At 43.2% G+C, this 72,089-nt stretch overlaps 1 protein-coding gene across 1 annotated transcript; it reads left to right on the forward strand.

The window, feature by feature from the left end:
• Nucleotides 1–22,991: 22,991 nt before the first annotated feature.
• TNFSF15 (TNF superfamily member 15) lies at nucleotides 22,992–50,631 on the forward strand. Its single transcript, XM_078641998.1, has 4 exons — nucleotides 22,992–23,286; nucleotides 27,426–27,471; nucleotides 28,074–28,115; nucleotides 45,500–50,631. Exons 1-4 carry the CDS (start codon nucleotides 23,089–23,091, stop codon nucleotides 45,907–45,909), a joined length of 696 nt encoding a protein of 231 aa, XP_078498124.1. The 5' UTR covers nucleotides 22,992–23,088; the 3' UTR covers nucleotides 45,910–50,631.
• Nucleotides 50,632–72,089: the final 21,458 nt, after the last annotated feature.

A 72,089-nucleotide genomic window follows, 5' to 3' on the forward strand; every position in this document is an offset into this window, starting at 1 on the left:
TGGGGTGGGGTGCTGCAACAGTGGGTGTAGGTCCCTGATGAGCTTCAAGATGGTGTCTGGAGCCAACCTGTACCTTTGAAGTATCTCTTCCTCTGTGAGCATGAACAGGGTCACCCTCTGCCTGTAGACCTGCTCCTGTCTCAGCCATTCCCTCTCTCCTTCCTCCCGTAGCCGTAGCCGTCTTGCAATTACATAAAATGCCGCCATTGTGCAAACTGAATTGCATTTTGGGTCCTTTTTTATAGGCTGGACCTGGTTACCACCTGATTTGAATCCATGGTAAATACCGACTCTTAAATACCGATTTTGAGGCAAAATCGGTATTTCAGAGCCTCCCTACATCTCAATGTTCAATTTTACCTATTCTTATTTACCGATTCGGTAAATTTATCGATCGGTAACTATACCGATCGGTAAGTTTACCGATCGGAAAGTTTACCGATCGGTAACTATACCGATCGGTAAATTTACCGATCGGTAACATTACCGATCGGTAAATTTTCATAATCGGTATTTTACCGATCGGTAATTTTACCGATTCGGTAAATTTACCGATTCGGCCTATTTTCTATCACCTACATACCGAACGCTCAATACCGGTCGGAAACGGACGAAAATCGGTATTTTCGGCCGTTACCGACCGGTATTTGGCTACCTACATCTGGCCCTTAATTATTTATCAATTCACATAAAAAATAATTAAAAATAATTACCAATTAATAAAAATGTATTAACAATTAAAAAAATTATTATCAATTAATAAAAATGAATTACCAATTAATAATTAATTGTCAATTAATTATCACTATATACAAATAAAAATAAATATTTACTTTATTACAATTAAATTACTTCCCACCATATTCCCCTCTAAACCCACAACCTGCTCCAAATAAATAATACAAATAACATAATTATCAATTATTCAATTAATACAAATTAATTGCCGATTAATAATTAATTATTAATCAATGAATTATCAATACATATAAATACAAATTAATATTTAATTTACTATAATTAAATTACTTCCCACTCTATTCCCCTATAAACCCACAACCCGCTACGGGATTAAATTCCGCAAAAATTAAATTACATAACATTCTTTACTTTAAAAAAATTAAACATACATTGCAAAATGTATACATAATTGTAACACATATACTACCATACCTAACACTAATATAAATTAGATAATATGGAAATCGATATTTTAAATTCGATATTATGGAAATCGATATTTTCTACCCCAACCTCCTTGCCGCATTTTTGTGTTGACCTCAGCAGGAGCAGCAGGATTAGGAGCAAGAGGATGCACTAGACGCTGCGGCTGACAAGACGCCGAAAATCTGCTTGCTCCCTCGGACCTCGGACCTCAGATCCCTCGGACCCGGACCCGGCCCCGGCCCTGGCTTGGCTTGTGCCCCCCCTACTTTGGGGGTCGAGTGGTGAGAGGCTGGGAGGCAGGTAGGCCAGGGAGACGGGCAGCTGGCAAGTTAGGGAGCAAGGCAGTGGGGCGAGGCTGCGGGGTGCTTAGGGAAGGTGCCTCAGCCTCGGCAGCCCAGTGGTGGACTGCTGTGTTTTCCTGTGCTTTTTTCTCCTGTTCTCTGCTTGCTGCCCCCTGCTCAAATATTGCGGTTGTAGCCAGGAAATAAACATTGCGCCAGCGGCTGGAGCCGCAAAAAAAGCATCACACACGCGGCAGGAGGATTTGTAAGCAACCACTGTTAAACTCACTCAGGTGGCAGGAGCCACGAACGGATTAGTAAGCAGCAACCGCTGCTAAACAGCACTCACACGCTGCAGGAGTTACTGTTAAAACTGCTCACACATGGCCGGAGCCACGAAAAACCCATTTCTTTGCAGCAACTGCTGCAGCAACTGCTGCTAACACTGAAGGGACAACGCGGTAACCGCTGCTTAATCTTGCTGGAGCCGCGGGGTTATACAACGCGGCAAATCACTCTGCGGCGAATTAAATGCGGAAATCGCCGCTAAACTTTGGGTGCGTGGCAGGAGCTACTAAGCCAATAGGAACTCCATGGTTTTTAGGAAGCTCTTAAAATAATAGCTTCACTAATGTTATAGGGACAGCAAGACTTTGCCTTCCTAGCAGTAAGTACCACCAACTTTGATTCATTTGAACTGCTCTCAGAGGCGCACGGCAGGAGCCGGTGGCACCGCCTCCAACACGAGATACCGCAAGACTTTGTTCTGTCTGTTGTTTATGCCCTATTGGATCCTCGTGTGGAATTACAGGTATTGGCTTTACAAGCCCCTGAGGGTCAGCATGGGGCAGTGAAGTGGAGTGATAGTAATCTAGTAAGTGCCAAGAGACTCAAAAGGGCACACAGGACTTTAACCAAGGTAGTGTGCAACTGGTGACCAGCTAGCGTGTAAAGGCTGGTCTAAGCGTGTGCCCCAGGCGGTGTCTGAAGGGTGGTGGCAGCACTCACGAGGGTCCGCTTGCGCATTTGGGGACAGATTGCGAGTTGTGAGCAGCGCGGAGCTCCTATGTCACCCGTTTTACCATTGCATCTCTTGATTGTTTTAAATTGAATTTCTCAGCGCTTTGCACCTTTTTAACAACTTATTAACTCCCCTTATCTTATTGTGCCTGACTTACTCCAGGTTACATCGCGGGTGATTAAATACCTGCTTCCTCTCCAGGGTGTGCCTCCCTGCCCCGGTCCACCGCGGCTGACGTGCCGTTTGCTGTGGAGGGCAGGCGCCATCTTGGGTGAGGACCTGGATCCCGGCGGTGCAGCTCGCTGCGGTCTAGCAGGGGGTGGGGTTAAGCCATAAATTGGCCAGAGATGTGGGGTGCCTTGCGGTGTCTGAAGGGTGGTGGCAGCACTCACGAGGGTCCGCTTGCACATTTGGGGACAGATTGCGAGTTGTGAGCAGCGCGGAGCTCCTCTGTCACCCGTTTTACCATTGCATCTCTTGATTGTTTTAAATTGAATTTCTCAGCGCTTTGCACCTTTTTAACAACTTATTAACTCCCCTTATCTTATTGTGCCTGACTTACAGGTTACATCGCAGGTGATTAAATACCTGCTTCCTCTCCAGGGTGTGCCTCCCTGCCCCGGTCCACCGCAGCTGACGTGCCGTGTGCTGTGGAGGGCAGGCGCCATCTTGGGTGAGGACCTGGATCCCGGCGGTGCCGCTCGCTGCGATCTAGCTGGGGGTGGGGTTAAGCCATAAATTGTAATGGCCTACCGGCGCGCAGCGGACGCGTCGATGGCGCGCCGAAGGCGCGCCTAAGGTAAGCCCGTCTGCGCCCGTCCGCGGCCGGCCGGGGCAAGGGACACGTTACTCTGCCCAACTTATTACCTATACCGCCTCTGATTTGACGGCCCCTCCGCCCGACCATACTTGCTAGATTAGACTCACTGGGACTGCTCTGCCCCCGAAGGGCTTTCCCGGAGTTTGATCCTCCTTTAGCCATGGCCCCTCCATCTGCTATGCAGATCCCCTTGGCCGCCCCTCCCGCTCCCGCCAAAAGAGCCGTCAGTTCCAAATTTACAGTGAGCTACTTGAACACCTGCTCGCAGGTCAAGCACCAGCGGGAGATTTTCCAGCTCCTGGACTCGGATGAACCTGACATGCTTTTTGTCACCGAGACTTGGCTTCCCCGGACATCCTCGCGGCGGTCCCGCCGGGTTATTACATTCTCCAAGTCAATAGATCCTCGGGTAAGCCGGGTGGTGGGGTGGCAGCTTTCATTAAACATCCAATTAGATTTTCTTCACTAACTACTGCCAGTATCCCTTTGGTCGACTGCCTTATTCTTAGATTGGAATCTCCAGTGCCCCCCTTATCTGTGTCCTGGTTTATCGGCCCCCTCAGCCTATGCCCAATTTCCAGTCAATGTTTGGTGACATGCTCTCCCAGCTGGTCATTAATAACTCAAAAATCCTGATTCTAGGGGACTTCAACTACTGGCCCTCTGATGACAGAGAGAGTGTCTGTTCATCCACCTTTTCCGATTTGTTATCCGGCATGAACTGCTCTCAACATATTCATTTAGCAACTCATGTCAAGGGCCACATCCTCGACCAGGCTTGGAACTCTAACCTGGATATCTATTCTCCCCTTGTTCTCCCCTGTTCTTGGTCGGACCATTTCCTTATTACCTTCTCCTTTGCCGTTACCACCCATGCTAGTTGTACCCTTGAGGGCAATCTCCCAGCTAGGAATTGGAATAGGGCTGACTTGGGCACTTTTGTCACTTTACTTAGAGCCTCTCCCCCACCTGAGTGCGATTCTTTAGACACCCAAGCGTTAGGTCTGCAGCGCTGGCTCAAATCTGCTAGCGATACCGTAGCCCCCTTTAGACATGTCAGGTTAAAGCGCCCTCATGATGCTCAAAGATGGTTCTCAGAGGAAGTTAAAGTAAAGAAACTTAAACTTAGACAGGTTGAGCGCTGTTGGCGACGTGACTACGCCCCTGACAAGAAGCTGGTATTCACGACCCTGCTCAAAGACTATAAGCTAGCTATCCTGCAAGCCAAAACTTTCTATTTTTCCAAGAAAATTGTAGACTCAGCCTCTAAGGCAAAAGATATTTTTTCCATTGTGGAAGAACTCTCGCACCAAGATAGGATTACTATTAAACCTCCCCCCTCCCAGACACTCTGTGATTCCCTTAATTCGTTTTTCATTGAAAAAGTCACTAATATTAAAAACAGTATTCCTTGTCTGCCTCTCCTGACACATCCACTCCAGTCACCACTCCTGCTGTTCACAATCTTCAGCAAATTACACAGATACCCCCTATCTCGGAGGACTAGTTTCTAACCCTGCTAAATAAGGTGACCTCTGGCTCCCCCATTGACTGCTGTCCCCCCATGTCCTGCGTGAGGCCTTTACTGCCTGCCCCATTCCCCTTTTGACTCTTCTCAACAACTCACTCAAAGCGGGCCTGGTCCCTAGCTCTTTTAAAACCGCTGTTGTGGTGCCCATTCTCAAGAAGCCCAATGCTGATCCATCCCTCATGAACAACTTTCGCCCCATTTCCTTACTCCCTTACCTCAGTAAAGTACTTGAGGCTCATGTCACCCACTTCCTGAGATCATTTATTGAGCACTCGCAGTTCCTCGACCCTCAACAGGCCGGTTTCCGACCTGCCCATTCAACTGAGTTGGTCATTCTCTCAGTGATGGAGGAGCTGCGGAGGGGCGCAGACTGTAACATCAGTCAGGCTTTGGTGCTTCTCGATTTGTCGGCTGCCTTCGACACGGTCGACCATGATATTCTGGTCGGCTGTGTTGAGTAGGCCGGCATCCGGGGAGTAGCCCTTCATTGGGTTCGCGCGTTCGTGAGTAATTGTCACCAGGCTGTCCGTCTTTCTCAGTTCTCTGCTGACAAGGTTGGGTTGACATGCGGTGTCCCGGAGTGTTCCTCTCTTTCCCACCTCCTTTTCAACTTGTATCTTACCCCCCTTTTCGGTCTTTGCGAGGAAGTAATATCACTGCATTCAATTATGCAGATGACATTCAACTGATCCTCGATATCGACCCCTCGGACTAATCCGTCCACAACTTCCAGTCTACTCTGTGTTATATCAGCGATTGGATGGGGGCAAATCATTTGAAACTCAACCCCGATAAGACCGAATTGGTTCTTATCGGGGTTGCCTCCAACCCGTGGAGTCCTAATTTTTGGCCTACTCGTCTAGGTCTCCCCCCCCCCGTCCTGCAGACTCTGCTAAAAGCCTTGGGGTGGTCATCTGTAAAGACCTTTCGATGAAACCCCAGATTAACACGGTGGTTTCCTCTACTTTTTTTCACTTACGTAAAATCCGCAAGATATCCCGATTCCTCACTACAGAGGCTCTCACCCTGGCTTTATTGGCCCTGGTAATTTCCAGGTTAGATTATGCCAACTCCCTTTATGTTGGCATACCTGCCTACCAGTTAAATCGATTGCAGCAGGTTCAGAACCAGGCAGCATGATTGATTTTTAAACAGCCCAGGCACCAGCATGTTTGTCCACTGTTAAAAACCCTTTATTGGCTCCCTGTAGCCGAACGCTGTAACTTCAAAATAGGCTGCACTATCTTTAAAGCGCTGGCCGGCCTCAGCCCAGCCTTCATCTCTTCTCTACCACTATGCCCCCTCCCATAACCTCCGATCCTCCCATCTTGCCTTACTTAAAACATCCACCTTCAAGCGCAAGAAACACGGAGGGCTCAGATTCTCGCTTCTTGCCCCTTCTTTTTGGAACGCACTCCCTTTAGAGTTTAGGCTCACCACCTCTTACCCTCACTTCAGGTCTCTCCTGAAAACCTACTTGTTCTGTAAAGCACATTACTAGTTCTTCCTTCTGCCCCCGTCCTCCCCGTTCTCGCCTCTCCCTATCTGTCTCCATTTTGCCCATAGCGCCAAGAAACCGTAGGGTGTAAATGCGCTCTATAAGAATTTTTACATAACCACGGTTGAGGAGCAGCTTGCGGCCTCATACGACGGTACATACTCACCTTGTGGCTGCCTTTTGAGTCATAAGATACTCAGAGCGCCAGTGGTGCCCCTGGGGTCTAGAGCCTCGAGCCGCATAACAACATATTTGGAATCTACTTAGTGAATCTTTTCCTCATTTACATACTTGTCTTTGGACTGCCTCTCCTCGTATCATCGCATACATCATGGCATATAAGAAAATCTGCACTTTCCAGTAGATCAAGTGAAGTAGCCACTACAAATTGCGCTCAGGTAAAGAAAGAACTTTGGGTACTCCAAGAAAACGTGTCCGAAAAAATCAAGCTCCTAAAGTGCTAAAAAAGCTAGAGCTAAATCTCAAACAAAGGGGGTGAATCAGACCTTAATTTCACCAATAGCTAAGATGTTTGAAAGTTCTACAAAAATCCACCAAAAATTTGAGAGATCCAACAACAGCACTCATGTCAATGTAACTAGAACCAGAACTAAAAACTCTACAAACCCCAATCAAGCCAACAAACAAGTTGAATGAGAATTTAGTTTTACTTGACGACGTAGATTGGGTTTCGGACCAAATTAAAGATCAGCATGGAAACGTTTGTGAAGGTCAAAGTACTGTGCATACAGAAGATACAGATTTTTTACAGCCAGTAAATCCTCTGAATCAAATAATTTCACAAGAAACTAAATATAGAGTGTCGGACAAGACATGGATGGATGTAATAACAAAGGAATGTAATCAAAGTGACAATATCAAGAATACATACAATGGAGGAGTTCCTCTCCTACTAGAAGTTATAGTTGATGTTCGGAAAAAAAAGGACGTAGTAATCAATGAACATCCATTGGATACTACAGCACCTCATCGAAAGGTCAAGGAGGAGGCTAAAACCGACCATATAAAAAGTCCTTATTGAACCAATTAACTTGGAAAATTGACTAATTGGGCAAATATAGGTTGGCGGAGAAAATGCAACAGTACAAAGATATGAAACCCGAGAACAATTAGAACAGGCTGCTGCTAACCAATTAAAAAAATCAGTTGGAATAAATAATCTTTTAGGAAGCAATGAGCAACTTGTATCTGCAAATGAACTTGCCACAAACAAATCCAGTGTTTTAACGCCAAAATATGTATCAGAAATTACTGATAAAGAAGGTGGTCAAGATGACAGATATATTCCCTCAAGTTTTAACGAAATATACATGGACACGTGGGACTTATTCTACCAAACATCAGTATTGACTCTTGAAGCGCTATCAGCACAATCAAATAAAATGGATATTCAAATAGACATACTGGGCGTTATGGCCAATGGGGTTGCCGGGATTGAAAATACATTGGCTGAGCTGAATAATCTCAAAATAAGGGCACAAAGGGAAGTTGCGCCAAGCTATATCGAGTGCACATGTGCTCCCATAATTAACAAACTAGTAACCATTCCTGAGGTTGTGACCACAATCTTGGAGGATGTGAAAGATATTGTCTGCATAAGGAAAAAGGATTATTGTAAGGAGGATGGTCAGCATCCTAATACACGGGAACTTACACTAGCAGACAAAGGGGAGCAACTGGAAAAAATGGATACCAAGGATGCTAATATATCAAGCACGGCAACACAAACAAATAGAAACTAAGACAGAGATAACATAAAAGGTAATAAAATATTGTTGCATTCCCCACAAGAATTGAATAAAGAAGGCGTAAATGATGACGACACAGTATCCTTTGAAATAACAAAAAGACTGAAAAAAAAGCTACGTAAAGCAAGAAATAAGGCAAAAAAGGAAAGTTTGTTGCAAATTGATATTAAATTGGAGACATCAAAAAAAGAAAGAGGAACAACAATAAATACCAAAACTGATTTATTGCCTAACCCAATTGAAGTAGGAGGAAGGCTAAGGGAAAAATCAATGGATAGTAATCCTACTGGGATGAAACCTTCAAATGCCAAAATAATTAGTGATGGAAAAGAAAAATATTATGATATTTTTGCTAAGGCAATGAACCCTTGATGCAATCAAAAATTGGCAAGATTAAATACAAGGACATTAGCTGAATGCTCCAACCTAACACCGTATATTCCCGAAGTCGAATTAGAATGCCTCGCAAAATTACATAGGTCCAACAACCTGGAACCTAACAGAGCAAGACCAAAAAATTTCACCCACCCAAGTTAGGATTACAAACCAAAAAGAAGATATTTTTGCGAGAAACAAACTGGGGGCTGACAGAGCAAAGACCACTTCATGAAAAATGAAAGAAATTACAGATGAATCGATGTATATAAAAACCAGAGATACTCTAGTAATTGAGAAAAGTGAACAGAACAGGCTGATTACCTATGAGGAATACGGATCATCTGAGGGGAAAAAATTGAAACAAGGTTCTTAAAAAATAAGCCTGCTCAAATTATTTTTAAGCCACTTTATGAAACAAGAGGAACACACAATATCCTAAATAGAGAAAATATTCTCAGACTAATGAAAACTATACCATTACTTGAAAAGATAACATCCAAGGATATTGAATGTGTAGGTTTCCAGCCTGATCCCGTAAGAAGACTTCCATTAACATTGGTAACAGTAGCCACCGGGCCCATAGCGGAATTTATTTTGAAAGAGTGCGGAATCTTCCATAGTTGGGGGATACTAATCAGACCACCGATTCCAAAGGTCTACCTAACACCGTTCTTAACTAAAGGAAGCCCCTCAAAACAATCACACCCTGAAAAAATTACCACTGTTTATTCCATATTAAAAAATCCCCTGGGCAAAACAAACCTTGAAGAAAAAAAAGGGTCCAAAATATTAAAAAGAGAAAACATAAATGGAGTGAATGTAAAATGGATCATGACAGCTTTACACGGTAATAAGACGCATTGACAAACTTCATCACAGGCAATACAACAGGAACAGAACACGGTCACCCCTATAATAAAGATTTGCTCATGGAATATAAATGGGATTTGTAAAAAGCTAATTGACGCTCAAATACATGGATTACCAAAATAATAGTCAAATAGTACTATTGCAGGAAACTTCTGTAACGGACCCATTCATGGTAAAATACTACAAGGGATACTTCAAACCTGCAATTAAATATCAGAAATTTGGTTGTCCTTGTGGTGGGCTAGCAATATTTGTACTGATTGATCTAGAACTAAATCACGACCAAATACAGATGAATAATTCAAATCTGCTTGTGGTAAAGCTTCAATATAAAGCTTGTAAAAACAGAACATACAAAACTCTAATTTTAGTCAACATATATATATACCTCCAAAACAGACCTCCAAGAAAGAGATCTGTGCTGCTCTTAATAATTTTCTTCTGGAGCAAATGTTGGAAGAGCCCTTAGCTGATTACAGCGTAACAGGGGATTTTAATAGAAACTTACTAATACCCTTTGCTCAGGATGATTTTGTTTAGTAACAAAATCAACAATGGGAAATCCCGGAACCAACAATGGAACCTAGAACAACTAATAAACAAAATTAGAATGGAGAGAAATGTTGTAATGGATATGGAAGCGCTGGGACTCAGAATATTGAACGGTAGATTCTCATTGGACAGTCCACCTGCTTGCTCATTCCATTCATGTATTAGTAATTCACGCATTGATTAAACATTTACATCACAGTGTACTTTCAACAAAGTGACAACATACCGTTTGAATAAAGTCCCGAACAGTGCTCATAGTCAACAAATTACTGCGAAAAAGCTTTCCTGTCCAAAATTCCAAAAGTATCAAACAATGCAAGGCCAGACCTGTACCATCAATTACAGGAAACTTATATGGAAACCCCATAATGCGGAGGAGATCATGGCAAACGCGAAACGTCTAGTTGAAGAATGTTTTAAAGAAACAATGATGAGAACAGTAACGGACCAAAGGGAAACATTTACAGAGAAGATAGTGAGTGATAAGGAAAAAACATCTAGGGCTAAAAAAAGAAAAACTGCCCAGAATGAATCAAGTGAACCTAACATCTACCTCCAGTACACTGTAAGAAAACTTAGACGTACGAGAAATAGACTTGGGAAACAGTTAATTAAGTCTCCATCTAATGAGGAAATATGGGTACTATTAAAAAATATAAATTACAATCTGAGGAAATTAATATGGAATGAAAAAATCAAAGCCAGGCAAGATCTGAGGGCAAAAATCTTCCACGCAAGTACTTTAACAAACTCACGGGAGTTCTGGAAATTAATTAACGGTCTAGCTAGACCAAACAAACAGGCTGTAGGTTCTGTTTATCTGAAGAAGAATGGGTTATGTTTCTTTTAAAACATTTAAACCCAGAAACCTCAACATATAATCAATGTACGAATCAGGATAAGACGATAAAAGTTGACCTGGAAGGCGACTGTGAAATTTATATAACTAACTCACAGGTGGCCAAGTTGATAAGGAAACAGAAGGACGGGGCCCCGGTCCCAACGGTATTCCGTTTGCATTATACAAGGAAGCACCAGATTTTTGGTCTACCTACCTGACCAATCTCTTTAATGAGGTGGTTCGGAGTGGAGTAATTCCAAAATCGTGTAAAGGATCACTAATAACATCAATTTTTAAGAAAGGAAATTGGCAAATGCCGGAAAACTACCAGCTAATTACCTTGCAAGATACGGATGCAAAATTGTTTGCTGGGAATCGGGATTCTATTGGTGATTCTAACTGATTGAGTAAAAGAGAACCAGATATTGCCCCCGAACCAAACAGGCTGTATTAAAAGCCTTGGAACATCTACAAATATACTAACATTATCGGTATTAATTGATAAGTCAATATTAGTAAAACAACCTTTATACCTGTGTTTCGTAGATTTTAAGTCTGCTTTTGACTGTGTTGACAGAGAGCTTTTGTGGGCTAAATGTAAAAAAAACAAGGAATTCAGTTTGCTTTGCTAAAAATGATCAGGCTACTGCATTCAGAAACCTGCTTTATGGTGAGGATCGGTGACGGAAGCATGCTAACCAATGAAATTCCCACAACAAGTGATCTTAAACAAGGGTGCGTTTTGGCCCCCTTACTTTTTAATGTATTTTTAGCTGATCTCCCTACTATGTTGAACGAAATCAATGCACACGCTCCAAGGTTAGCATACAAACAGATATCCAATTTGTTGTATGCTGATGACGTCATACTCTTAAGTCACACCAAAATTGGAATACAAAGATTAATTGATAGCATTTTTAAATATTCACGAACAAATGGTATGGTATGGTATGGTAATAAATGAAGCAAAGACCAAAGTAATGGTTATTACAAAACATGTGCGACTTAAATCTCAACATAAATGGTTTTTGGAACACAAAGAACTGGAACAAGTTGCTATTTACAAATACCTTGGTGTTATTTTTAACGATAATGGAAACTTCCTGCCACAAAAACAGGATATTACAAGGAAAGCAAACACCCATGTTGCGGCATTTAGAATCATTCAGAAACCCATAGGGGAACTGTCTTTTCACCCTTTCCTAAAAATAATCGCTGCAAAATTACTTCCTACTTGACATATGGTAGTGAGGCAATCAATGGATAAGATGCAGAGATCATTAACACTGCTGTCGCTAAAGCATATAGAAGTTTATTCTCCCTGCCAAAGAATGCCTCTCAAGCTCAGGTCCGCCTGGAATTTGGGCTAAATAATCAACTATATGCAAGGTAAGGTCAAATACTGAAGGTTTGAAACAGAATAAAAAATGATCAGGATAACCAAATGTCTCGTATACCGTGGCAAGAAGTAAAAAACAACAGAGATGTATATGTCTGCTCCTTCTTAAATAGGTCAATAGAAGAATTTGGTATAACATCGATTTGGAATAACGCTATTACACGGGACAGCTTCAAAAAAACAATAAATAAACTTACCAACCACCTTTCCTTGATAAAAGACAAAGATTTGTTAGTAGAAAGAAACCATGCATGACCAATCGTAAACGGATTCAAAGTGAAAAAGGTGCTAAAATATCTAGAAACATCGTGTTCCAAGAAAAATAAAGATATTTATCAAAGCTAGATTTGGTTGTTTGCCAGGACTATGTCACTTACCACCATGGAAGAGATCAGAAGAAGAAAATCTATGCAGGCTTTGTAAATTAGGACCAGAAAACATTATTCATTTACTGTGTCTCTGCCTGGATTTGGAAAGTGAAAGAAAAACTACACTTAAGAGACTGTTTAATATATGTGGTGTAAGGACATGTAGGCAAGCCCTGATTGCATGCTTAAACCCTGAGGGCTTAGAAATGAATTCAGCATTTGTGAAATTTGTACGTGCTGTAGAAAAGAAGTTGAAGGCTTTTATTTGAGTTACTTATCAATTGAGCTAACATGGACAAAATATAATCAAGTCTTTGCACCCAATGCTAAACAATCAATTGTTTTATAATCTAACGTGTAGGATATATAAGAAAATTACTGGTTATAAACTGGAATGAAGGATTGCTTTATAATATTAATAACTTGTTGATATTTTAGCTTTTTTTGTAAGATTGTAATTAATCAAACAAATAAACTTGAAACATGTGTTATTGTACCCCAAATTCGATATTCCGGGCTGTCTATATTTTGTTAATTCGATATTCGGGGTTGTCTCTATTTTTAATTCGATATTCTGGGCAGTCTATATTTTGGATTCGATATTTAGGGTGTTCACCATCAGTAACTGAGGATCAAATAGTTCCATATTTGGCAGATATCAATCTCCGTTGCCTCACAGATGAAGGTAGAGCCCTACTTGGTTTTGATATTAGCAAAGAAGAAATTGCTATAGCCATCACCAAACTGCCTTATCACAAATCTCCAGGAGAAGGTGGTTTCGATGCGGAATTTTATAAATGGACTGGGAGAGGCACCGTTGATACTTTATTTACTGCCTTTCAAGAGGTGGTTCCAACGTAGTCACTTGGTCCTATTTCTAACAGAGCGTTGATTGCAGTTATTCCCAAGCTCTGTAAAGACCCACTAGCCTGTAGTAGTTACCGACCTATCTCCCTCGTAAACAGTGATGTAAAGATTTTAGCTAGTATTTTAGCAGCATGTTTACGTAAAGTGATTCCTTTTCTCATACACCACTCACAGGTTGGTTCTGTCCCAGGCCGTTCTTCTAGGAACCATCTCCGTACCCTGGCTCATACTTTGTGGTCTGCAAATAAGATGACAGAAGATGCTTTGGCTCTCTCATTGGATGCAGAAAAAGCATTTGACTGCATTGACTGAAAATATCTTTTTGCAGCCATGAAACGTTTTGGCCTAGGTGACCAATTTATCTCTAAAGTTCGTCTTTTATATGATACTCCGACAGCCCAAGTCCATTGTGGTGGATTTTTATCCGATCCCTTTGCCATTAAGCGAGGTACCCAACAAGGTTGCCTTCTTTCCCACCTTTTATTCTTACTAGCAATTGAGCCTCTTGCTCCATTCGGAATTCATCTCATGTGCAAGGTATACATATAGCAGGAGGCAATTCTAAATTATACTTGTATTCTGATGATATTCTGTTCACGTTAAAAGATCTCCCTCACTCTCTGCCCACTTTAGTTAAGATCATTGATGGCTTTATGGCTCATTCTGGTTACAACATGAACTGGGATAAAAGTGTGGCTCTGCTGATTTCTCCTGACACCACTAAAGCATCAACTGATGGTTTCCGCTTTTGATGGAAATCATCCCAATTAAAATATTTGGGAGTCTTGGTTAATAAAGATTTATCAAATATGGTCACAGAAAACATCACACCCCTTATAACACAAATGGAAACTGACTTTGCAAAATGGTCTCTTTTGGGTTTCTCTATGTGGGGAAGGGTGCCAGCAGTGAGGATGGCTACCTTACCTCGCATTAGCTATATACTTGGTATGCTCTTTCTGCTTGTTCCCTTGTCTACACTTCGCAGAGTGGATGCCCGAATTCGATCTTTTGATAGGGATCAACAAAGCCTCGTCTAGCTGATTCTTAATTATTGGCTCATCGATCTTATGGTGGTTTGGGATTACCATCCTTAGAACATTATTCTTTAGCTTTAAAACTTTCACTACTAGTTTACTTACTTCTGGGTACAACAGATCCTCCACAGTGGTTCACAGCAGAACATTCTATACTTAATCGTAGTGATGGTGGAGAAGTGTGGCTCAATGGTTAGAGCGGCAGACCCTGATGCAGAGGTCTAGCCCGGGACCAGGGTTCAATTCCCCGCCTCGCGGGTCTTGGGCTCAAAATTCCATGGACCTGATCATTCTCGCCTCGGTGCCTATTCCAATCATGGAGTCCCACTCTGCAACTCTGGGCAATAGCTTGCTTAATTTCCACAACGGCCCCCACAACGCTAAGGATGCCTGGCCTCCACCTTGGGGGTGCCCAGGGGTGGACACCTCACAGGGAAAGCTAGGATGGGTTCCACAGCGGTATTCGTACAAGCGCCTTGAGACCCTTGCGGGTGAGTAGTGCGCTATACAAGTATCAATTTACATTTACATTTATGGTCTAGATTTCCTTTATGGACTCCGTCTTCCTCGTTCCTCCCCCCCGCATCCAATAATACAAGCTACTTATCAAACATGGCAACAATTACACCTTAAAGCCCCACTCTGGGGTACTGAAAGTATTCGTATAAGTGGTAGTGCACTCCAATGGTCTAGTTGGAAATCAAGAGGAATACACAAAATTGATCAACTTATCCTAAATGGAGAACTAAAATCCTTTGATTCACTTAGTGAAGAGTTTGGTCTCACGCCACATCAGCTCACACATTACTTACAACTGCAGCGCTGTCTCAAACGATGTCTTGATTCTTCTCCCTGGTCTCTGAATTCTTCACCCATCTTAGACTACCTTCTTACTTGGGGTCTACATAAAGGGGTATTTTTAGGCCTGTGTGGTGTCTTGATTCACCACCTATATTCACAACCACTTCTTGAAGCTGTTGAAGAGAAATGGCAAGACCGTCCACACATCATTCTTGAAGACGGTGAATGGTCAGATATGATAGAAACCCTAGATAAGGGTACCTGAGAGGCTCGTTTGAAGTTCTGCCTTTTTAAGACCCTACAAGATTGGCATTGGACACCTCTAAAATTACAAAGAGCAGGACTTCTACCTAACTCTAAATGTTTGAGGTGTACTGGAGTTAATTGTGAATTTCCCCAAATATTTTGTGACAGTCCTTCCATGGAAAATGTTTGGGCATATGTTGGGAACAAACTAAAGGATTTGATCCCCTCTCTCCACACTCCTCTTATCCCTTCTATTATTTTATTACATGATTTTAGAAGTCTTCTTACTATTACACACCTGCAACGTCGTCTTTTACATACTGCACTCTCCACAGCTAAAAACTCTATCAAGAAACATTGGAAATCCTCTAGCAGAAAGAATTGGATGGTAGCAATGATTCAAACTCCTTCTCATGAATGTATTATTTATAGATTACAGGATTAAGAGGAAATTATCAGTAAATTTGGGCTCCCTTTCTTCACACTACTTGAATTATTTTCTTTCCACTCCTATCATACGATATAACCTTACATTCTAATACTTCTTTAATTCATAGATATTCATTTACATATATTTATACTTTATTTTTTATCTAATTTTTGTGTATTCATTTATGTTCTCTCTATTACCTTTTCCTTTTTCTACGCTACAAAACTTCTATTACTTATTTTCTAATATATATTCCAAAATTATTTTCATACTTTTCTCTATAATTTTATGTAACTTATCTATTACTTATTGTTTATTATTATATATGATGTATTGTTACTTTGTATGAACACAAGTTATTTTAGAATATTGTATTCATATTCTTTTTCTCACTAAATAAATATGAAACAAAAATAAAACATAGACATGGGACACAAATGTATGTGATTCACACATGGATGGGATTCTTCATCCTTTACTGGCTTTTTTTGCGCATTGACAAAGATCTCGCATAGATGGCATAACTTGGGACGGTAATTCATCCCAAGGAAAATTGTTGTTTTTTTATATTTTGTTAAAACTTAATTCCCCCTATATCGGAAAATATACATAATAATAATAATAATAATAATAATAATAATAATTTTGTATTATATTATTTATTTTGTCTAGTGGACGAAACGTGTTGGCTGGTTATAAGAACAATTACAGGAAGCATAAATAAAAGAACATTACTGGATTGTGCAGGAGTTATTATTACTCGCTTGCTAACAGCAGTTGTGTTTATCGATTGTTTATGTGTGATGCAACCTTGGCCTTTAAGTTTTATGATCCAGCGCTTGTGTGAATAAACATATGGAAGAAAGTATCCCCTGCTGTGCATTATAAGGATATTGCAAGTCACCAAGGAGTTCTATGACCACATAGAGGAAGGAGGCTGGAGGCTGAGCTCCTTTATAAGGTTATGGAACTCCAAGGTGACTTACACTACTATCCTTATCATGTATAGCAGGAGGAAATGTATTCCTTATAATAATACATAACCACACCATCATCTTTCCCACAAACCATTTAAATTCTTGGTGTGTATCTCCTTTAAGTGATAGAGAGAGCATGTTTGCAAAGTTGAAGAATCAAAATAGAATCTCTAGTGCAAAATTAAACATCAAAAAGCTGTTAGATATTTGTTGCAAAAACATATTAGAAGTAATTTAACATGTTATTTTTAAAGCAAAAGTGTGGTGATGTGCTTTGTAAATAAACCGCTGACCCAGTGTGGCTAATTAACAGCTCTTTATTAAATTACATAAGTCCCTGAAGAGCGCCGAGCCAGCGCTCCGTTTCCCCGGCTGCCGCGCTTCCTAATGCGCTGCGCGCGCAGTCACTCAAAATGGCCGCCGCACGTCACGTAGCTACGTGACGTGCATAGACTAGAGCGCGCCACTACATATCTCCCTTTTTTCCAAACAGTACAAGAGTCACTTACAGTTCAAATGTCCATTTCAAAATCTTGAAACCTTGCTGGTCTCACCACAGGTCTTCCGCTCCTGGTCACCTGGGTCGAGCCCCCCGGGGACCTTTGACTCGGCACCTCATCGCTTCTTTCCTCTCTCTGTCCAGCCATGTTCTCCTCTATGCTCCTTCTTCCCTCTCTTGGTTCGTCTCTACCACTTCCTTCTCCACGTTGCTCGCCATTTCCTTGCTCCTCTTCTGCATTCGGCTCTTCTCCATCGTCCCACTCAGCTCCATGTTGATTCCATTGTAGAACTTTGTTACACCTGGCCATGCGATCTTGGGACCACACGTTGCCGTCACTCAGCAAGGCCGCACGATCGTACACCTCCTTTACTTGCATGGGCCTGCTGTATTTGCTGTCTCCCTTCTTCTGTAACGTTGCCAACTTTACTCTTACCCACTCATCCTTTTCCAACCTTGTCCCCTTTACATTCCTCCGTTTGTTGTAGTGGTTGGTGTATATGGATTGTGCTTTTTCTAGGTTAGCACGTACCACCGCCGGGGACCATTCGCTGGTGATAACTTTCTCCTTCCAAATCCGATTGTCATGGGTGAATGGTTCTCGCCCCCTCAGGATCTGAAATGGACTGTATCCTGTTCCAGTTGGCGTAATCCTGTAAGCCCATACCATGTTCTCTATGGCTTTCTCCCAATCTTTATTGCAGGAAATCGCTGCTTGTACGGCGCCCATCACCACTCGGTTAAACCGTTCCACCAAGCCGTTCCCTGCGGGATGGTAGATCGCTGTGTGTTTAATGGCTATGCCGTTCCTTTGCATGAAGTTGTTCCACTTTTCTGACGTGAATTGGGGGCCATTATCGCTCAAGATGGATTTGGGTATGCCCTCCCTCACGAAAGTGTCCGACAGAAATTTCAGGATGTTCTCCGTGTCCATGGCCTCATCCACTTTCAACTCAGGCCATTTGGAGTATCTATCCATGAGGACACATACATACTTCTGAGTGCCCTGGCTATCAAGGATGGGTCCCAATATGTCTATAGACAATTCTTCCCATGGGTTCTGCGGGGTCTCGAACTGTCCAAGCGCGGGGCGCAGGGGCTTGAGTGATTTGTCCGCTCCCTGGCATTGTGGGCATTCTCTGACATGCCTCTCCGCTCTTATGTCCATGCCTGGCCACCAGTAATTTTGTTTGGCCCTTAACTTCAGTTTCCCAATGCCTAGATGGCCCTCATGTAGCATGTCCAGTAACTGGGTTACGAGTTTCCTGGGAGGGATTACCTTGTCCCCTCTGTATGTGAACACTCCTCTGTCCCCCACTGACAATTCTTCTCTGACTTCATAGTAGGGTTTGACATCTTCACTCACGTGCCTCTTGTCCGGCCACCCCGTAACAATGTACTTCTTCACTTCCTCCAACACACTGTCCTCCTTATATTCTTCAACCCACTCTTGGTAGTCGATGACTTTGCCTTGATCCCCCACCAGAGCCACCAGTTCTCTTTGGTCCGTGGGGTCTTCTTCTCCAGGCTCCATTGCTGCTGCCCTGCTCAGATAGTCAGCCACTCGGTTGCGATTTCCTGGGAGGTACTCCACGTCATATCTGAATTCGAGTAGTTTTAGGGACATCTTCGAAATCCTGGGCGTAGCATTGGCATGCCCACTCGATGTTAGCACTTTTACTAATGGCTTATGATCTGTCCTGAGCAGAAATCTGGTGCCCCATAGGAACTGCCGAAATCTCGCTGTGGCCCACACTACCGCCAGCATCTCCTTTTCGATGACGCTGTACTTGCTTTCAGTGGCCGTCAGTGCCCTGGATGCAAAACTGATCGTCTCCATCTGACCTTGTCCACGTTCTTGCATGAGCACAGCTCCCAGGCCTTTGTCGCTGGCATCGGTTGTGAGGACAGTAACGCCCTGTGGGTCATATCCTTTCAGTGGCACTGCTCCCGTGACGTCTCTCTTAATGGTATCAAACTCCTGTTGTGCCTCTGGTGTCCATTCAAAACTGGTGTTTTCTCTAGTCAGCATCCTCATATTGTGCGTTTTGGAGGCAAAGTGAACCACAAACTTACTGTAATACTCCGCCATGCCCAAAAACGACCTGACTTCCTCCTTGTTGGTGGGGGGGCGGAGCTTCAGCAATTGCCTTTACGTTGTCTGCCTTAGGTGTAATGCCATGCACCCCTATCTCGTGACCTAGGTAAGTCACCGATTCTAGTCCCAAGCGGCATTTGGTCCATTCTGCCGTGAGGCCTTTGCTTTCCAGGGTCTTCAACACTCTCCCTAGTTTCTGATCGTGGTCCATTCTATCTCGCCCCATTATCAGAATGTCGTCCTGGAAATACTGGATGCCAGTTAAGTTCTTAAACAGTTGGTGCATTAATCTTTGGAATACCGCAGCCGCCGAGGCCAGTCCGAACGGCATGCGGCAGAACTGGTAGCATCCGAAAGGGGTGATGAAAGACGTGAGTTTCCTGCTGTCTGGGTGCAATACTACTTGGTGGTACGCAGAGGTCAAATCGATGGTGGAGTACCATTTGACTCCTCTGGTCTTTGCTAGCATTTCGTCGATCCTTGGGAGGGGAAATTTCTCGACGACAATGTTCTTATTTAGCTCTCTTAGGTCGACGCAGAGCCTGACCTTTCCATTCGGCTTCATGACTACCACCAAGGGTGCGAGCCACTCTGCGCAGGTGATGGGCTCAATTATCCCCTTACTCTCCAATTCTTGAAGTTCTTTTTGGACTGCCTCTCTTACCGCTATGGGTATATTCCTCACTTTGTGGGCAACCGGAACGGCGTCCTCCTTGAGCACGATCTTATGTTGGAATCTTTCAAGCTTTCCCACCGTGCCTCCGAACACTCTTGGGTACTCCTCTTTCCATTTTGCGAGCTTGGGCCATGTGTCTGGTTCTGTGAGCAAAATCTGTTCTTTGCCTCCCGGGTCTAATTTGATTCCCAGGTCGCCCTGGTCCAGCCACCCTAAGACGGACGGTCCTCTCTCTGAGATGTACAGCTTGCATAACGCTGATCTGCCTCTGAACTCAAACTTCAAGAGTCTATATCCCACCATTGGGATACGATCGCCATTATATGTGACTGGTCGGATGTCCAATCTCTCCAGCTCCGGTCCAATCTTTGGTCTGAAAGTTTCCTCCCACACTGCTCTTTGTATTATCGTGTAGGGAGAACCTGTATCTGCTACTACACTGATGGTTACTCCTCCCATCTTCATTTCCAACACGGGTTTAGTCGTCCTTTTCCCTTCTATACTCAGGACCTGGTCGTATATGCATAGCACGGTGATGACCTCTTCCTCTTCCGTCTCTTCCTGGTTCTCTTCTTCCTGGTCTACGTATTTCACCACGCCCTTGGACATTTTCTTCCGGCACACTTTCTCGTAATGGCCGATGATGCCACAGTGCAGACACTTGGCCCTGAACGCTGGGCATCTTCTGTCGTGTGCCTCATGGGACCAGCTTCCGCACCTGTAGCACGTTTTCCTGTTGCCACTTCCTTCCTGTTTCTTTTGCAATCCAGAGTTGCCCTGCCATTTGTTGGAACCCTTCGACGTAGCACCTCTGTACCTCTGATCCTTGCGGGGTCCCTCTTCCTGTATCCTGTTTACAATGGCTGCGGTTGGCGGTTCTTTCTTGGTTGCGTCAGCGCACCTCCGTGCGAGTTCAGCCCTCTTGACAATGACCATTACGTCCTTGAGTGTGGTATCCCCACTTGCCCATAGCTTGTCCTGGACATTCGTGCTGGAGGTGTGCATAACTATTTGGTCTTTGATAAACTCTTCCTCCCACAGGCCATACCTGCACGTGGCCGCCAGTTTCTTCAGGGCCGCTACATATTCCTCAATCGACTCTCCGGCGCGTTGTTTCCTCTGCTGGAAGTTGAATCTATCAACCGATACACATACCGTGGGCCGATAGTGTTCATTCAGATCGTCGATCGCATGGGCGTACACATCATCGTCCGAGCCATCTCTCGGTTTGGGTACCAGGCTTTTGTATATTCTAAGTCCTTCTGGCCCTAGATTGAGTAATAATATACGTTTTTTTCTGTTGGGTTTGAAAGTCTCTTCATTCTCGTCCTCTAGGACCTCTATGAAGTTGTTTATGTATTCGCGCCAGTCCTCCCACTTCATCAGTGGTTCTCCTGGCTTCGGGAGGAACTGGACTGGTGCAATAGCGTATCCCGCTGGAGCGCTCATTTTCTCCTCCTTGGCCGTCGTCGTTCTGTTTCCTTTCCCTGTGGGGCTCCCTGGGGTGTTATCCGTCTCTTCTTTCTTGGTCTGCACTAGGGGACCTTCAACGTCAGCCCCCTCACCCTCCTTTATGGTAGCCAGGTCTGATCTCTCCGTGGATAGCGTGGGCCGGCTGCGACGCGCTGTCTGGCTACTATGGGGTCTCTCTGCTACTTTCTTTTGGTGTGGCAGGTAATGGCTCTGCCGCGCTCTTCAGGGTACAGTACCTCCTGTGGTGGTCGCAGTCCTGGTGGTTCCCCAGTAGCGCTGCACCGGTTTGCTGTTCAGCTGTCTGGTCCCACTTCAGCCTGGGTGACACAGGTTGCCTGGGGTTCTGCTGGCCCCTCGTGCCTGTGTGGATGGGGTTCTGCTGTATCTCCCTTGCCACGTGGTGGGTGTGTTGCCCTTCGTTTTTTTTCTTCTTTTTTTTTTTGAAGATCTGGTCGAATCCCGACCTCGTCGCCACTGTGGTGATGTGCTTTGTAAATAAACCGCTGACCCAGTGTGGCTAATTAACAGCTCTTTATTAAATTACATAAGTCCCTGAAGAGCGCCGAGCCAGCGCTCCGTTTCCCCGGCTGCCGCGCTTCCTAATGCGCTGCGCGCGCAGTCACTCAAAATGGCCGCCGCACGTCACGTAGCTACGTGACGTGCATAGACTAGAGCGCGCCACTACAAAAAGGAACAGTAGAAACCTGATTGTCATTGTACAACTATAAAAACGGAGCAAAAGAAAGAAAAGCAACTTTCGTTTTTTTAAATGTTTTTTTAAAAAACCTTCTGTCATTATGCTGTGTAATCTGACCTGCCTTTCTCCTTGGCTGCTGGCCCTGGCGGCAGGCATAGTGACATCAGAACCGAACTGTAATAAGTTGTTACAATTGAGTTGTGGCGTAACTTTTTTGTTTATCGGATAAAAAAATAATTGGAGAAGGTTTTTACAGGGATTGCAGCATCTCACGTGTTAGAGTATATTAATACATTTAAGTGTGTGGAAGTTGCTTCTGGCGGATCTTTCACAATGCGTTAAATTCCGAGCAAGTGATATAAATATGCATTTGCGACTTTATACTTTTCCCCATACCAGTCAGATGTGTTTAATATGTGATCGTGTATTTTTTGCAAAGATGCGATGTCACCTGCCTCTGGTTGGAAGGCCCGGCCTCATGCTCGCACTCCCTCTTCTTCAACCTCGTGGGGCTTTCCAAAATTCTTAAGGAAAAAAAAAGCAGCAGCGTGTGTCAGGAGAACAGAGCCAGTCGGCAAGGCATCACTGCATCTTCCTTTGAAATCCAAGTTTCTGTTGTAGGCGGGCCGCTCCCTCTGTGACAGGGTGACCTTTGTTGTGGGGCGGGCAGTTCTACAAGGAACTCTTACCGCACAGGGGAAGTGGCATTTAAATAGGACCGTCTGCGCCGAACAAGGCACAGAGGCTGGGAGAGTCTAGGAGGCCAGGTCACTGACGCCGCAAGCCCCAGCAATGGAAGGAGGAGCGCATACCATGCTGCAGGAAGAGAGTGGACTTGTGCAGCAGACTGGAGGAGCCCCGAAGAGAGTCCGGAAAGCCCTACTGGCTGCGGCGTGCTGCCTTCTTGCCGTGTGCACCCTGGGAGCGCCCACGGCGTACGTGCTGAGGAGGAATTCGAACGCTGCGAAGCAGAGCGCGAGCGCTGTCCAGGTAATAGTTAACTTTCATTGGGCGGGAAATAGGTGCAAACATAAAGACAGTCAATGCCAAGAGTCGGCTACCGGAAGCTCCTTTTTTATTGTTATAATCTCTGCGTCTTGCTGCACTTTCGACGGTCGGCAAGAGCTGCATAACTCGTGCAGTAGATAAGCTTTTAATCAGTGGCACGTGTCTTTAGAGGTTTATTAAATGCGTGACCGTCAGCGGGTGCAATGTAACCGCACCTGTCACGTATTTAACAACCTAAGTCTCTCGTTATGAATAACCCAGCCAGGAAAGCGAAAATGATTGCATCATTAAAATCCGATGCCCAGGGGGTTGGAATCTAAAAGGTGCGATAACCATCGACCATAACAATTGTATGTCCTGGCGAACGGATTTTGAGAGGTGCGAAACTCATCGCCTGCAACAAACTGGCGAATACCGTGGGGCAGATTTGCCCCCTTGAGCCACTTTTGCGTCATTTCTTGAACATGGGAAAAGTGACGTATGGGTGGCGCAAGGGGCTTGTAAATAAGCCCCAGTGTTTTTTGTTCTTTGCGTACCAAATTCTGCTAATGCCCGTTCCAGTCCCCAGTAACTTTTCTAGCAGGTTTGACTTGCGAAAATTAAGTTTGGGAAGTCCTGGCATGTGGTATTTCCTGTGGAATTCAGGATTCCGACCCCTGGCCAATCATAAAGAGGGTCCTGATGGAATTATGCCATTGTGCGACTGCAGCGTTTTTTTGCATAAATATAGATTTGCCGCATTTGCCATATATAATCCATCATCTGCAGCATAATCTGCAGATTTTAACAAAACTAGCTTCTATCTCAAACGGTTTAAAATGTACTAAAATGTACTAAAAATGTAGCAGCATGTGTTGCTGTGCAGTGGAGACCCATTTGTAACTGGTCACATTTGAGTTGCTTATATAGATATTTGTGTATTAAACTAGCACTAATGATGTTCAACTAGTGCCCAGACAGTGTTAACAAGTGTAAAAATGATAAAATACTTAAGTAGTACTATCACAAAAGTGCCGCATTTTGTACTGTATGCCATTCTGAATTGGGGGTTAGGTTTTTAGCTGACCTGATCAGAATCCAGCCAATTCCACTGTGGCACAAGGAATGGACCTCTGAATTTATGGTTTTAAATCGATTACTTATTGATTCCCATCTTACACCGTGGTTTAAATTTGTTAAACAGTTTTTAATTAGGCACTGGCCATGCATAATAATAATAATAATAATAATAATAGTTAGCATTATACATTACACATGCTTGCAGTTTTAAGTGCAAGTGAGAAAGAATGGTTTTTGTAAAGTTTTATAATGTTTTTCAAGTCTGAAATGAAAATAAGAACCCAAACCCTAAGGTAAACATTTTAGCCTCCAGACAACATCCTTGAAATTTTAAGGGTCCAATTTCGAGTTTGGCGTTGCGGCACCGGGTCCGCACCACCGCCGCACCACCAAACCTATAGTGAGGCCGCCCACTGAGATTGCAAGTGATTCTCATGTCTGGCGGGCTTTGTTTTTGACGTTCTCACGGCAGTGCCCTTAAATTGGGCACCGCAATGGGAACGCCGAATACAGTTTTTGCACAGCATGGACTGAAACATCCATGCCGTGCAGAAACTGGAGCATGCAAACTTGGGGGCACAGGTTGTGCCTACCTGGGTGCATCCCCATGCGGAGGAGGCACAGGGGGCCCTGCAGGGCCCGCTTTGTATCCTCTCCACCACTGTGTACATGGAGTAAGATCCTCCATGACACCGCCAGCAGAGAGGAAACTCGTAATATGCTTGGCGGGAACACATTGGTTCCGTCAAGCATATTTAGGCTCTTTAACCTCCACAACACCACTAGGGAATGGCAGTTCCATGCCGACTGCAGCGAAGCAGTGGCGGTCGGACTGCCTGACTCGTAATTGGGTGGTCATGAGACCGCCACTGTCATGCCCCACGAGTCTGGCGGTCCGTGGACCACCAGACTTGTAATCAGGGCCTAAGTCTTTGGAATATGGAATATATAATAATTTACTCATACAGGTAACAGGTTCACTTAATCCCAAAATTCCTAAAATTACAAATATGTTGAGAAATCGTGGTGAAGCAAGAAAAGTCTACAAAGCTGCAGGTTAATTAAAAAAGGAATAAAAGCAGGAATGGCCATCTGTGAGGGTGCAGCTATACCTTGCTTTCAAGTTTATTGATAGGATGAGCTACTCTCCTGATGTAACTCTGCTCCTTCCTGAATTTCTTTCTTTACCACCTCTGGAATGCTGTATCACTTAGTGCTGAATCAGAAATTGTGCTAAAGTTTCTTTTTAAAAGTGAGCTGAGGGATGCAGATATGACACATCACAATTCTACTCCTACGTTTCATGCACATCTCCACCCTCAGTTACATGCATTTTAAGTGCTTTCGAGGAAGTGGACTGGTTTTGACCTTTAACTGTACGAGAAAACCTTCCATGTCCATTTCAGATTTCAAAGCATGCATTTTGTGATCATGGAGGCAGGCTATAGCCTGAAAACAAAGCCTTTTCAAGTATAGCATTTGTACTATCAGACCAATGATCTTGGGTTGCAATTGTATCACATCTATGTAATATATTTCAGCGAGTTTCCAAATGGGGTGGTACATGTATTGTAGAAATATGCAGTAAGCTGCTGTGGAGTGTTAGATGGGCAACATTGGCTATGAGTGTGAGGTCACCTAGAATTTACTTTTGGTGGTGACTACCTTCTTGCACTGCCTAGCACATTATCAGTGGTATTAATGGCTGAGTCCATCAAATGGGACCTTTGTAACATTAATGTGGCATTTCAAATTTAATAAGAAACACCATATTTGTAAGCAAATGGTTGATGTCAGTATCTCAGTGCTCGAGCATATTCTGTTTCAGCTGTTCATGAGTCTCCAAACGGACCAAGTCCCACTGAAACTAAAGTTGTATTTTGTTGAAGAATTAACTCCTCAGATCTCAGGGGGAAATGGCAAATAGCAACTACTCTTCTGAAAAGTTCATAGAGAGCATGAAATAATGCCATTTACGGTCAGATGTTTGCCCAACAAGCACTGCAACCGATTGTCCACTCAATCTTGCGCCAGGTACCAAATAGGTCTTAGACATTTATAATGTTTAGGAACAAAATATGAAGGCTGCCATTTTGTCCGCCACAGTGTCTGCTTTTACACAAAGAGAGCCCTTTGGCAGATGCTTATTAGTTAAGGGCTTTTTTCCAAATGTATTATAACTAGATGAGATGTGATCCAAAAGCAAAGAACATCCTGTAAAATGTGCACTCACTGACTTCGTTAGTCGTAGTTCTTACTGAATGAAAAAAAAACCATCACCTTCATTTCTCCTCCCTGTCTCTGATCACATGTTTTGGATGTTCTGCATCTCTCTTTCATTTTCCTGTTAAATTGTGTTATTGTTTATTTTTTCTGGTCCATTAAGCGGTTCTTTTCTCTTAGAGCCTGATAACGAGTTTTGGTGGTCCTGGAGCGGGTGGCCCGTCACTGCCCTTCTCCAGGACCGCCGAAACTCACCGCCGCCCACCCACCAGATTACAAGTAGTTTTGTGGTCTGGCGGGAAGGCGGCATGGCAACACCGCAGCGGTGTTGTTTAACGGTTCATTGTGAGCCTTACACAGCACCACCGCGGGACCTCTAATGCTCCTTTCTGCACGGGAAAGAAAGCACCGTAAGGAACCTGGGGTGTAAATCAGGGGGGCACAACATGCGCCCTCCTGCATGCACCCCCATGCATAGGAGCAAGAGCGGCCCTGTAGGCACCTTTTCTTTCCTCACTGCCTGCAGTTACATGGAGGAAGAACCTCCATGACAATGCTGGTGCTGAGGAAAGTTGTAATATGCTTGGCAAGGCCTATGGGCACCACCAAGCATATTGAACCCCTCAGACCACCGCAGGACCGTGAGGGAATGTGGTTCACTTGCAGGCGCAGTGGTGCTATGGTTGTCCACCCGCCAAGTCCTAATAGGGCGGTTGGACTGCTGCGCCCCGTGAGTATGGTGGTACTCGGACCGCAAAATTCGTAATCAGGGCCTCAGTGTTTGAAAGCTATTGTTTATATTCCAATTTACCATAGTGCTTTATTTTATCTTTCTATAGATTCAGACTCGAAGCCTGCACGCTTCTAAACATCAACCGACTGGAGGTAAGTTTTTTGTTTACACCCTCATTAAATTGACACTAGCTTATATGGTCGCTCCTGCCTCTTCCCCTACCGTTTCATTGAGTCCTTATGCCTCAGTAATCAAAAGAGGCACATCCCATATTTTCTTGCCCTGTGCCTCATTGATCATCTTCTCCACAATCCTCCGGCAGAGTCCATTATATCCTTAGCACAACTGCTACATGCCCGTATCTTCCACCTCCTCTTTGGGTTTTCATGCAGTCTGTAGATATTTGAAATGATCAACCAGATATCCACACACTATCTGGTTCATCAGTAGAAAAACTGGATCCCTTCCACCCGAGTCTTTGTCTAATATCAGACATTGCCTATAGGTTTGGGCTCCCATTCTGGTACCTCAGTGTCTCATGCTTAACTACAAACCTGAGTGGCAGGAAAGGGGACATCGACAAGTATCTTTTTGGGTGGTACAATCTATCAACATTTTAAATAAATTCTCGATGAGCGCTGTTCTACGTTTATGCACTGCCTTTTACCACATATGTATTAATACTTAAAATGCCACATAATTATCATTTTGACTGAATACTTATCCAATGTAATTTCCTTACTTCTTCTTGCAGTAAGTCATCCACAAGAGGATAAACCCAGAGCACATCTCACAGGTACAAATTTTAGGATTTATTATTTTCTCAAAAGGTCTATTTCAATGTAATAATAATGTTAAATCCTTCAAACCATTTCCATTCACCAATATAACTTCATAACAATGAATTTCAATTGTCCTTTTTAAACCTTTATTGTTCCTTTTTTTGGCCTGTAGTTCCCCCTGCCCATTCCTATGAGCCCACTCTGACACACCTGCCCTTGTTACTTAAAGACAACCTCTTGTTTGAAGCAAGTACAAATATATAAATTGGAGCAAACTTTGAGGACCGCCAGCTTCTGTTCTTGGGAATTCACAGCAGTGAATTTTTAAAACAATTATTGGCAATGTCAGTAGGTCTGGCCTACAATTTGAGTCCTGTTGAAAGCATTACAGAAAAGGTGGAGTCAGTGAAAAAACAGAACAAAAAGGATTTGCTTTCTGTATGTAGTGCATCTACGAGATAAGGAATTTAGGGGTATATTTACTAAGAAACTCTTGGAGCGAAGCGTTAAGCCTAGAAGGCCAATGCCGCACTCCATTCCAAATGCAGGGAGGCACCGTATTCACAAGCATACAGTGCACCCCTGCTTTTCCCTTAGCGCTGGCGCTAAATGTAGCTGCCTAGCGCCAACACAGGCCGACTTGCAACACTGTGCAATGGTGCCTGTGTTGTAGGGAAAGATTGTTTATGTGCAGGAAGGTGCCCCTTCCTGCACATAAACAATCAGTAATGGTGTTTTGTAACTTCTATGTGTGCTTCACAATGCAGCACACACAGAAGTTGCAACTCGTAATTTTTTTTAATGAGTGTTTGTGCTGGAAGGGACAACTTCCTGAACATAATCCATGTTTTTTGTTGGTTCTATGTGTGCTGCACAATGCAGCACACATAGAAACAGCAAAAAACAAGTGAAATAAAGCATTTCTCCTCATTTTGCCATGTTAAGATCAGGTTGCCTGGTCTTAATTTTTGCGCTGCTCCATATTTATGCCCCCCTTGTACATATGGGACAGTGTCAAAATCAATAGGTGTTGCAGCGGAACGCCCACTGCAACACCCATTGCCCACCCCTTTCACACTCAGTGTAGTGTGAAAGGGGGCCTTATTCACAAGGCGCCGCCTTGGGAATAAGGCGAAGAAGCCCCTATTGGCACAGGAATGTCGGAAAAAGTCATGTTCCTGTGGAAAGAGGGGCCTGTAAATATGCCCCTTAGTGTTTTGAAGATTCAGTGTACTTTTGAGATGACAAGTAGTCCCTCCTCCATTCTAATGTAAACACTTCATAGGTTGGAGATGGTAGAGGATTGATTCTCTTTTGGGATGTCCTTAATGCTTGCATCACATCTGGAAACGTATTGCTCAGCTAAGTGAAAAGGAAATGATCAACTTTTATTGCATCCAAGCAGCAGAGTCTAAATTTGCCATTAAAAGGCAGAAATGATGTAGTGGACCACTCCTTAATTGAGTGTACCTGCTTTGGCCTTGGTAGCCACAGTCAACCAGGCCAGTCACATACAGTTGTAACTGTGAATGTGTTACAGCCAGTTACATTAGGCTGGGAGGTTTGACATGCAGACTGTTCGTAATAAACCATGGTAAATAATGCTTTCCGAATTGACACTATTTGTGCTCACAGATTAATTATCTCTTCGGTGTCTCCATTTATTTTTTATAAATGGTACGTGTTGATCTGCATTACGTTTATGTTAATTTAATGGCCATTGCCCAAGTCCACGAAAAATCTCTCCAGGGAAAACCAAGTATGTTCCTAAATGATGAATTTTGCATCATTAAAAGGCACACATATTGAAAAATGAGTTTCTCTTATGTGACAATGGGCCCTCCTTTGTTAGCTATATGGTGTTATGGTGAAATTCAATAAAGTAAATAGCGTTCTACAGGTGTGGGTGTCCTAAGGTAGAGTAGTAGATCAAGACATATGCCAGGTTTTTTAGAATAATATCTTTCTATGCAAATAATTTCCATTTTGATTCATCATATGTAAAAAAAAGTTTTTGCGGATATCATGAAAATCTGACAAGGACCAGATCCTTCTGCAGATACATAGCAGGGTTTTTTTTTTAGCTCGTATGCCATACTCTCTTGGCTGTTGGCAAGGTATGATGTTGATGTTGGTGTCCTATGGCTCAATTTATTGCCATTAGGCTCCACATCGCTCTTCTGTCCATTTTTTTTAATGTTTTGAGAGATAAGAGGTGTGTTGAAAATTAGACAATAAGACTATTATGTAAATATCTTAGATACAAAGCAATCAGTAAAAGATAAAATATTATGTTAATTTATCATGTAATATATAAAAATCACGATTAATCAAAATGGTTTAACTATTTTTGTGCAGCAGATAAGATTTTTTTGTTACAAATTCCCAATGTTTTATCAACTCTTGTCTTTAAAATGACAAAAAACAAGAATTGATGACTGTATCGTGCTTTACTCAGCCTACCAGGGTAACAAGTACTCTGTCCTGCTTGGGCCTCCTAAAGTGCCTTGGCATGACTATCCTCGGAGTTCAGGAGGAAAGACCTTCTTTCTTCTCTAGGCAGATCTTTTCATTGGTTTCCTGAAAGGGAGCAGACATGTTTTAAGTTACCATGCTCAGACTTTAAGGGCCTGATTTTGAGTTTGGCGATGCAGCCCCGGGTTCGCCCCGCCACGGCACAGCCAAGCCCACGGTCAGTCCGCCTATCCGATTACAAATTAAACTCTTGTCTGGCGGGTTTTAATTGTCGTTCCCACGGCGGTGCCTTTAAAAACAAGCACCCCAATGGGAATTCCAAAAAAAGTTCCTGCACAGTAGTACCCCCGTGTGCATACACATGGTGTGAGGCACACGGGGGCCCTGTATGAACCAAGAAAACCCTGGCAGAGAGGAAACTTGTAATATGCTTGGCTTGATCACAGTTGTCCCACCAAGTATGTTGCAGCTTCTCGACCACCACACCACTTCCAGGGAATGGGGGTTCCTTGGCGGCGGTGGTCCTACGGCAGTCAGACCACCCGAGTTGAAGTTGGATGGTCGGGAGACCGCCTCCACCGCACCCCCACGAGCCTGGCAATCCGTGGACTGCCGAACTCGTAATTGCCCCTAAACATCTGTATTGAGGCAGAATAGTTCCTTAAAGTAAAAATCACAAGGCACTCAGGACAGACCTCTGTGGCCCTTTTGCTCAAAGTCTTTTCGATAGTCATTGTTTATGAGCCAAGGGCAACCATGTTTGTCTGCTGAGGTCTCTTTAATTGGAAGCATGCTTTAAGTGCAGATTTGTCAATACAAATTGCTTACCACGCTTCACCAATGCGGGCCAGTCTAAGTGCCGTTTTTTGTAACATGAGAGGATGATCAGCTGCTAAGATGACAGTTCTCGATTAAGAGTTGATATGAATATTTTCATTAGGTTAATTATGAAACATCGGACTGCCAAACTCAAAATAAGCCCTATGTCATGTCCTTCATACAAATTCTTTGGCCTTCAACCTTGGAATTGTGCACACTAGACCAAAAAGGTGCCTTACATAGTGAATAAATATACAAAAAGGAGCAGGAGAGGGAAACAATTCCCAAGGGCAACCTCCACTCAGTCAATTCAAAAACCCAAAAGCCCTAGGAATATTACACAAAGCTAATCATATTAATTCCTCCTCTGGGGACCTTCACTAGTAAGATAAGTGCAAACTCTAGTGCAAAGCTACAAGAACAACCCCATGTATGTGTCAATGTATAAAACAAGAAAGACAGGTCAGTGTCAAGGAAAAGACCAAGTATACCCTTAAAACAACTGTGCAAAAAAGCAAAAGAAGGGCCTCACATAAGCAACCATCAAAGAGCAATTCCCTTAATAATCTCGCCGATTTGCTCAAATATCGGTACCTCACCTCTGCAATGGAGGGAAAAACACCCACACAAGTTCAAGAGGAATGTTGTGTTTATGTGTGTATAGTTAATCTAATGGCATTTTGTATGTACAACACATCTCATTCAACCCACAGAGGACCCCTAATTGCCTTACATGCTGAGTCAGCAGACTTCCACAGGAATCCTATGGGTAACGTCATCGTCAGACAATAAGGTCTACAATAGGTGTAAATAGACATGGCTCATAAAGGCCTATCTCTTAGTGCCATTCATCTAGGATAGTACCCTTCCTTCCCGTTACACATGACAAAGTGTTCCTACCATAAAAGGGCATTCAAAGAAAAATAGGAAAATGTCTGAAAAATCTGTCTCTGTCATGCACTACAGGGTTAGGTATTTTATTCGAAATATTTTTGGGTTCTAAGTGTAAAATATGTCACCGAAATTAAACAGTGAAAAAAATTGAAAAACAGAACCCAGTGCCTTCTTTATTCAACTCTATGTTCTTAAAAGGATTTTCATTGTTCATGTTGTGATGCAGATACTTCTGGAGGAACTGCTTTGGAACGCTGTATTCCAGGTTTGACTCAGAGAGGGCAGGAAGGAGGAGAGCGGTCACAGAGGAACAGAGGGAAGAGGAAAGGGAGTCAGATATAGTGCGGTATCAATCCTGTTTAGGTGTTAGTCCTGGCCTTAACTGGCACAGTGGCGGCCTTTTGGCTCTGATCATGTGGCTTATGAATGCCACTGAGTTTGGGGTCTCAGCCAACTCAGTTTGTGTGTTGTGCCTGTTTGAGAGTCTATGCTCCAGACAGGTGCCAGTTCTGTACATCCAGAGGTGAACTGCCCTGTGTGTCATGTGGAGGATGAGAGGGATGAGATTGGTTGAAGAGGAATGAAGTGCATTCCTTGCTTAGGCTGCAGAACTGATTTAGGTTGGCTCTCCGTTCAAATATATTTTCCTGGCAGCTCTGCTTAGTGATGCCTCTCCCAGCATGGTGGTATCCTGCCAGGAGCACCTATAATAGAGGCACAAAAAGTAGTGAGGTTTCTGTGCTTGGATGTCAGCAGCCCAACTGAAGAAGTAATCAAGGAAGACAAAAGGTTAGGCCTCACCTAGGGATCACCTTCACCTTGAAAACAGAATATGCAGTCCCACACCTCCCCCCTTCCTTTTAGCAATGGGCAGTGCTTCAGAAAGTCTAATCAGCAACTCCTTATGAACAATTCTTTGATTTTCTAAAGGGAGTCCGGACACCATCCTTCTCACCTCCAAAGTCTGGATCTACCTCCTTCAGCCACAAACATACAGACAGTACATTTCCCTTGTGTGGGGGAGCTGTTCGTGCCCTCAATTTTGTTCCATTATAAACTGTGGAAGTCATAAACACGGATCCCACTTTGCTTTGTAATCATTACTGTGAGTCAAACTTGGGGATTAACATCAGAAGACATACCCTCTTGCACTTGCAGATATTCCTTTTCAATGTTAGCATTTTTCCCCATATTTCATCATATTTCTATCATCTTGACATTAATACTTCATTTGTGTATAGCTGAAAACTCATTATGTGTCCAACCATTACCTTATGCTTCCAAACCCTGAGCTGGTTAGCTGTGGTCTAGTAGTAGCCTAAGGGGGTCATTAGTGTGGCGCATACCCCCGGGAATCGGAACTGCCCGCAATGCTTGCGGCGGTCCCGTCCCCTCAATTAGAATGCGCCCACCACACTGGCGGGCCATGGTGCATTTGTAATATTTCGGTGGGCGGAGCTGAAAGCACCGCCCGCCGCAATGCCACAAAGGCAAGTTGTGCCTTTCAATGCACAACGTGACCGGCACTGCGCGGTGCCTGCCACGTTGTGCTTTGAAATGCAGGGGGTGCCATAGGTACCCCCCATGTGCACCCCCCACTTCACAGAGTCCCTGGGGGCCCGCAACAGGCCCCCGCAAGCAAACTCAGCATGCCTTTCCGTGGTGGGAAAGGCATGTTTCCACCCCCATTCTAATATGGCTGGCGGTGTCTAACTGACACTGCCACCATATTGAACCCTTTTCCGCCCGGACGAATTGTTGACCGGGCGGAAAAGTGCCGGACGGTCTTTCCATCCGCTGCGGACCCTACAGCCATCGTAATATGGCAGGGGGGTCTCTGCTGCATGGATGGTGGGCGGATTGCCCTCACCGTGCCGGAAATGACTACCGCCGACCCGGCGGGGGCGATCCGCCCACCTTCCTAATGGGGCCCTAGGAGTGGACAGACTGTTCTCTTCATTACACTGTCATCAAAAATATCTAATAGAGCACTATCTTCACATGCAGATAAAATTGTTTCTTTCTACATTGTTGCAAGCTTTCTCACAAGGTGTCCCCTATATTCTGAAAATCAGGAATGAAACACTATCATTTACTTACAAACCTTAAAATCAATTCTTCTTTTTCTTTTAAATGGCCCTCTTCTCCTTTCCATCCTCTATTTGCCCTGTCTCCAAGCACAATCTACCTTCTCAAAGGTGCATACATATCTGGCATAATCTCTGTTTCTGCAAACTGCCCATTTGAAGGATCAAAACCTCTCCTTTGAAAGCAACCTAGCAATACCTAATTCCCGCTAGCTCTTTTAATTTCACCAGCCTTCTGCATGCACTCACATAACCACTGCCCGACCACTGATGCTCATGCCTAACTGCTCTTCATTTAATTTACCACAAAAAACATAAGGAAATGTATAGAATGGTTTTGCCTGAGCACACAAAACTAATTCCAGTAGCCAACAATACCAATAACAGTGGACTAATCACTAAGCTTGGGTTCCGGAGCTGTGTGCTGCCCAGTGTACAGCACTTCAACAACTCATCAGGGGTAAAAGGCACTATATAAATGCAATTAAAATTGCAATTACACATCCAAACAGGCTTTTTAGCAGTGCAAAAACTTTTTTAAACTCACAAAAGTTTAGTGTGTACTTGTTTACTTCATTAAGTCAGTAGTGAGTGTGGGTTCAGTTGTTTAAAACTCACGTATTTGTGGGGAAGAATATTTTCCTCTGAAAGCAAAAAGCAAATCCACCTACACTCCCTGAAACATGAGACGGAGGAAGATTTGCAAGTGCTGGTTACTACAGCCAACAAGGAGTATTAGAAAGTCCAGCACCACACATGGCTAACCACTGATAGCGTATCACCCATAACATAGAACATTTTATTTTTATGTTATTGAGACTTATACAGCTCACAGCTACTCCAAAGAGGGTCCCGCCACTAAACTGATATAACACCACCTGCACTAATGACCTATGCAGATTGTCAGAAGAAAAAGGTTTTTAGTGTACTTAAAAGTGAGGAGATCACGCGCAGTGCACAGATCCAAAGGGAGTTTATTCCATTTGACCAGCCCCAGTATCTGCCGCCTGTTCTAAGCAGCATATTTTGGGAAATCTAGCAAAGTGTTCAGAAGAAGAACATAAAGTTCTGGAAGAAACTTAGGGGCATATTTACAAGCCCCTTGCGCCACGTTAACACCGCTGTTGCGTCACGTAAACGTGGCTCATCCCTGCGAGGCATTTACAACGTGACGCATCTATGGAGATGTGTCACGGTGTAAGGCCCTGCGCCTCATGAAACCTGCGTCAGGTTTCATGTGGGCCTGTCCACATGGGGGGGGGGGGGGGGGGGCGTTCCGTCGCAGGAACGCCCCTGAAAAGTGACTGAGTTACTTTCCCAACGCTGATGCGTGAAAACCCTGCGCCTGCTTGAAGCAGGCGTAAGGCTTGATGCACCACGTTAGAAATAGGGCAAGTTGGAACAGTGCTGGAGTTACGTGCCGCTCGCAACACAACTTCAGCACTGCGCCAACTTTACGGCTAAGATGCGACACGCATCTGTTTATTCCTGCGTCATGGTGCGCCGCATTGTAAATGCGGCGCATCATGGGTGGCACAAGGATAAACTTGCATGTCGTATCTTTCCTGGCGCATCTCTGCTGATTTGCAGAGATGCGCCAGGCAACGTAAATATGCCCCTTAGTCATGGATCCTCTCTCTCAGATTGCCAGCCCCAGAGCCATGTTGAGCTTTATGTACCAGGGAAATAGATTTAAATAAGATCCTTTTTTATGGGAAGCAAGTGGAGGGCCTCCAGATGGGAGGAGATATATGTTCTGTGGAGGAAATTAAGAAGCAACTGGGCTGCCGAGTTTTGTACCACCTGGAGTATGCCTAGCAGGTACTCCAGTAGTCCTAGGTAAAGAGCATTCATGTAATCTAATTTAGACGTTATTAGCGCTTGGATTACCATTCTCTTGGAACACTTGGACAAAAGGGGCAGACATTTTTTCAACATCCGAAGCATCCCAAAGCAAGAATCTATCGTGGTTTAGATCTGTGGTTGGAAGGAAAGGGCACTATCAAATTTGACACCTAAGTTCTTTATTGAGCCCTGTTGAGGGCCCAGAGGAGGAGCATCCTTCGGCCAGAAGGATCTCCAAAAGTCTGGTGCAGATGAAACAAAGATCATAATCTTGGTCTTATCCTGGTTGCCTTTTAACTGATTAATTGCCAACCGCTAGAACACCTTAGAGAGGCAGTTTTTAATAGCCTTCCCAGCAAACTCTTCTCCATTCCCCCAGGAAAAGAGAAGCTGGGTGTCATCTGCATATGAAATTACTTGAGCTCCCTAAGGCTCCGCCTATACAGCTAATGGTGTAAGATAAACATTGAACAGAGTAGGGCTTAGAGGCATGGACATAAAATACAGCCCCATGGGAAAAAATGTTACATTGAAATTATTTATTTATAACTTTTAAACATATCAGAAATATTTTAAAAAGTGATATATATATATATAAGGCTGTGTGCTGTAATGGCACATAAATAAACCTGCTACAAAGCGACATCCTGGTGGAGTGCGAGTATAATTCTTTTTGGTGGTGAATTAATCACAGGAAAAGCCCGTCCCTGAAACTCGCACCAGCTGTGCAAAGTGTGCCCTCGGTAACGGATTACTTTGGTGACTAAAAAATATATATATTATATGTGAAAAATAAATCTTCAACAATAAAATATTTAATTACCTTTTTTAACTAGAAAATTAATCGATTTTTTTTAAGAAAGAAAATTGAATGATTTTCAATTAAATCTACACATACCTTTTTAAATTATTTAATACATAATAAAATATAAAACTACTTTAGGTGAGATTGATGTCAATAAATACATTTAATAACTATGTAAAAAATAAGGTAATAGTTTAAAGCTACTACTAGTACCGTTTCACATGTAGGCAAAGGTCTTTGACACTAGGACAGAGATCCCAAGTAAAAAATATGTTTTTGTTTTTTTAAATATTTTTATTCAAAGATTTTTTACAACATTTATTCCCCTTAACCCCTCCTCCCCTCCTCCCCGCCCCCCTCTGCACAGGACATAAGACGGTAAGAAGGAGAATGAAAAAAACCAAAAACATAAAATACAATCCAGTTTCCAACCTTCTAATACATTTCTATGTATCCGGTTGGGTTTCAGTATCGTGACCTAATATAATGACGAAAAATCATAAAAAAATAAATTTACATTAAAGACCCTCCTAGCATCTCTAGAGTGGTTCTGTATTTCCCGCAACCCTGTTCTTCCAATCTGCTATTGGTTTCCATATTTGAAGACCAAGTGCTCTACCCTTCTTCCCTTTCCTAGCATATAATGCTTTTTCAATATTATATATGTGTAACAGCCTCGCCAACCATTGATGTATAGTGGGGGAGAGCTTATCTCGCCATGCCGAGGCTATGCATAATCGGAATACTGCCATGGCTACAAACACAAATTTCACCATCTGTAATTCTTCACCAGTCCCATCCAATCCCAGCAATATTACTTCATGTGTCATTTTTAACTTATAGTTCAATGATTTATCTAAAAACTCTTCAATTCCCTTTTTCAGGGGAAACAAGTTGGGACATTCAGCAAACATATGAACTATATTTCCCTCCTGACTATCGCATCTTGGGCATGTTATCCCTTGTGTACATCCCCACTGCGCAACCCTAGCAGGGGTATAATGTAGCTTGTATAGAGTCTTATAAGGTTGGGCTTGCAAAGATGAAGAGCGAAGTACTTCCTGTGGCATCTGTAGTGATTTCTCAAAGACCCCCTCATTAATCCCTAACATATCTATCCATTTTGTTTCGAATTTGCTTATATCATCTCCCTTGTGTGCTATAAGTTCAGCATAAAACTTCCTAATCGAGCAACCATGTCCCCCTTCTATTATGTGTAATATTGCATTATTACCAAATCCCGCCGGTCTCCCTCTTTTTCCAGCCAATAAACTTCTTGTTTGAAGATACTTGAAAAATGTCTTTGTACTGACCCCAAATAATCTTTGTATTTCTGAGAATTGGCGCATTCCTAGCGGGCCTATCAGATCCCCTATTTTTTTCACTCCTAGCCGGGCCCATTCCTTAAAGACAGTGTCGGCAAAAATCTCCCGGGGTAGTGTGGGATCGTTCCCTAACCTGATGTAGGCATGATATCTTCCCAGTCCAAAACTCCTTTTAAATGCTTTCCAAACCTTGTGGGCTGCCTCCAGTGTCTTGAATCTGGTCCTCTTAAAATAGCTTGGTTCGGTGTATCTTAGAAATACATTTTGTGCCTCTTTGCCTAAAATGCACCCAAAAATCTCTAATGATCCAGAGTGTAGTTCTTTTTCCATCTCAGCTCCCCCTATCCGGCCCGTTATTTGTTGTAGCATTGATGCCCAATAATAGAGCCTTAGATCAGGTAGTGCCCACCCCCCCTTTCTCTTGGTAATGCCATATATTTTAATGCTCTTCTTGTTTTGCCTTGTGACCAAATAAACCGATTTAGTATGAACTCTACTCTATTAAACAGGAGTGGATTAAAAAGTAGGGGGATAGTTCTAAATAAATATAGGAATTTCGGGAGGATGATCATTTTAATGAAATTCACCCTGCCAACTATGGACATATATAGATTGTGTACCCTATCCAGATCTTTCTTCACTTTCGATATAATCGGAGAGATATTTAAATCAACTAAATTGTCCAAGTCAGCAGTAATAGTTATCCCTAAGTAGACCCCCTTAACCACTACCCGCGAATCTGTGCATGTTGCGTGTGCATTTTTTATAATTTGTGTTTTAGCCTGATTTAATGCGTAACCCACAACCATCCCAAATTGCTCTGCCTCCTGCTCTATTATAATAATAGCTTCTGCCGGAGAGGGCGTAATAATCGCGATATCATCTGCGTAGGCTAAAACCTTTATCGGTCCTGTTTTAGTAACTAGCGGCCTAATTTGTTCATTTAGTTCCAATTTTTTGATAAACGGGTCTATATATAGCGCAAATAGCAGAGGTGAACACGGGCACCCTTGTCGTGTGCCCCTCGTTATCCCAAACGGCACAGTGCGGCCAGTATTCACCCTTACACATGCGGTTAGTCCTATATAGAGAGATTGCAGTGATTTTATGAATCCTACTCCTATATTTCCTTTCCTTAGAACTGCCCACAAAAATTCCCACGTTACGCGGTCGAAGGCCTTTTCGGCATCTAATAACATGGCTGCCATTGGTTTCGCCTCCACCCCTTGTACATCAAATAGCGTAATCATCTTTCTAACATGAATTGTAGTGCCTCTTTGTGGAATAAATCCGTGCTGATTACTATTTACTAATTGCGTTATTACCCTAGCGAGTCTATTTGCTAATGTTTTTGAGAAAATTTTAACATCAGCGATGATCAGTGTTATAGGGCGGTATGACCCAGGTTCTGTTGCAGGTTTCCCTTTTTTAAGAATAATAACAATCTCTGCCCCTGCCCAGCTAGGTGGAATAGAGTCCCCTGTTTGTGCCTCCCTAAGTGTTCTGACTAAATCTGCGATAATTGAGGCATAAAATACTTTATAGAATTCCCCAGGTATCAGATCCGGCCCTGCAGCTTTACCAGAGGGCAGGCTAAGCATAGCTCCTTTTATCTCATCTACGTCTAATTGCGTTTCTAGAGAATCCCTATCTATATCCTGTAGAACCTTACTTGGTAATACGTGTAAATATCTCTGAATGTCAGCCAACTCCCTGTCCTGCTCCTCCTCATACAATTTACTATAAAACTCCCTAAAAACCTATATAATACCTTCCTTATCTGTAACCATGTAACCCCCACTATTTTTTATCTCCTTAATCTCACCTTTTGCCATTGTCTGTCTTGTGCGTACTGCCAATGTCCGCCCTACCATTTCACTATATTCATAGGTTTTTTCTCTCTTGCTATTATATATTTTGGCTGATTTTATTGCTATGTTCTCCTCTGCATCCGCTTTAGCCACCATAACCTCCATTAGGTATTGTTCTAGGTCCAACCCATCTGCAATAGCCTGTTCAAGTCTTTGCTCGGCATACATCAAATTACTGTTTGCCTGATCCACCTTGACTTTCTCTTTTTTTTGCTTGGCTAGACTATAACTCAATGTTTCACCGCGCACCCCGGCTTTAAATGTATCCCATTCATTTCCTGGATTAGTGCTCCCTCTATTAATGTCCCAGAAACCCTTTATCCAAACATGCATGTGTGCAATATAATCTGCATCCAACAAAAGTTCTCTTTCAAAGGTCCATGATTTAGTCTGTCTTTTAAACCCACTGCCTGTTATTGTCAATAATAGAGGGTTATGGTCGGACAAAATGCGGGGTAATCTTGCTATCATAAGGGTATTTATAGGTAATCCAGAGGTAAAAAAATAATCCAGGCGAACACACATCCTATGAGGGGCCGAGTAATAGGTAAATCCATCCTCACCCACTTTAAGCTTTTCCCAGACATCTATCAGGGCATTATTTCGGTCCATACTTAAAATTGCTCTGCACACCCTCTTTTTCCTCCCTTGGTAAGTACCCCTATTATTTAATCCCAGACCTGTTGCCCCATTGATGTTAAAATCCCCTGTGAGGATCACTTTTGGTGCCCAGGTAGCCAGCTCTGTATCCAGGAATTCAAAAATTTCAGGATCATCCTCTGTTGACCCATAAATTGATCCAATTGTAACCCATTCCTCATCAACTAGGCATTCAATCAGGGCCCACCTACCCCAAAGATCTTCTAATTTTTTCCTGGTACCAATATTACATATTTTAGTTAAAATGGCCACCCCCCTAACTTTTGCCCCTTGTTTGGAATATGCCAGCACCCGCAGCCCCAACTGTCTAGTAAGAAGGATTTGTTTCCTTCTATATGAGTCTCTTGTAGACATATAAATTCTGCTTGAGTGTTTTGTAATAGCAAAGCTACTTTTTGTCTTTTCAACATATCATTCAGCCCACATACGTTCATTGTTAACACCTTCACCTTTGAACTCATCCTAAATCTTTATTATTTCTAAACCTCTCATACCGTCCCCCCCTTTTCCTTTCCTCTTCCCTTCCCCTTTGCTCTATGTATCGTCATTGCTGCACGTTCATTTGTTTTTACTTTTAAATTTTCAACTGATTTTCTTACCCCATTTACCTCTGTAAACATATGTGTAACCCTTGTGTTCCTTACATGTATTCTATATTCCCTTTCGTTTTGGTGTGTCCTATTTCCCTTCCCTGTCCTCTGTCCTGTGTGCCCTCCCCCCCACCCACCCCCGCTGTACAGGCATTTAGGTCAATCCTGGTATGGTTTTATTATTGAACATTATTAAAAGGAATTCATAAAATGAATGAAAAAAAAATATATTTTAATAAAAACGACCTTAATTAAAAAAAAAAATAAAGCGTGTTAAACTATGTAAAATGTAAATAAAATATGTCTTATGTTTAGATCATTTTGGGCCAGATGTAGGTAATTCCGATTTACCTACTCTTAAATACCGAATCATACCGATTCGGTATTTAAGAGTAGGTAAATTGGAAGTAGGCATATGTAGGTAATTTGTATTTCATAATTACCGATTCTGTAAGATTCAGTATTTACCGAATCGGTAAATACCGAATCGGTATTTCCCATTGATTCCTATGGGCCTTGAAGCCCATAGGAATCAATGGGAAATACCGAATCGGTATTTACCGAATCGATAAATACCGAATCCTGGCAGGGGGAACGGGGTGTCACTTTGACACCCTGTAGCACCCCAATTGCAGGCTTGTGTGCCATGTGGCACACATACATGCCCTAAGGGCATGTCTGTGTGTCACATGGCATAGGTGTACATGCACAGATGTGCATGTACACTGGAATTCGGTATTTTACCACCCAATAGGATTGGGTGGTAAATACCGACTCCTAAAGGGCCTGTGGCACTCTTTGAAGTGCCACCTACATATGGATTTACAGAATCGGTAAATTTACCGATTTTGTATTTTACCGATTCGGTAAATTTACAGAATCGGTAAATTTACCGATTCGGTAAATCTCAAGCCCCCTACATGTCAAACACCAAATACCGGTCGGTAACGGCCGAAATCGGCCGTTACCGACCGGTATTTGCGCTCATACATCTGGCCCTTTATTTTTAGTTCATTTTTTTAACATTAGATTAATCATTAGATTTAACATTAGATTAAATTCATGTCTTTTTTAATAATAAAGTTTAATTTAGTTCAAATAATTTTTTTAGTTTAACATTATTTGCTATGGTGTTTGGAAAGTGTGGTGCTGGACAAACTCCAGCTCTGAGTTGTTGTACATTTTTGACTGTTTATGGATCCTTTTTGGCAGTGGAAATGTTAAAAGGGCAGGTTGTGAATAGGAATGGGGCTACTCTTTTGTGGATGGGCGCACATCCATCCGTATACCCCTCCTTACATGTCAGTTAACTCCACCCCTTTATTTGTAAGTATTCTCCATTAATCAGCCACTCTCTTCTATCAATATTATATTTAGGAATAAAACCTATACTTACATGGTTGGAGACTTCACAGTTGGGCACAGATCTCCACACAGAAAAATTTAGAAGAGGCAAAGGCAAAATCTCCTCAAGTAGGTTTGTGAATAGCATTTTGTAGTACATTAGTAGCACTGCTATAGTACCATTAGACATATGACAAAATGCAGTTCGTGAATCGGCCCCATAGTTTTCAAGAAAACTGCACGTGCTACTTGAGAAAAAACTACATGATACAATAGACCTCTTGTGTGAGTGTTGATTTTGGCTTACCTAGCAGTAGCTTTACACGTTCAGGCTGCTTCTCATTGCTTTTGGTACAAAAAGCACTTTGAAAAATAGATGTGTTGTTTTAAACATTAAGGGTCTTATTACGATGTCAGTCGGAGTTGCCTCCGACCGACACCGTCTTGGTCTCGAGACCGACCAACCTCTGGTTGGTGGTTCTGACCGCCTCATTATGATGTGACCGAACACTGTTCGGTCACATACTCACTTTTCTCTATGGGAGCTTGTGTTACAGCCGTATACCGGCCGTAATTCAGGATCCTATAGAGAAATCGGTGTGTGTATAAAACCCTGCACCCTGTGGCAGGCACCCCATGGTGCCTGCCACACAGTGCAGCGTATGACAGGTGGTACCCTAGTTACCCCCTAGGCCACCAACCCTAGGCCAAGGGGGCCCTGCTCGGAGCCCCCAAAGTCACTGTACGGCAGCTTTTCGATGTCCGAAAGGCCAGCACGGAAAGGCTGTCAGAAAACGATATCGTAATCCTGACGGCGGAAACGCCATCCATAGTGGATTATGGTGTGGTTCCGACCAATTGGAAGACTCCGAGAGCCGGTCGGAACCGCGTCAGAATGACCGGCATGTTTACATTCCTACCGCCGACATCATAATCGCCCTCTAAGTGTACCATATACAATGAAGCTTATTATATAGATCCGCAGAATCAGCAACTAAAAATGTTTCTGCTTTAGACTAGTTCATTGTCACTCAGTGAAGTTCGGAATAGTTGATAGAGTGCACTATAGGGTTCTCATGGGAACTCAACGTGAAACCAGTGTACATAGGCATTTACAACTTAGTATTTCACTTGAAGATAATATTAGCTGCTTTCATATGTCACAGTAGGAATGAAGAATGATGCAACAGACCATCAGATGATCCTTTCACCATTGTCTGATAATGACCTGACAGGACGGATACATACATTTTTGTGTTTAATATAAATATTCCTTAATTAGAATTCAGTCAGTCTAGCAGACGCTTTGCAGCACCCATTCCTTTGAAATACTCTGAGAGCTTTATGCTGCTCCTCTAGGCTAATTGCTTTGTGACTATCTTCTACCTTTACAGTGTAAGCTACTGCTGATGGTGTTTTCAGAACCTTCTTTAGGTATACGGCAACTTCTGTGACTAATTCCTGATTGGGAGAAGACTCTTACAAGTTCCCAGAACTATTCTTCATGAGTACACTAAACTTTAATAACCAATTCTAAATGCTCCTACATATTCTCGCTCTTTTCCAAAAGGACTCGTTATGTGTTCTGATAGATTAGAATCTATTAGAGTAGAGTAGGGATTTAGATAAAGTTCTTTATGGAACAAGCAGTGATATTTATCTGTTTGCTACTAACCATTATTTTTCTCGACATTTCTGTAACCTGGGTTAACTAACTTAAATTTGAAATAAAGAGAATAAGACTCAAACCACAAATTTAAAAAGACAAATACGACTTTTAAAACGTACTTAAACTCTCATTATTGAATGAACATGAGAAGCAGTGTTGAAATTTGATATTGATTTATGCCCCATTCTAAAACGGTGGTAAAGATTCAGGCGACCTAGACAAGATCAAGGCGCAGAGTTGGAGACCATTGTTGTAAGTTAAAAGGAGTGAAATGATTACAAACTACTCACACACGAGCACTTTATATGTTCAGGCTGCTTCTGATTGCTCTTGACACAAAAGCTCTTTGGAAAAAAGATCTTTAGTTGACCCTGACACTGGTGTGATTTTAAGTGGTTGACATTTCATCTCATAAATAATTGCCTGTCCATGTAAAATCCATCTGTTTTCATGTGTTATTCACTGAGGACATAGCAAATTTCCAGGGGGTTGCCACACATATTTCTGTTGTATACTTCATACATCACCATATGTTACAATAAATATGAAAATGAGCAAGAAGCTATTAATATCTTTTCAAAGTGAGTTTTATGCATTCTTTATGGCTAACCCTTAGGAAAATCCTCCGTATATTGCTCTGTGTCAGTTTAAGTTTCCAAATAGTCCTACTAAGGAAGCCTAAATCGAAGAACTTGCAATAATAAAAGTAAGAACATGAGGAGAGTAGAACAGACACAACTGTGTCTCTGAAAAAATGTTATCAATTAATTCAGTTCCACACAATGTGAGAAATTCTAAGATTGTATAAATGCTGAAGCTGAAATTGTGTTTTGGAACAGTCATATCGATGGGTTTGGAAAGCTACACACAACCGCAAACTGATGTTGTTGCCTTTGCGTGTAATACTATAAACAATCCCAGGCACTTCTGTCCTATGGTAGAATTTGAGTTACAGTGACTGATGTAAATGCTTTTTGCCCAATCTGAACTGTGCCTTTCTCTCTTTTGTCTTAGTCCGGCGAGGGATGGAGTGGCAGAAAATTGCAGAAATGAATGCAGTTCAGTGGGAGGACACAATAGGCCTTGCTTTCAACAGAAAGGGAATGACCTACGTGAAGCCACACTTGAAAGTCCCACTGTCTGGAGATTACTTTATCTATACTCAGGTTACTTTCAGACACAACGCTGGAAAAACCAATCCTCTTCATCTGCGCATTCAAAAAATCAGCTTGAGCTACGGCAAGCCAGAAGACCTCTTGGTCAGCACAGAGCGTTCGTGTGCAAATTGCAACTTTGCCCAGTCCATTTATCTGGGGGGAGTGGTAACCTTGAAGGAAGGAGATTCCCTCTTAGTGATTGCAAGTGAGATACACATGGTGGACAAAACAGAGCACAAGACTTTCTTCGGTGCATTCTTACTATGAACAGGAGAAAAATTCATCCACAGCCGGAGTCTTCTTGTCCATGACTCTCTCGAAGCATGCTACGCTAATCCATTTCCCTATTCTTTTCCCTCTTCTCGGGTACTCTACTATCTCAGACACAAGAGGGTTTCACACAGATCGATTGTGATTTTGCCTTGGTTGTATCTAATGTGATTACTCTTTTGTGGCTGTAGGTTACTTACATTTCAGACCTTTTACTGTTTGGACACACATTGCTTTAGAGGACACCGAATGTGATCCAATAACGTCAGGGAGAAAAGAGGTGAATGGAGAGCTCCAATTGCTTCCAGCTTCCATGCTGTGTGCCACTAGCACCAGGGTAGATACACACACATAGTTACAATGTTGTGAAAGTCCCTGCATGATCAATACAGCTTCCAGTTAGGGACTTCTTACATAGACAGTGTAAGTGTGTGTTGAATCAGCATTACAATTACATTGCACCCCTGTAACTCCTAGGGATTGAGTGGTAGATTATAACTCTTGTTAGAAATGGCTGATAGATTGATATGTTGAGCAAAGAGTTCAGTTTGGCTATCTGTTCCGGTACTGGGCTCTCATTAGAACAATAGGGCGAGTCCTGCATCCAGATGCGAAATGCCACAGTATTACAAGTTATCTTCGAGGGATGGAGGATAACAACAGAATCTGGCTTACTTCTCAGATTCCTGCTGGTCTTTTATCCACTCTGGTCCATTTCCCACATGCATAATTTGTGACGTTTGTCTCGGTGAAACGTTACGTTATGTTAATAAATTTATTAAGCGCGTGAATACCCAGAGGTATCTTGGCGCTGGTGGTCCGGAGTAAGCAATGGCCTCTCATGTGGTCCATTTCCCACATGCATAATTTGTGACGTTTTTCTCGGTGAAATGTTATGTTATGTTAATAATTTTATTAAGCGCGCGAATACCCAGAGGTATCTTGGCGCTGGTGGTCCGGAGTAAGCAAAGGCCTCTATTTACTAAACAGCCAGGTTTTCAAGACCTTCCTAAAAGCAAACAAAGTCGGAAGTGTTCTAATGGGAATCGTTCCAGCGTTTAGTGGCCACCACCCTAAAGCTTCTGCCACCCCAGCTGGTTTAACAAAATCTCAGAGTTGCTATCAATTTAGCTCCATCAGAGCGAAGATATCTATTAGGGGCATGCCAATGTAGAAGGCGTCTCAGGAACTGATGACCAGTATCATGAAGTGCCCTTTAGGTAATACAAAGGGCCTTAAAGATGAACTGCTCTTAACTAGGAGAAAATGCAACTTCTGCAGGTGTTTTCCAACTGATTGAAATTTGGGGATGCCTAACAAGAGCCTTTCAGCCGCATTTTTAATCATTTGCAACTTATATAGTTGTTTCTCTGGCATACCAAGATAGAGCCCATTGCAATAGTCTAGTTTAGCAAGAACCAGTGAAATAATTTCGGTTTTCTTGCTGTCTGCAGGGATAAATTGTAAGATTTGTTTGATTACGTTAAGAAGAAAAAAGCTCAATGAAGAGACGGCTTAACCTGTGCCTCAAAGTTCAGTTTATTATCAATAATCACGCCACGGTTCTTTGCCTTGGCAACTAGTATGGGTGCCGTTCCCAGTTCATCTGGCCACCAACTCTGTTACCAGCCCAAATGGGCCCTGGGAAGATACTTTAGGGTGGGGAATTCTTGCACAACTCGTAATTCTGATGGAGGCTTCCCAAGAGTCTGTTTTTCAATATCACTCATAATGAGTGCCTACAACCTGTGATATCAGTTTCTTTTAACTAAAATCGCTGATCCTGTTGAAAAACACGAGTGTGGCTTACAGGGAAGTTGGAAGCAATATGGAACTCCAATTCCCAAAAAAACATTTAAAAAAAAGACACAATGGATTGTATTTCTTTTTTTAGCACATAGCTTACACACTACTTTTCTTTCGAGTGGCCCCCATACTCCATGTCCTTATGCGCAATTTTCCAATCCCGGGCTTTACTGTTACTGCCTGATTTATTCTGTGTTATACTCTTCCTTTACTTCTATTAAGGCTATGACACTTACACACCTGAAAGTAATGATGTTTAGTATACAAGTTCAGGACTGGAAACTGTGTCTGCGCCATCATGGAGTGAGGTGGTCACCCGACTTGTCTTCCATAAAGCAGTTCATCAGTGTCCCTTCTATGAAGGGTGTTTCTAAAAAAACATGCACAGAGGATAACGGGAGATAAAGCCGGAAATCAATGTACCATTTGCTGAAAGACCTTTTGATTATGAAAAGGTGCTCAGCATGTATTTCATTCCTGCTGTGCAGGTCGATCAAGCAACCACTCCAGGAGTGTAATGCTGAACCCTTTTAGGAACTGATGCTCAGGGGGCTCCCACTGTTTTGTCCAACACGGTACCAGTATATCGTGTATTAAATATTGTCTGACAAAAATTGTGTGTTATAAATATCATGTATATTTGCCCCACTGGATGTAACAATATGAAATATACACCCAATAGGCCAATATATTGTCAATGATATTTAGGACACACTATTCTAACAACCAATCAGTCCAGGCTGCCACCTGTGGGGCAGCAAATCTCAGCGAATTTTTAAGGGACTGCCAAAAGATTTTTCCTTATGTTATAGGATTGCAAGAGACATCCCTTCTAGGGTCAAGCACTTACACACATGCAGACTTAGTAACCCGCTAATAACCTGACGTTCCCCACCCTGTCATCTTCTCCAAACTATTTTAGTTATTTTTAAGTAATGTAGGTTTTTTTTCTGCGAGCCTCGTATTGAACACTGCTTGCTGTGATAACCCAGAAACGTGTGTCAGAGCATCTGCTCTTCTTTGTACTGTGATGTCAATAATGTTGAACCATTTGTTATTGAGTGGGGTTACCATACAGCACTTGCTCCCACTTAGAGACATGTTCGTGGAGGTAGAGTCCAAATGAGGGTGACCAATGTGTGGGAAACAAATTCAACAAAAACATGATTCTGGCAAAAGTTGGTGCTTGCAGCTTTTGGCCATTGGGTATTTGATAACAGTTTGCATCACTATTTCTGCTTATCCCTGCCTATGCCATACACACGGGCTGTGAATGCCTAGTTGATTATCTGCTGCTTTCAGCATTGACACAGTGATGACTACTGATTTGGGATCTTGGTGCAATGTTCCGAAAAAGGACAAGTTAATTTCCAAAAATATGACTGTTATTGCACTTTTGTAACTTTCAGAAAACAGTAATGTCTTTCATTGTTTTGATTTCTAAAACACTGACAATTAAATTAAATCCATTTATGAAATGTGATTAAAGACCTAAACCTCACATTGATCTGTATATAAGCCTACTTTCTAACCTTGAATTAACTTTATTCTAAGAAATCCTTTTTTCAAGGGAGTACCATCCTATGAACACTTTGCAGCAGCACACTGAGCAAGTTGTGTATGGTTTAATGTCTTTATAACCAAGTCTCTTGTTCTCATAATGATGTGCAAAGATGGGCAATATAGAATAAATAAACATGATCTAGAATGGCAGGTCGAACTATCTGAAAAGGCTGATGCTCGTCTTGGGAAAGTGAGAGCAGATTGGATCCCTGGCATGTGTCAAGGTGCCTGACATGCAGCTAGCCACATCATGCTATTTACTTAGCTGATATGACCCAATGCATTTCGGGGAGGTTCAGCCATGGCACTGACATATACATGGCCGGCCACTAAATGTGAGTGAAAGAGCTGCATTTATGCTCTAACCATTTTCCCAGTAACTCCGTTCAACTATATATAGAACCTGTTGAGCAAGAAAATAAGCCAGACAGAGCAGTACTTTCACTTAGTAAGGGCCTGATTAATATTTGGGTGGTAATTGAAAATGCTTCAGTTAAATGGAAAATCCAAGAATGGAACTCCACTCACCATAGGCATATGGATGAGGCACCACTACCTTTTTGATTCAATTCCAGATTTAGCACTTGCTCCAGAAATCAGAGGGTTTTGAATTGCTAACCAACTTCAGATCAGGCCATAGATCCCTTGCATCATTCTTGCCACCTTGGGCTAAACAGTATATTTAAGTATTTCAGTTGGTTTTGCCTTGGTCTGATTCTATTTTCTTTTTAAGCCATAAGAAACCTAAAGTATGACAAGACCAATGACCAAGAACTGAATTTATTTCTTCAAAAATTTGAAAATAACTTCCTTAAGACCTTCTGTACAGTTCAACCTGCATCGCAAATTCATTGGATTTCTGGAAATAATACTAAATACAGAGGTACATCAAAATGACTCTTTCCACCTCCTTAGTGATATCCAACACCAAATTGTATCAGTGGTTTTTCCTTCAAATTTAGCATATACTTCATCAATTGGAGAAGTTTCCTCTGACCCCCATCTCTTTCCACCTCCTTAGTGATAACCAACACCAAATTGTATCAGTGTTTTTTCCTTCAAATTTAGCATATACTTCATCAATTGGAGAAGTTTCCTCTGGCCCCCATCTCTAAATCTGGCCAGCACTTTAAGAAATGTTCATTGCTTTTCTGCACAAAGCAATGGAACAACATAGAATGTAGTTTCCTCTGAACTAGATGCATCATATGTTAATTTATATTAATGATCCATTCCGATTCTGTACATGAACATCAATTTTAGTTATGCATACTGTGTATTTGCTATCACCTTGTTAATATTTAATTTATTTTCATTTTTTGAATTAAACTTGTCTTGCTATACTTTCAATGATCTAGTCTCGTGTGGTTCTTAATGCATTCTCGTGTCTGCGTATATGGCTAGTGTTGACTAGTAGTTGCTTGAGATGCAGTGATATGAGTAAGGCTGCTTCCTCATTTTTGAGTTAAAAGAGGTGCTTATTGCAAATTGTGTGTTACCAATATGAATATTTATGATGAATAATTTAAGATTGTTGTTTTGTTGAATTCATTGACATTCACCAAGGCACACTAAATACACCCAAATACGAATGGATATATAAAAATGAAAAAATACCTGAAAACATTATGATGCGCTAAAATGGAGCATAGAAAGAAAATTTTATAAAAGATATACATTTCTTAATACACGACTGCTGAAAGTCAAAGTAATAATATTTCCTTCTTTCTCTCAAGTCAAGTGAACATTTTCAAGCATTCCTCATGTAGTATGGTAACATTTTCAAAATGCAACACTTTGCACATTAGGGTATTCTGTTCCTCAATATTTAGGGACAACGACATTTAGGCAACTGTTAATGCTCAGGCTATGAGAGAGGAAATGATAATTGTAATATTTTGTTTCAGATTAGCCATAATTCCTCTAGAAGCGTGTCCAAACACAGATGTTTGCATTTCAGAGACAATCACTTTGCCTAGTTATTCCCAATTTTTATGACGATCTTCTTTGAAGTATTTTCTAGTTCAGGGCAGTTCGATGTAACTCACTCCAAATTTACATCAGTTTCAGAATTCTTTCTTCCAAAGGGTATCTACTATAAACCTTTAGCCATGTCAGAAAATCCAAACACATAGAAAAATGTATTCTGCTTCGACTTGCCCCCAGGAGACAGAAATGTTTTTATTTGCAAAGAGACTCCATGAACTTAGAGGCAATATTAAAACTTCCCTTTGAAGCCCACTAGGGGCAAAACCCAAATCCCATTTAACAGGATTCATTTGTAGGATTCAAATTTACAATTCCTATATTGATTTATTTCTTAACCCCTTGGCCGCGGCGGTAATTCCGCTGGGTGGGAGGGGGGCCGTGCGGCGCCACCGTGCTCGTGACGAAAGCACTCCATCACGAGCCACAGGTGCGCTGTGCTTGTGACTGAGTGGTTTCATCACGGCCCCACCCGCTCAATAGAACGCGAAATTGATGCCGCGCAGGTGCGCCGGCCGGGCCGTGACGGAACCACTCCGTCACCAGCACAGCGCGTCCGTGGCTGGTGACGGAGTGGTTCCGTCACCAGCACACAAGCAGTTAAAACATGAAAGGCCAGATGTAGGAAGGCAAATACCGGTCGGTAACAGCCGATTTCGGCCGTTACCAACCGGTATTTGAAGTTTGGGATGTAGGGGCATGTTAAAATACAGATTCAGTAATTTTACCGAATCGGTAAAATACCGAATTGGTATAATTACCGAATCTGTATTTTGACATGTCGGTAGCACTGTAATCAGGGTTTAAGAATTCTTAATTTACCACCAACTAGAAGTTGGTGGTAAATTATGAAAACCCTTTAAAAAACATTTTTTTTGCTTTTTAAACAGTGCCATGTTGCAGACACATATGTCTGCAACATGAGCACCCATATATGTCTGCAACATGTGCACCCATGCACAATTGAGGGGTGCAACAGGGTGTCAAAGTGACACCCTGCCACCCTTCAATGTTTCCCCCAATAATTCGGTAATTGACATTCATTCCTATGGGCCTTCAGGCCCATAGGAATGAATGGCAATTACCAAATCGGTAAATACCGATTCGGTAATTACCGAATCATACCGATTCGGTAATTAAATCAGTAAAATTACCTACATCCCGATTGCCAGTTCTTAAATACCGAATCGGTATGATTCGGTATTTAAGAATCGGTAATCTGGGATTACCTACATCTGGCCCGAAATGTCTTATAATCAACTCATCATAAGGAACAATGGGCCATATGTATGAACACATTTTCCCATAGGCACAGAATGGGTGAACCCATTTTCCCATAGGCACAGAATGGGTAAAAACCTTTGATACATCTGGCCCATAGAGGCACATGGTGAGCAGGACTCTTTAATACCTGTTGAAATAAATGTTTATTGAATGATAAAATAATAGAATCAGTATTAGCTCTGTGTTATTGACGGTTCTTTAGATATGGGTCCTATGTAATATGGAATAGTCTTAAAAGAGAGAAAAAACATTTCCCCAAACTAAACATCAGTCAAGGAAAAGGAAAACGTAAAACGACTATAAATCTTCTGCAACCATAATGGTAGGCGCCTAGACATCTTTGGGTAGTAGTGTGCGGAATATATTTTCATTTAATTTCATTACAAGGCCTTTATTCCCGCAATGATGTCAGATGAGCGTCAGAGCAACCTCAAATGATAATTAATGTGTTCCTTAATGCGACCAGAATTTCACTTTCACAAAAATTACAAATGTGAAGGTGTTTGAAGAAGTATGCTTTTGAAGCCCCCCTTCAAGTTGTGCTTGTGTGTCTGTTGACCACCAAAATTCAGAGAGACTCCCACCTTAAAACCCAGGTACAATTCATTCATGATATCCACCAAGGTTACTACCATATGAAAAGTTTGTCTCTTAAATACATGGTTTTATTTATTTTAGAAGCTTAAATAGCGCAGGAATCACCCTGAGGAGGTATCTCCATGCTGCAATCAGGCATGTTAGGGCTACAGACAGTTAAGCCACAGAGAGTTCAGTTTTCAGGAGTTTCCTAAAGCGCAAGTGATCATCACAGCTGCGCAGAGTATGGGGTAATGAGTTCCACAGCCATGGGCCCCTATAGGAGAAGGCTTTGCCTCCTGAATGCGATTTCTTCACAAGTAAGATGATTTTTCATACCCCAGCGTAATACTCTGCTGGGCTGGAAGGGAATTCTTTTCTGAGCTAAATAGCTAGGTACTTTGCCATTTAAGGCTTTGTGGACAGTACAGCACACTTTGAAAATAATTCTCTGGTGGATGGGCAGCCAGTGGAGTTGCTGTAGGAAGGGTAGAGAGGCCGTTCTAGGATGCATATCAGTAACCAAGTGCACTGCCGTGTTCTGTAAAACCCGTAGTCTATTTAGCAGAGATTCGTTGGCTGCATCCAGAAGTGCATTGCAATAGTCCAGGTGACCCATAATTAGTGCCTGAACTAAGGTTTTGTGTACCACTAGCAGAAGGAGTGAAAAGACTCTGGCATGATTGATTGATTGATTGACTCTATGCAGTAAGCGTAACATATAGAAGCAAGTCCCAAAGGTGGCCCCCACTTGGTCCTGCAAAGACAGTGTCTGGTCTAAGTAAACACACAAGCTTTTTAGCACTGTCTTAGGTATGGGGGCAGTCCCCAAGTCCGCTGGCCACCAATCCATAGATCAAAGTGTCTTGGCATTACCGAACAACGCCTTACCAGCATTTAGCTGGAGGTAATTGTCCGTCATCAATCTGAGATCTGAGAAACGAGATATTGTGGTAGAATAATTATTGTTGAAAGATAAGAACAGTTGGGTATCATCAGCATAGGAAATGGGGATGAAACCAGATTCCCTTACAATCTTAGCAAGGGGAGCCATGTATATATTAAACAACATGTGGCTTAAGCAATAGCCTTGGGGTACGCCCTTAGAAATGTCCATCACATGGGACCAGAAGGAACCTACATTGATGACCTGCATATGGTCCTTCAGAAAGCTTGAAAACCCTTGAAGAGCACAGCCACAAATTCCAATGTCTTCCAGTCTTCGCAATAAGATGTGGTGAGACACGGTGTCAAAAGCTGCGGATAAATCAAACAGCACTAATAACACAGCTTGCTTGTTGTCCAGAGAGCATCTGCTGTAATCAGATACTGCAATCAGGGCCAATTCAGTGCTATGCAGAGGTCTACAACCTGATTGTGAAGGATCTAGACAATCAATAGACTCTGTGTGTTTGGTGAGCTTTTTATTAATGTCTCCTTCCAATAATTTTGCTCATTAGAGGAAGAAGGGAGATGGGGCATTAGTTTGATAGAACTGATGCAGATATATTCCCCTTTTTGCGGATCGGGATCAGCTGTGCTTCCTTCCACTCCCGGGGAAGTAGGCCTTCACTTATCAAAAGATTAAATAATGTACACACGGATGGGGCAAGCTGCGCAGATAGTAGGGCAGCAACCTCTGCTGGTATGATGTCTGTAGGAGACCCAGACTTGGCCGATTTTAACATTTTCTCCACTGTGCGGACTTGTAAAGGAGTAAAGCTGTCTAATAGGAGCATTGTGTTAGTTATTATGGGGGGTGAGAGAGTGATTCAATTGGGCTATCAGTGCTAGTGGAAAATGAGGCATAGATAGGATTTGTTTTAAGTGATTAGCGATATAATCGGATAATCCTTGCGAGGGAGCGGTAGTGTCCTTAGCTACCATGGGATTTGTAAAGGATTTAATAATTTTGTACAACTCTTTAGAGGAGTTTCCTGCTTGACTAAGTTGGAAAGCGATATGTGTTTTGCATGCTTTTTAAAGTATTTTTGTGATAGAGTGAGAGTGCTTCTTTATAGATTTCTCTGAGCGCCAGTGTATTTCCAATCATTTACAGGCTGATTTCTCTTTACCCAACTCCAAGGACTCATCTGTTTCTGAGTGGGATTAGGCTTTTTAAAAGAGGCAATATGATAAATAGCAGTTTTCAGAGCCCCGTGGTAGTGCTCCAAACTTGAATTATGTCTCCTTGCTACACCCTCAAAGGTGCCTGAAACCTTTCCTTGAAGGCTTCTGGAGTCATTTTATTCCAATGTCTCCTTAAACTATGAAGGGTAATGTTTTTAGGAGCATCCATCAGGGTTCAAGCTATCTGGAAATCAATTATGGCGTGATCAGACCACACTACCTGGTGAGGAGCCATGGACTGTAGTTTAGCAGAATGTTTTAGAAATATATCTAGCGTGTGACCAGCAGAGTGCGTAGGGCCTACATTGGTTTTTTCTAGATCTAGGGAGGCCAGATCAGACAAAAACTGTGCCACTTCCCCCTTCACACTGTTTTCGCTGTGTATGTTTAAGTCCCCTAGTAGAATAAAATGTTTCGAGAAAATCACATGGATAGCAATTAAGTCCAACAGTTGAAGGGTGAAATCTTGAATAGGTCCTGGACGACGGTACACTAACGCACCTTTCAAGCAGTCTTGTGGTGAGGATTCAATTTTGAAGATGCAGATTTCTATTTTGTTGTCGGTGTGGGCGTTAGAACTGGGAGTCTGTAAATGGCCGAGGTAGGTACCACTGTCTAAATAGGGACCCTTGCTTCTAGTCAGGATATGAAGGATGCACTTTTAGATAACCCCTGCTCACCCCCTTGGTAACTTGGAACGAGCAGTCAGGCTTATCAAAGGCAATGGGCTAAGTATTTGTACCAACACTCACAGTAACACAGTGAAAACACCACAAATTGACTCCACAACAGTTTAGAAAAATAAAGGTATTTAATCTAAACTACACAAGACCAAAACGAAAAAAATCCAACATACACAAATCAAGAATATGGTTTCAAATGAGTTCTTAAGGTTGTGTTAAAATAATCCGCAATTGCATCACGTTTTAGCCAACAGTACCTTTAGATGTGACAAAAGTTCCAAGGGAAAGCTGTAGCGTTGAAAAGCAAGCAATGCATCACTCCTGAGACCCTGGGGAGGTGATGCAACAACCCCGCGGGGAACGTAGAGTTTGTGTTGCGGTGACTCCGGTCTGTATGGGGAGGGATGCGATACCATGCGTGGATTCCAGTGCACAGGTTTCAGTGGAAGCGGCTCGCAAAAGGTACGATGCGATGATCTGCGGAGCGGCGACAATCTCCGGTGCGGCGATGGTGCGCAGCTCAGCGTCGATCTTCTCCTCTCGCGGCCCCTCGATGCGATGGCTCTGCGATGACTCTCGCAGCGACGTGATGCGGTGCGCAAGCAAGCGGTGTGATGATCTCACCCAGTGACGAAAGGCTCTGCGACGATGCTCGCAGTGATGGTAATCTTCCCACAACGGACTGATGCGTCCTGCAAACGACGGATGCGGCGACTCTGGCAGCGGCAACAGGCGCTGCGACAATCTCGGCCTTCGTAGCGGCGGGAATTCCCTCGCACTGACGGGGATGTGCTCCGCAAGCGAGCGATGCGTTAACATTTGCAGAAAGTCTTTACAATCTTGGTTTCCAGCTTCCCAACACAGGTACAACTTCCAGAGGCACCACAACTGGCCCAAGCACACTAGGAAGGACAAAACTCTCTCAGCAGAGTTCAGGGAAGCTGGGGGTGAAGTCCTTTTGTTCCTGGGACTTCTTTACAGGGAGCCAGCTCTTCTTCAGGCCCTTGGGGATTCATTCAAGCAAGGGGACACAGCACAAAGAAAAGTCCTTCCCCTCTCCTTGGCAGCAAAGCAACTGCAGGTCAATCCAGCAAAGCAACAGTAGCACAGTCTTCCTTCTTCAGTCTTCCATATTTCTCCTTGGCTGAGGTTCTTTCTTGATTCCAGGATGATCTTATTTTCTGTAGTCCTATACTTATACCCCTAAAAGTCTTTGTTCCCTTTCTGCAGGAGGGCTCTGAGCCCGGTCCAAACCAGTTCTGGAGCACTCTGTTTACATGACTCCTTATTTCCTTTCACAGTGCAGAGCAGAAACATCAGACGCCACACTGGAGGTGGGTCCAGCATTGTGGAGGGAAAGCACAGTCCTGGAGCACTTGGTTGACACGATTCCTTCTCTCCTTTCACAGTGCAGGGCAGAGACATCAGACGCACCACAGGGGGTGGAGCCAGCACTGTGGGGGCAGGCACAGTCCTAACCAGGTCCCAGGTGCAACGCCTCCCTCCCATCTAGATGCAGATCTCTCTATTCACCACTGGGCGGCCTCATTCTGTCTTGTGGAATCCCCCAGCCTTGTCACTCACAAACCAGACAGTCAATTCACAAACAGCCAAAGGCACACAGGAAGGTCAGACAAGAATGCAGCCACTTTCTAAAAGTGCCGCTTTCAAACACAGGATTTCAAAAACACCTTTCCTAAAAGATGTGTTATTAAATTCTGAGTTCAGGGATACCAGACTGTTATACCCCATCTTGCTCCTATGGGAAGATATGCAGGTAACCACTGTACACAACATTCCCCATTATAACCTATGGGCAACATAGCCTTACAATAGTGAAAAACGAAAATGGCTGTAATTCACTACCAGAGCATGTCACCCACACTAGTACATGCTCTACCTCACATACACTGCACCCTGCCCAAGGGGGTACTTTGGGCCTTCCATAGGGGTGTCCAATGTGTACAAAAAGGGAAGGGTTAGGCCTGGTCAGTGGGGACACCGGCCAGATTTACATGGCAGTCCACAGACTGCACACAGGCACTGCGGTGGCAGGCCTGAGACGCCATTTTAGGGCTACTCATGTGGGTGGCACAATTAGTGCTGCAGGCCCACTAGTAGCACTTGAATCACCAGCCCTGGCACACTCAGTGCACTTTACTAGGGACTTCCTGGTAACACAAATATGCCAATCATGGATAACCAATTACAATAACAATTTACACAGAGAGCATATGCACTTTAGCACTGGTCAGCAGTGGTAAAGTGCTCAGAGTCCTATTGCAAACAACCACAGGTCAGGAAAAACAAGGGAGGAAGAAGCAAAAAGTTTGGGGATAACCCTGTAAAAAGGGCCATTTCCAACAGCGGGCTTCAATCATAGTTATTTTTAATGACTCTTTATGAATTATAGCAATACCTCCACCCATCCTACACTCTCTATCAACCCTTAGAATTCGAAATTGCTCTGGGAGGGCCAGAGTGATGGCGGATGTGGAGTTGGGTTTTAGCCAAGTCTCCTGAAGAAAGCCCAAATCAGGAGTGTCTAAAGATAATAGATCCCATATTGCCATAGCAGGTTTCGGCAGCAAATTTATTTTACATTTTGAAGAATTTGGATTTGTTGATTTAAAGCAAAACGCTAGCTACTGAGAAAGTTGTGTTCATGAGCATGAGACCAAATTGATCATAGCCAACCAAATCTTCAGTTTTCTGTAGCAATTTGAGATACAATTCTCAAGGTCTGAAAGGGCCCAGCCACCTTTGACCAAACTGCAGTACATTTAATTTTGTTCTAACCACTCCACTTTGCCAACCGAGACAGAAAAGCTACAGGCTTTGGCAATGCCAATAGGTCTGGCTTTAAAGATAAGTATAGTAATGTGAAACATTACAAGTGAATAGCATGCTAATAGGTAAGTATATATGTGGAAGCAAAGAATTGTATAATGCAAATTGGACTAGGATAAAAAGTTAGGCGACAGTTGCATTGTCAAGCCAGACCTAAAAATCTGTTTAGGTTAATAACTAAGCCTGGGCAAAGCACTACGCTACGCTCGCGTAGTTTGCGAAGTTTGCGCTACTTCGCACTATGCGAATTGCACGTAGCACAGTGCAAACACACGTAGCGTAGTGCAGAGGTAATTTTTTGCTTGCTCACGGTCCTCAACGTCAAGTTGGTAACCGCCAGCAAGCAAAATGACATCCCCGAGAGACTTTTTCCTCATTCGCGATCAGCAACATCAAGTTGCCGATCGCGAGCATGGAAAATCAATCAATCAATCAATCATAGCATTTATATAGCGCACTACTCACCCGGAGGGTCTCAAGGCGCTTGGGGGGGGGGGGGCAGCTACTGCTCGAATAGCCAGGTCTTGAACTGCTTCCTGAAGGCGAGGTGGTCTTGGGTCAGGCGGAGGTGGGTCGGGAGGGAGTTCCAAGTCTTGGCGGCCAGGTAGGAGAAGGACCTTCCTCCTGTGGTGGCTCTTCGGATGCGGGGGACGGTGGCGAGGGCGTGGCTGGTCGATCAAAGCTGGCGTGTGGGAGTGTAGAAGTTGAGGCGGCTGTTGAGGTATCTTGGGCCTTGGTTGTGTAAGGCTTTGTGTGCGTGGGTGAGGAGGCGGAAGGTGATTCTCTTGTTGACCGAGAGCCAGTGCAGGTCTCTAAGGTGTCCGGAGATGTGGCTGTGTCGGGGGATGTCGAGGATGAGTCTTGCTGAGGCTTTCTGGATCCGCTGGAGTCTCTTCTGGAGCTTGGCGGTGGTTCCGGCGTAGAGGGCATTGCCGTAGTCCAGTCGGCTGGTGACGAGGGCCTGGGTGACCGTCTTCCTGGTCTCGGTGGGGATCCACCGGAAGATCTTACGTAGCATGCGTAGGATGTTGAAGCACGACGAGGAGACGGCGTTGACTTGTCTGGTCATGGAGAGGGAGGAGTCCAGGACGAAGCCCAGGTTGCGTGCGTGGTCTGTTGGTTTGGGTGCACTGCCCAGGGCGGGGGGCCACCAGGAGTCATCCCAGGCGGAGGGTGATGATCCCAGGAGGAGGACTTCCGTCTTATCTGAGTTCAGTTTCAGGCGGCTGGTCATCATCCACTCGGCTACATCTTTCATCCCTTCGTGTAGGTTGGTTCTGGCGGTGGCGGGGTCGTTGGTGAGGGAGAGGATCAGTTGGGTGTCGTCGGCGTAGGAGATGATGTTCAGGTTGTGTTGGCGTGCGATGGCCGCAAGGGGGCTCATGTAGACATTGAAGAGGGTGGGGCTGAGCGAGGAGCCTTGAGGAACGGCGCAGATGACTTCGTGGCTTCTGATCTGAACGGGGGGAGGCGGACTCTCTGTGTCCTTCCGGCGAGGAAGGAGATGATCAATTCTAGTGCCTTATCCTCGATTCCGACGTTGCTGAGGCGCTGCACTAGGGTGCGGTGGCAGACAGTCTCGAATGCTGCAGAGAGGTCCAGGAGGATGAGGGCCGCTGTTTCTCCGTTGTCGAGCAGGGCTCGGATGTCATCGGTGGCTGCGATGAGGGCTGTCTCGGTGCTGTGGTTGGCCCGGAAGCCAGACTGCGAGAGGTCGAGGGATCCGTTCCTCTTGAGGAAGGCAGCCAGCTGCTTGTTGACGGTCTTCTCGATGACTTTGGCCGGAAACAGGAGGAGCGAGATGGGGCGGTAGTTTTTGAGTTCGGTGGGGTCCGCTGATGGTTTCTTCAGCAGAGCGCTGAGTTCGGCGTGCTTCCAGCTCTCCGGGAAGGTAGCGGTGTCGAAGGAGGTGTTGATGATGTCCCGTAGATGGGGTGCGATGACAGCGTCGGCCTTGTTGAAGACGTGGTGGGGGCAGGGGTCGGTTGGAGATCCGGAGTGGATGGAGTTCATCGTGCGTATGGTCTCCTCGGTGTTGATCGGGGTCCAGGCGCGGAGGGTGGTGGTGGGGGGCGTTGGTGTGTCCGTGGGGTGCGTCGGTTGTGTCTTGAAGCTGTTGTGTATGTCTGCAATCTTGTTGTGGAAGTAGGCGGCGATGGAGTTGCAGAGGTCTTGTGATGGGGTGATGTCGTTGATTCCGGCGTTGGGGTTGGAGAGCTCTTTAACGATGTTGTAGAGTTCCTTGCTGTTGTGTGCATTGTTGTCCAGTCATTCCTTGAATGCTGTTTTCTTGGTGGTATGGATCAGTTTGTGGTGTTTTCGGGTGGCGAGCTTGAGGGTGGTCATGTTGTCTGGTGTTGGGTTTCTGCGCCAGGCTTTCTCGAGGGCTCGGCAGTTCTTCTTGGAGGTCTTGAGTTCGTCGGTGAACCATGGGGCTTTCTTGCTGCCGGGTCTGCTGGGCGGGGTCCTCAGAGGGGCGAGGTTGTCTGCGCAGTTGCTGATCCACTTCGTGAGGTTGTTTGCGGCCTGGCTGGGTTTCGCTGAGCTGGCGGGGGGGTCCTGGCTCAGGGATGCGGTGAGCTGGTCAGCTGTGATCTTGTTCCAGCTTTTGCGTGCAACCTGTTGCTGGTGGTGGTGGGTCGGGTTCTTTCTGAAGCTGAAGTGGATGCAGCTGTGGTCCGTCCAGTGGAGTCCGGTGGCGTTGCTAAAGGCGATGTCCTTGCTGGATGAGAAGACGGGGTCGAGCGTGTGTCCGGCGTAGTGGGTGGGGGTGGTCACCAGCTGCTTGAGACCGAAGTTGGCGAGGTTGTCCAGCAGGGTGGTGGTGTTGCGGTCGTTGTTGTTCTCCAGGTGGAAGTTGAAGTCCCCGAGGAGGATGTAGTCAGCGGAGGGGAGGGCGAGCGGGCTGATGAAGTCAGCGATGTCTTCGCTGAATTGTGTGCGTGGTCCCGGGGGTCTGTAGATGAGGGTGCCTCTGAGGGTGGTCCTGGGGTCGGTGTGTATCTGGAAGTGCAGGTGTTCGGCGGTTGTGAGGGTGTCGTCGGTGTTGGTTGTGATGCGGATGGTGTTCCTGTGGATGATGGCGATGCCTCCTCCGGTCTAGTTGCCGCGGTCCCTTCGGGTGATCTTGTATCCGTCCGGGATGGCGATGGCGATGTCTGGCACTGAGGAGGCGTTCATCCAGGTTTCCGTGAGGAAGGCGACGTCTGGTGATGTTGTATCGAGCAGGTTCCAGAGCTCAACGGTGTGTTTGTGGATGGAGCGGGTGTTGAGTAGGATGCACTTCAGGTGGTTGCTGCTGGTGCTCGGCCTGGTGGGTGCGGGTGCAGTGCAGGTCCGGATGCAGGTGAACTTGCAGGAGTGGCAGCTGAAGGGTCCGTGGGTGCGTCTCGGGGTGGCTCGGTAGCATCCCGGGATCCGGTCAGCGTTGAGTGCGTGGAGTTCGGTGGCGTCGTACGTCTGGCGGGAGGGCTGGTGTCTGCGGGGGCCAGGGGTTCTGGCGCTGGGCGCGGTCCAGGCGCGGACGGGCGCAGACGGGCTTACCTTTGGCGTGCCTTTGGCGCGCTTAGGGCGCGCCCGCTGCGCGTTTGCCACTCTGTCATATGTGGAGAGTGGGGGGGGCGGAGCGAGGGAGGAGCAGCTGGGAGGCGGGAGCGGGGCGGCGAATGGGAAGGGCTGCAGAGGGAAGGGGGCGGGGCCGCAGGGGGCAGCGGCGGGGAGGTGGCGGGAAGCGCATCAGGGGCTGGGTGCGACGAGAGGAAAACAATCACAAAATAAAACAACACGGGCACAGGGGGAGAAACAGAAATTAAACAAGGAGCAATAACACAGGGGAAATACAATCGGAATCGAAAATACAATCGCAGCGCAGGCGGGGCAAGAGCAGTAACAGCGGTGGACCAGGGTCACAGCTGCGGGCAGCGGCGGCACTTGGCAGGAACGGGGGGCAGCCTGGGCTCACTCACGAGGAGTGTGCGCGGTGCGTGGGGGTGACCGACCGGCGAGCTTCTTAACACGGGGAGGTCAGGTTTCTCATTGCAAGTGGTTGCCTATGATCGCGACAGCTCGCGATGAGAAACTACCAGTCGCGTTGAGAAAGATGCCGCTCGAGTAAAAATCTACTCGAGCGGCAGTAAAAGACAGCTCGCACTGTGCAAGATGCCGTTTTCAATGATTGCACAGTGCAGCAAGCATCCTGCACTGTGCAATCATCGCGAAAAGCGCACTACGCAGTTCGTGTAGTGCTACGCATAGCTCGCGTACATAAATTATCCAGTTATCTTAGCCACTTTGACAGCATTACAATTTCATGTGTGCGTCCCTGAAAGTTTAACCTCAGGCAACTGAATAAAGAAAATGTTCACAGATGCTTGAAGGAAAAGCACTTTTTGTTGGAGCACACAATGTCTGCCCATTTAAAACATGTACTCCTGGCTCCCAATATGTGGGTGGAGCCAAAGCCCTTCTCTGGTGATGCTCACTTAATTGTCTGGTAACAGCTGCTCTGTCAAGCCAGACGCTAATTAATGAGCTTAGCTTTTGGATGAGAAGCACAGCCAATAGCACAGGATTTTCTGAAATATCTGACGTGATAAAATCACATCTTTATCAAGCTAATCCATGTTCATTATTTTGTTTCTCGAGCAGAAACTTGCTTAGAATGTTTAACAAATTATGGACACAAATGAAAAGTTGATGCTAAATTTTACAGTGATTTATAAACCCAAATACCTCTTAGGGCAAACCAAAGTGACCAAAATTAGTTCTGCATTATTGGGATACATTAATATGTTGCTAAAAAAAAATCATCTGGCATAAGCAGACGCTTTTGTATATCAGAAACATCACTGTATAGGTAAAGCACAAGAATTTCAGCTTACATGTGACTTTTACTAAGATCATGAAATACCTTGTGACCATCTAGCACATATGAATAACATGGGTCGATGACTCAATGAACCATGGAAACTGCAAACTGCAAAGGTGAAATTGTGCATCAGTGACCGACACAGCTCTCAATACATATATTCTGTTAATAATCAATCTTCCTTCGAGGTCTGGTTATCGTTGTGGGTCTAAAGAATCAGCAGCGCACTCACTGTCCCATACAGACTCCCAGGAGGATCACTGACCCTGGACAGAGCCGTACCCCGCTCTCTCTCATCCGTACGCTGCTATTCCAAAGCTACGTGTTTCGAGTGACACTCCACCGGACACGTAAACAGGTACATTTATCGCTTTTACAAATCACCTTTTGGAAACACCTTTCCCAAAACAGCCGGGACGGAAGTACAACCGGCGGAGAGATCGACCAATTTTCAGCTATCTCGCCTAATAGCCCTGAAGAAGTTGTGGGTTTTCCACCCTGACGAAACACGTGCTGGCTGGAAAATAGTTCTTCATTAAACACAGAGAACACATGATACTCGGAGTGTTCTTCTTATGTATTATTTGTTTGACTGTTTTTTGTCGTGGTTTTCCCAATATTTATAATTTCAGAAACGCAGAATTTGCTCTGCATATTACTACAACGTGTGCACAGGCATCTTGTATAAAAGACCTTTTGTAATGGCCTTGTAAACCAAACGGGACTTCGCATAGAGCCAAGGGATTACACCACATTGTTCAGTATCTGAACAAACACCTGTGTTGCTGGCCAGGATTAAAGCCAAGTTTGTTCAGTGTCTACACTAGGATAGATGCCAGGCAGCTTAAAGGTGACACATACATGCCAAATAGAGAAGCGCGTGCTGAAGAGCCCTGTTGTAAACCATGATCAAGTTTTACAAAACAAGATTGTAAAGAACCGCGCTTCACCACTTATGTGTAGTCCAAATGATAGGAGGCTTTCAATGCCAAGACAATGCACATATACCAGTGTCTGCAACACAGCTGGTGATTGAGATGTGAAATCATTTGTGTTGAAATTTAAGACATCCAACAATATTAGCACCTCTTCTTCCAAGGTCACTCTGAGATAATTCAGGACCTAAATCAGATAGATAAGTTTCTGTGCTGTACACTGGGAGAAAGCCAGATTGAGCATCATACAGTGTTTTTTGATCTAAGAAATACTGAAATTTGATTGTCAATGTATTTTTCAAAAATGTTATTGTGAAAAGACGCTGCTGCTACGAAGCGATGATTACTGAGAAGAAATGGACTGGGCTAAGACTTTTTCAGCAAAGTCTTCATCAATGCCTATTTTGAAGTAGCACGATTGGAGTAGATGATAGATCAATTGCAGGGAAGAGAACGTAATGGACCCTACACCCCTATCATTCATTGAAGCATTGTAACTGGACAGATTCTCAGAGAAATGTACTATCTGATCGAAAGTGTGAGCGAGTTCAAGTTTTCTACCATTAGTAGTGGGAATTCAAAATAACTACAGAAGACTCCAGTTGCAATTATGCGGTGCGGTTTTAGCGAATGCCTCACTTATTGAGTATTGCTTACTCGGATATGTATATTTTCAAACACCAGACGCAGTCTTCTTCCAGTGTTGATTGCAATTCATGAATTGCATTTCAATAAAATTGAGTACCCTCTATCAAGATCTCTGCATTCTTCATGGTGTAGCCCTTGTAAACCACTCCTTTTTTCAGAAACCATATATACAGTCTCATATTAGTTAACCCCTTCGCTGCTTCTGACGGCCAATGGCCGTCGCGCGCACTACCTCCGTAGTGCTGCGCACGTCCGTTGCAGTCGCGGCCCCGCCCATTGCGCTAAAAAGCCGCTCTGCGGCGGAATTGCCGCCGCGGTTAAGCGGCTACGAGACAGAAATAAACTGGTCAATGTTATTTATTTTCACTGTGGGCCTTTAGTTGCTCTATAACGCATATACCAAATGTACCTGTCTTATGACATATAATTTGTGTCTTTGAATCCTTCAGAGCATAAGGAAAACTGCCTGATATGAAGCAGCTTCGTGTGACTTTAAAGACTCTTACACCGATATTGGCGGCGCAAGTACAGTCTGCTTGTAAGAAAATGAATTATTATTTGGGGTAGGTGACTAACCACCTCAAGAAATAATCACAACCTTTGTCAGGGTGAAACCTGAAATGAACTAAATTAACCTGAGCTCAGCCCCCAGAAAGCTAGGGCACATAGCAGACACACTTTACTTAGGGCAATGTGTAAAGTAGTTATGCATTTACAAAACAGTAATAAAGTTAAAATGCAAAGTAATTCAAATCTTAAACTGAATTTGAAAAATAGAGTACAATTTAATAACCAAAATGACACCAACATAAAAACAGATGCAATAAGGGGAACTGGAAATATGCTTTTTTTACGTTTTAAGTAGGAATAGTGTCAAGAAGCATGAAGTGCCAACAATAATCAATTGTGACTGTAGGTCAGGATCTAGGCACAATTTGACGCAGACCGCATTGAAGCACAAGTCCTATCCACCAACCAGATTTTGCCTTCTGCCTTTAGTCCGTTAAGTTCTAATCCACCACAGGAGTGCTCTTCTAAAGCCCCCCAGGGCTTCAGATGAGGCACTGAGACATACATTGGTGTCAGGCAGAGGTCAAACAGCAGGGTTTACCCCTGGTCAGGTAGGCAGTTGGGGAAAAGGCCTCTTTTAGCTTGTGTCCCTGTAGCTTTAACAGAAGGTCAGTATTTTGACCCTTTGGAGTCCACCTCTTTGTGCAAGATAGAGCTGGGCAATTCATTTAGGGCTTTTCTCAGGTCACAGGCAGCAGGTTCTCTCCTCTTCTGATCTTCCTCAAGTCTAGGAGTTTAATGCATGTCTGGTTATGCCACATTTATGCCTAGAATGAACTAGTGGGTGGTAATGACTCTCAGGCATGTTCTTAACAATGAAGTCAAAGTTGCGGGGGCAGCTTTAGCCACTTTGGCCATTATCAAGATGCCAAAGGTCTACAGCCACACTCAAATGTAGGTTCTGAAATTGGTCTGTATGTATGGGGATGCACTATGGTAATTCTAGTGTCACTCCACTAAAATCTAGTTTATGGCCTTCACTGTACCCTAGTAAAGTCAAAGACAGTAGTCTGGTAGAGCAACGCAGGGGTTTCCAGCAAACTGACAGTGGATTCACAATAATTGTTGTGGCACCCTGTTTTTCTTCCTTTTAAGTGTAGATCCAGTGTTATATCTAAACCCAGAAACAGAGGTCTGATAGAAAAAAAGTAGGTCCAGCACACAGACAGTGGAATTGGTTTTGGCATTTTGTTTCCCTTCTTTTCAAGTGTGCCCTCAGTGTTATATGTAAAACGCAGCAGACGTCAAGCAAGATTTGACATTCATTATTTGATCCTGTTTTGTCAGTAATGTTAAAAAGGATACTCACACCCCACCCTGCATAATCTGTCATATCTGCCAGTTCAGGTCTGCCTAATGTTTGCTCCTGAGAAGCACTTCACACCTTTTTCACACCTATTCAAATGCTACTTATTGCCTGGCAGACGTGGGAGAGCACTAAAGCCTTTATCTTCTCCTTCCTTATTTCTTAATGATGCACTCCCTTTCTTTTTCTTTGCAATTGTGTTTCATGTGTATCATGTTTAAATGTCTTGGCTGCTCTACCATAACTCTCCAAACGGTACACAGACAAAATATCGAGTTTTAAATTTCGAAATACAATTATATCGAAGTTTAAATATTGAAGGGACATAATATAGAAGGTAAGTAATATCGACACTCTTAATATCGATATTAATAATATCGAAGTTTTAAATATCGATGTCAGTAATATCGAAGTAAATAATTTCGATGTTACTAATATCGATTTTTAAATAACTTTTGTGTATATTATATTGTATTTATTATGTTTCATAATTTATTCTTAATGTAATTTAATTATGTTAAATTAATTATTAATTATTAGGAATTATAAATTAATTAATTGAGAATAATTTTTAAATAATTATAATTAATTGAATAATTGATAAATATGTTCTGTAGCGGGTTATGGGTTTATAGGGGAATAGGGTGGGAAGTAATTTAATTAGGTTAAATTAATTATTAATTAGTAGGAATTATTAATTAATTAATTGAGAATTATTTGTAATTAATATTAATTAATTGATTAATTGATAAATATGTTCTGTAGCGGGTTATGGGTTTATAGGGGAATAGGGTGGGAAGTAATTTAATTATGTTAAATTAATTATTAATTAGTAGGAATTATTAATTAATTAATTGAGAATTATTTGTAATTAATATTAATTAATTGATTAATTGATAAATATGTTCTGTAGCGGGTTATGGGTTTATAGGGGAATAGGGTGGGAAGTAATTTAATTATGTTAAATTAATTATTAATTAGTAGGAATTATTAATTAATTAATTGAGAATTCTTTTTAATTAATTTTAATTAAGTGATTAATTGATAAATATGTTCTGTAGCGGGTTATGGGTTTATAGGGGAATAGGGTGGGAAGTAATTTAATTATGTAGAATTAATTATTAATTAGTAGCAAGCATACATTAATTCTTATTAATTGGTAAATAATTATAATTAATTGGTAATTAATTTGAAATAATTCATTAATTGATAAATGTGTTCTGTTGCGGCTTGTGTGTTTATAGGGGAATATGGTGGGAACTAATTTTAATGTAATTAAGTAATAATGAATTATTTCTTATAAGTATGTTATTTCAACCCCTACGCTATCCAACACTTTCCCTACTGTTGCACTCTCTGGAGTGGGAATAGTAATTTTTACCCCTACGCTATCCAACACTTTCCCTACTGTTGCACTCTCTGGAGTTGGAATAGTAAATGTTACCCCTACGCGATCCAACACTTTCCCTACTGTTGCACTCTCTGGAGTTGGAATAGTATTTGTTACCCCTACGCTATCCAACACTTTCCCTACTGTTGCACTCTCTGGAGTAGGAATAGTAATTGTTACCCCTACGCTATCCAACACTTTCCCTACTGTTGCAGTCTCTGGAGTTGGGATTGTAATTTTTAATCCTACGCTATCCAACACTTTCCCTACTGTTGCACTCTCTGGAGTTGGAATAGTAATTGTTACCCCTACGCTATCCAACACTTTCCCTACTGTTGCACTCTCTGGAGTTGGAATAGTAATTGTTACCCCTACGCTATCCAACACTTTCCCTACTGTAGCACTCTCTGGAGTTGGAATAGTAATTGATACCCCTACGCGATCCAACACTTTCCCTACTGTTCCACTCTCTGGAGTTGGAATAGTATTTGTTACCCCTACGCTATCCAACACTTTCCCTACTGTTGCACTCTCTGGAGTTGGAATAGTAATTTTTAATCCTACGCTATCCAACACTTTCCCTACTGTTGCACTCTCTGGAGTTGGAATAGTAATTTTTACCCCTACGCTATCCAACACTTTCCCTACTGTTGCACTCTCTGGAGTTGGAATAGTAATTGTTACCCCGACGCTATCCAACACTTTCCCTACTGTTGCACTCTCTGGAGTGGGAATAGTAATTTTTACTCATACACTATCTAAAATGCCTTTAGATTTTTTATTAGTATTATGTTGTTATTAATTGTTATTTATGTGATTATTTTATGAATATAAATGTATTAGTAATTTATTATATATTTTTTTTATAAGTTATGAAAATAATTATTTTAGAGTTAATATTAATGAAAAATATATTATGTAATATATATTTATTAATATTAATTTTTATTACATTATGTATTAATTTTAAATATTATAGTACATTTTTAAATATGTTTATTACATTTATAAGTATTATTTTGTTAATATTAGATTTTTATTTAATAAAAATAAAACGATATTTTACAAAAAACGATATTTTTGTCATTCTATATATTTTTTTCGATATATTTGTACTTACCTTGTTAGGGATAGGATTCCTATATTTTTGACTTCGATATTTTTGTTCCGATATTTTTGTATATCGATATTTTTGTAATCGATATTTTGTCAGACATTCCTCCAAACATGTATTTCTTGCTCTGCTCCTCATACAGTCTGTACCCCATCCCTCTTTCGTGTCCTCTCCCTAAAAGTTAGCAGTTATGGGAATTCTCCTACCCTCTATAAGATTACCCCCTAAAAAACAACCTGATTGCTTTGGATTTCTTCTATGTATTTAGCCATGTGGTACTAACCTTATTTAATGTGTACGTTTTCTATTTTCTGCCTAGTGGGATGAAGTTAAGATTTAATTTTACTCCCCAAAGTTTGTGGGCTTATCTTTGTTATTCAGTCCCTATGAAGGACAATTAAGTGGCACAGGAGTTTGGAGTTTTTTTTTTTAACTTTATCTACTATTTTGACATATAAAGAACAAAAAAATTCACCGGTACATTCCCATAATTAGACAACAATTAAAAGGAAATAGCACAACAGACAATGTAATCCAATTGACAACACATAGTACTCATATCTGCTCCATACATGATCGTCTCCCCCAACGTTACACAACAAGTGTACATTTTGCATTGCGTAATCTGACTAATATCAGGTTGATGGGGAGATCTTCACCCCACCCACATGGGGACTATCCCTGCCGGGAAGAGGGATGGGGAGGTTTGTACAATTTCTAACAGGTACGTTTTCAGAGGTGCCCAAACATCCTTCGGTCTAGAAGTGACGGGCAGTGTGGGATGTATATATCACTGCTGGTGTTGCAGTAAATGAAACTGTTTAACCAAGCTTTAATGGTATGGGTTCGCTTGCTCCCCCAGGCTACTGCTATTTCCCTTTTGGCTAACAGTAATGTAATCGATGTGTATTGACGAAGCCGCTAAGGGATATTCCGAACGTATCACAACAGGGTGAACTGCGGGGTAGGCTGGAGAACTAGACCCGCAATCCGGCATAGTTCCACATATATTGCCCTCCAGTAATTAGCTACTTTCGTGCAATTCCAAGTCATGTGGGCAAAGTCTGCATAGTGCGTCCCACATTTGGGGCACATAAGTCAGCCATGCCTTGCTCTTGGAAAGACTGAAGGATTTTGGGATTAAGGGCTTGGCCTTTCAATGGTTGCAATCTTTCCTTACAGGAAGGACCCAAAAGATACAACTGGGGGATGAAACATCTGAGATGGGGATTCTAGAGTGCGGGGTACCACAGGGGTCTGCCCTGTCCCCGCTTCTATTTAACCTCTATTTGCAACCGCTGATTGCTTCTTTGGCCACCATGGGCTGTAAAGTCTTTAACTACGCGGATGACACGCAACTGCTGTTAAGTGTCGATGACACTATGGCCGCACAACTCCAAGCTCAGAACATCTTGAGGTTCACAGTGCAATGGATGACGGATAACCTGTTAAAAATCAACCCAGACAAGACTGAGGTATTAGTGATCTCATCCACTACCTCACCTTGGTGTGACCTCTATTGGCCTATGGAGTTAGGCCCTGCTCCAAAACCAAGCCCGTCTGTAAAAAGCTTGGGGATCAAGTTGGATGGTGATCTGTCAATGGCCCCTCAGGTCTCGTCGGTTGTGGGCAGTTGCACAAACATCCTTCGGCAACTGCGGAAGCTAGCCCCTGTCCTCTCACAATCCATGATGCGATCAATAGTAGCAGCCACTGTCATCTCCAGAATTGATTATGGTAATGCCCTTTACCTTGGCTTACCCAAAACTCTGACCAGTAGGCGTCAGGTCATAATGAATGACGCTGCTCGGTTGATTTTCAGACTCCCGAGGAGATCTAAAGCTACTCCCCTACTACAAAGCTTGCATTGGCTCCCCATTAAAGAAAGAGTGGAATTTAAGAACTTATGTACGGCCCATAGGGCAATTTACGGCAAGGCCCCAGCCTACATTAAAGATCGTTTGCAGCTGTATTGCCCTATGAGAACACTTCGGTCCTCAGACTCCCAGCTACTGATCTGTCCTCGCTACAGGTTAGTGACTAAAGGAGGGAGAGCCTTTTCAGTGTTAGTCCCCCAGCTATGGAATAGCCTGCCTGGGGTGCTGCGTGGGGAAGGAAATCTGTTACGATTTAGAAAGAGCTTAAAAACGCTACTGTTCAGTAGAAGCTTGAGTACAGTATAATCTAGCTTTGGCCTCTGCTTCCACCTTGTTAAGTTATTGTCTGTTACCATCTTTTCCAAGCGCTTAGAGACCTGCAGGTGATTAGGCGCGATACAAAACCACAATAACAATAACAATAACAATAAGTGGTCTTGTGTGATCAAAAGAGTGTAGCTTCGATAGAGACAAGTATGCCGTCTACAAAAACTTGAAATGTAGCAATTTATGCCTGCTGTTCAGTGAGACTTCTTTGATCTGTGAACAACAGAAGGCCTATTGGGAATTGTCTATAGGGTGTCCCAGATCT

The sequence above is a fragment of the Lissotriton helveticus genome, chromosome 5_1 (genome assembly GCF_964261635.1).
Source record: "Lissotriton helveticus chromosome 5_1, aLisHel1.1, whole genome shotgun sequence".
NCBI lineage: Eukaryota > Metazoa > Chordata > Amphibia > Caudata > Salamandridae > Lissotriton > Lissotriton helveticus.

Bases quoted from the DNA above. Each gene is read 5' to 3' on its own strand.
- TNFSF15 (XM_078641998.1), top strand. From the start codon at position 23,089: ATGGAAGGAGGAGCGCATACCATGCTGCAGGAAGAGAGTGGACTTGTG. The intron at 27,472-28,073 runs GTAAGTTTTTTG...TTCTTCTTGCAG, and splicing joins TAAACATCAACCGACTGGAG to TAAGTCATCCACAAGAGGAT. The intron at 28,116-45,499 runs GTACAAATTTTA...CTTTTGTCTTAG, and splicing joins ACCCAGAGCACATCTCACAG to TCCGGCGAGGGATGGAGTGG.